At 37.9% G+C, this 72,089-nt stretch overlaps 1 protein-coding gene across 3 annotated transcripts; it reads right to left on the reverse strand.

Moving 5' to 3' along the window:
• Positions 1–22,320: 22,320 nt before the first annotated feature.
• LOC113752128 (armadillo repeat-containing protein 8) lies at positions 22,321–38,828 on the reverse strand. 3 transcript variants are annotated; one of them, XR_003464870.1, is made up of 9 exons: positions 38,238–38,828; positions 33,877–34,596; positions 29,965–30,060; positions 29,807–29,890; positions 28,173–28,407; positions 27,911–28,071; positions 23,438–23,716; positions 23,066–23,347; positions 22,321–22,799 (listed from the first exon to the last, which is right to left on the reverse strand). XR_003464870.1 is itself a non-coding variant. In XM_027296266.1 (8 exons), exons 1-8 carry the CDS (start codon positions 38,628–38,630, stop codon positions 23,291–23,293), a joined length of 2,025 nt encoding a protein of 674 aa, XP_027152067.1. In that variant the 5' UTR covers positions 38,631–38,828; the 3' UTR covers positions 22,892–23,290. The 3 variants fall into 3 exon arrangements, 1 of the variants encoding a protein (XP_027152067.1); XR_003464871.1 differs by lacking the exon at positions 38,238–38,828 and adding an exon at positions 35,246–35,292; XM_027296266.1 differs by lacking the exon at positions 22,321–22,799 and having other exon boundaries at positions 22,892–23,347.
• Between the last annotated feature and the right edge of the window lie 33,261 nt (positions 38,829–72,089).

Below are 72,089 nucleotides of genomic sequence, written 5' to 3' on the forward strand. Positions count from 1 at the left end.
TGCTCAAAATTGTGTGGACCTAAGAAATCCCTCATTCACTCTGCCAAAAAAGGAAAACCAAGTGAATTATAAATGGATTAAGTACAATAAGAGTGTTGGCCAAGTTTGTCACTTGTATGACAGGGCTGGAATTTAACATGGGATAGACCCATATGGATATCTTGAAGCGAAGAATTTATTCAGAAATGATTCCACCACTTAATGGGTAGGAAGTGACTCATAGAGAGTTGACCATCGGATTGGAATTGGTACTGCTGAGAAACCGATTCCGACATCTCGATCCAATATAGCGGCAATGCTAGCCCGAAAAGGTGTCCGGCTCCTTTTTCATCTTTATCTTTTCCGGTCAATAATCAGCTTTTGGTTCTAGGGAAGACCTGAAATGCAAAAATCAAACACACCTCTAGAACAAAAACACTAGGAAAACTATTAATAGTAGAGAACCTAAAAAGAAAAAAAGCAGTGTTCTCAGACTTGGACCGTATCGGCCGGTTGAATCGGAAACCGGCCAGTTAACTGGTCCGAGTCATAGTAAAAAATCAAAAGTTATAAAACTCAATCAAGCCCAGTCAAAATTTGGTTTGACCGGTGAACCGGTAAAATCCCTTAAACCCGGTTTCTTTAGTGTCTTGACTCTTGACTAGTCCAACTTTAGTTGACCGATTAAAGAAGTAAAAAAGAGGGAAAACCCAACCAAAGTTACCAAACAAGACTCTCCTCTGTCACTCTTCTCCAAAACTCAAACCCTACCTCCTTCACCAAACCACCATCGCTGCTACCAACAGGTCTTCCACTGTCACCAGAATTCATCATCCCTACTGTCGCTCCTCCTCTAGTGTTAATTTTTAGATTTCAATTTCAAGCCTCCAGCACCAGCTCATCTCCTATTTGGTTCTATCCTTCTTAGCCATTGTTCCTCCACAGCCGCCGCTCCTTAATGATTGCAGCTGTCGCTGTCCAAGCCTTCGTTTCGGACTTCAAGTTCAAGCCACTGCAGCCAGCTACTATAGGTAATTTTTGTTAATTTTTCAAGCCTTAATTTCTTAACACTATCTTTGGGCATGAACGTAGAAATCTTGGAGGATTTGTACTCTTGATTAAGCTTACAGAAATCAACAAGTCTATGTTTCCACTTGTCACTGGAAATGGAAGAGACAGTAGGCTCTGTGATAATTTGAATCGTGAACATCTTGATTACTTCTATTGGTTGCCTGTTGGAGTTGGGGTTTTGGGTATAGCTGTCTATGCATACCTAACAAAATCAAACAAATAAGAGGAAAATGCTCCTAGAAAGAATTATAAAGTGTATTTTGAGGAAATATTGGATTTGACCTTTCAACCAGAAGATCCAAAACATTGACTAATTAGACAAGTAGATAGGTATAAGCAGTTTTTTCACAGGTTCATTTGTTTCATGTATGTTCTTATTAGCTAGATGGAAACCATGACGTCTGGTAAATACTAGATGGAAACAAAAGGATTTGACAATCAAGAATATCTTTCCCTTAAAGTTTAATGTTATTGCTAAGCAAATTCACTATGTGTTTCCTATGCTTCCATTACATCGATATTATCCTTTTTACACTCTTGAGTAGAAATGATGTATGTAGTTTGCTGATTGACTATGTAGCCTACCTGTGTTATCTGTAATCCAATTTCAGACTCTTTACTCTTTTTTCTTGACATTGTGTCTTCTAGAGATATTGAAGCATACTACTAAATATATTTTCGGCTCTATACTCAAAGCTTACTAGAACTATGAAATTGGAGATAAGGATGATGAAGATAAAGCTGAAGATAAGCATGGTTTAAATAGTTCTAAAATATGTGTTATTTCAAAGTATTATAAATAAACTTGTTTCTTTATTTGAATTTGTACTTGTCAAGAATTGAATATGTATGAGATTTCTATTTTGCAAATTTTGTGAGTTTGGATGAACTTGGTGAATTGGATATATATATACATATATATATTACGTATTTATGACGTCATTCAGTTCCACTCCGACGAATCCAGTCGAACCCATTAATCTCTGACCCTTGAGGTCGGCCGAGTCGATATCCGGTCCGAATCTGAAAACATAGAAAAAAAGGAAAAATTGGACAGACCAAAAAGTTCATTAGAGAAAAGCCGACCAACAGATAAAACACTTCAAAACGAAATTAAAGTAAACAAGAAGAAATGCAAAATTAATCCGGATTGCAAATCTGATAAGAAAAAGTACCTCAATCTCTGTAAAAAAAAAAAAAAGTCAAAAGAAATTTGATATGCATTAAATGTACAATTTTTGAGATTAATGATTAACGAAATTTGGTTGGTTGTTAAAACCTTAGCCACAAGTTGGAGATCTTTACTAATCTTGAATGGAAAGTTTAAATAAATCACACAATTCTAGAATTCTTTTAGGGATAATTTCAGAAACCTCCCCTGAAGTTTCTGAAAATTTCACTGAACTCCCCTGAGGTTTGGAAAATTACACTTTCCTCCCTTGATTTGATTGTTTTAGTAACAAAATCTTAAAATAATATTGGCTTGATCAATTTTTTAAATGAATACCCAAAAATGCCCTTATGTAGTGAGTTTTAATTTATTTTCCTATACAGTTATAAGATTATTTAGTATAATTATACGAAAAAGGTGCCAAATATTTCATGTCCATACCTACTATTTGATAAACAACTATAATAATAATTTTATCACTATGATAAGATTCTTTTGATGGTACTTTATTATGGATTTATATTTATAAGATAGAATAGAAAATGTTAAAATAATTCATTTAGAATTTATGAATTTTTTGAGTAGTGGGATTGTCATAATTTAGTAGTAATTTTGGGCCACTTCTTTGTGATTTATTGTTAATTTTAGTATCAAAAAATAGAAAAAAAATTAGCAAAAATATTGGATTACATATAAAATTAACTCGTCAAAAAAAATTACTAGTTCGACATTTGGTTACAATAGAAATTAGAAACAATAGTGATAGTTTTACAGTTTTATTCGAGAAAATTAAAAAAAAGGAATAAGAAGGAAAAAGAATGAAAAAATAATTTTAAAACTCATTCTAAATATAAGCATACCAAATAAGGGAATTTCATTAAAATATTTAAGAATAAAATTATCATTTTAAATGATAAGGGAGATATGTGCAATTTTTCAAATATCAAGGGAGTTTAGTGAAATTGTCAGAAACCTCCGTTTTTGAAATTATCCCATTCTTTTATCATGTTTATAAAGTTACATGTTGCTTGAACTTATTAAACAAAAATTGAGCTAATTTAACTAAGGGACGTTCCACAATTGCACTTGTAGCCATCAACTTTTGCTTGAAATCCAACTTTAGCGACTTGACACTGCAACTAAAAATGAGGCAATGAAAACCTCAAACCTTCAACAAAAGAAAGGTGGTGAGGGGAACTTGCAAAAACATACACTGCTCTGTAATCGTACCCGAAAGAGCAAAAAAAAATTGAAAAAATTTGAAAGCACATATACATGATCATACCTTGAAGACTTTCAATAGATTGGTCAGTGTTGTAGCAATGGCAACAAAAAACCCTCAGTCAATGATGATTGCCTGGCTTCCTATTATCTATAACCAAAAATACACAAAAAAAATTTTGAATTCATGTAGAAAAAATAAAAAAGAATCCAGATTAGTGCTTCTTTAGATTTCCTTCAAATTTTACCTACGTACTACATGAACTGCAAGTGGAGGAAACCTAAATAAGTTGCATCTTAGAACAACAAAAATATAGCATAAAACTGAGCTGAAGAAATCATGCAAAAATAGTTATAAAAAAAGATTTGTGCTTACTACTATTTTCTTCAGATTTTATCATCGGAGTTGCAAAAAAGTTGGCCAGCATACTTGAAGTCTCATAATCTTTAAAAGGCTTCAACTGATGGATGTGAGAATCTAGAAATTTTGCTAATTTATCTAGTTTAACTACATGGTACTTTATTTATTTAGTCATCTATTTGGTTATTTATTGATTTGATTTTGCCTTAATGTTTTTATTAAATTTTACATGTGGAAGTTAATGTGTGGCGTAAAATGAAAATTTTCTTTGTAGTGGGGTGTAAAAAGGAACTTTTGGGAAAAAAAAGGAGGACTTTAGTGCAATAAGAGAGAGAATTGGGACACTTGGAGTTAGAGAGTTCTAGAAGGTGACAAATGTTGGGACACTTGGAGCTAAAGAACTCTAGAAGGTGACAAATGTCACCATAGGAACCAAGGGAGACCTTTGACCAAGTTTTCTTATCATTTAATCTTTCCTTTCTTGTCTTAAAAAAATAAATAAAACAACCAAAATCAAGAGGAAATGATAGAGAGAGGACAGAGAGCTAGGGAAAAAAAAGAGAAGAAAAGCTCAACTTTTTTCCTCCATTTTTGCTTCAAATCTTCCCCAACTTTGGATGATGCTTGGAATCTTGCTTGAGTTTGGAAGAAAGTCATGCTTGGGGGCAACTCTTGGAGGAAACTTGGACTTGTTGCTTGATTGAAGTTCCTAGGAGAGGTATTGGCTTGCAACCCTCTTTTTCCTTCAAGTTTCTAGTAGATTTGTAGCTAGAAAAATTGAATCTTTGATGGGTTTCCTTGAAACCTTGATTTAGGTAGATGACTTGAGAAAAATTCCTTATATTTTCATGGCAAGCTAGGTAGATAACTTGAGGTTCATTCTTGTGCTTTTATGATGAATGTTTATGGTAGATTTTGGTGTTTTAAAGCTTGATGTTGTGGCTTGTGTGTATATTTCTTGGAAAGCTTGAATCTTGGTTGGATTTTATTGCAAATTTTGGTGGAAAATTCTGTTTTGAAAACTTCTTGATGGCCGAAACTTTTGAGTGCTATTAGCCCTTATTTTCAAGAAATTTTGGGGGAATCTTGCTCCACAAACTATGTTGGACATTAAACTTTGATTGTGAGTTGGATTTGGACCAAAAGCATGAGTTTAAGTGGGAAGGTTGAGTCAAGGGTTGCTGAAAATTTTATTCCGCAGGAGACTCTGAGCAGCCTTGGGAAATCTATTGTATCTTGGTGTAGAAAAATCCAAATTGAGTTCTTCTTTTGCGTTTGAAACTAGATTCAGAATACTTTATACTGTGAAAATTTTAGAATTTTTTTCAGTTCCTATGAATATCTGTGATTTTCTAAAGTTGACTGAATTTCCACACCTGTTCTGTCTTTCTACTAGATAAAGTAGCAACTTGAGATTGGAATTTGACTGATTTATGGGCAGAATCTTGCAAATGTGTCTTTTGGAAAATTGTAATCCTTTGAGTCTATTTTCCAATGGTATAAAATTTATAAATTTTGGACTTAAGAAGCTTGCGATACGATTTTTCAAACAGTGTCGCGCAAAACTGGAGAAAATTCTGTTTTCTAAACGTGTTCTTGCTCCCATTTCCAAATTTAAGTTGGAGTTGTTAAACCATTTTGAGATTGGTTTTATGGGTGGAATTGAGGTTTAAATGAAAAGAAATGAATTTTTTCAAATCATTTTAGGTCGGACAATTTCCAACTTTGTATTTTGAAAGCTTTGTTCTAATTTCTTCAAACGTTTGACTATAATCGATGCTCTTGTGCTCCAAATGACTTTTGTAATGTTGATTTAGTAAAGCACATGAGGTTTTCTCCTCGATTACAACAAGAAAATATTATATTTTGATAGGTTATACGGGCATAAAACTTGTAAATTGATGCATTTTCTAAATGAAATTTTGAAACCTCAATTTCTTCATGTATTTTGGCTTTGTATTGCTAGTGTTTTAATATAGTATATGACCACAGGACTCGAGAGAGTTCAAGAGGATGAACCAGGGTTAAACTGAAGGGTTACAATTGATTGGTGAGTGTTCCAATGCATGTTATTTGATTATGCATGACTTGAGAAAATGCTATTACTTGCTTAAGTGCTCTCCTTTGAATGACATGCGAATAAGTGAATGATTGCTGTGATTTTCTTGTCTTGCTAATTTGCTATGAGCGCATGTTCACATTGCATGAATGCATGATAAATGTGCAAGAATGTAGGCCGATGTGTACTTTATCACATCAGCTAAACTAAGCACAACCCTATGCTGGCATCTTATCCGAGACCTGCCATTTGCGAGGTCGGATCAACTGAACAGTTTTGGGTTTATAACTTACCAATGATAAGTGCAAATCTCAAAACTCTTTCAACGAAAGGCCTTGAGTACAATGTTAAATATTTAATGTTAAATGAGGGGATTGTTGATCTTTCGGAGGACATAAGGTGGGAGTTCAGAGGTTATAAGGTGGTAAAATGTAGGAGATTGTTTACAGGTAGTTATAAGGTGAATGTTGCTCCCTATAAGCCCCGTATCATTTTCATGTTTAAATTATTGTTCATTCTTGCATTTACTTGAACGAATGATTGAATGCACGTTTATCAAGTATTTTACATTGAAAGATTCCTATTACAATTAATTGCTCCACTACCAGTTTTTAAAGTTAAGTATCGATTTACTTGAACCTATATTACTTGAAAAAACGTGCTTACATGTTAAATTTTGTTATTCTCTTATTTTGCCTGTTTACCTAGAATGCTCACTAGGCATAAGCTCATCCCACGTTTTATTTTCCTTAACATGATTCGGATCCGAGAGTGCTCAAGAATACTGTTGGAATGTTTTGAAAGACTTTAAGTTTTTTATTTTAGTAGAAATGACTGCAGTGTATATATTTTTGGGTTGTAATTAAGATAGACGTCGAATGATGAATCTTTTGTTCGCGAACCTATGTAAGAGCTTTTGGATGTATGTAAATGTTATTTTGGGGTGTAATGAATATTATTTTAGTTAGTTTAGAAATTTCAAGTAATTCTTTCTATAGATTGTAGTGAATCCTGGCGAGAGCTCGGCAGGCGGTCCGCTGACCCCTTGGGTACGCCTTAGAGGGAGATGGGGCTGTTAAAATGGAACCTTTGCTTCATCCTAGGAGAATTCGAAGAGAGAGTGCAAAAGATGTGCTTGGAATTGGAGTTTGTGAATCGAGAGAGAGAGTAGAGAATAAAGAGGGCCAAGTAGAGTGTTATTGAGGGATGAGTGGCCGATATCATAAGGTGGTCTCCCATCACAAAAATGCTTAGTGAAAAGACAGCAACAACGATGTCCCACAAGGCATTATCCAACAGCGAAAAGACCAATCAGGACAAAATCACCAGTAGAATAACAGGATAACCGAGACAAAAGGGCAATTGAGTCCGAAAAGCAATAAGAAGGTGCATCGAACAGCTGGAAATCAAGGCTCATAAAGAGTTCTTGGCCCGCGAAAAGACCTGGAAGTCCAAAATCAGTTGGAGAATTACATTGAAACTGGCACAATTCATTGTAGGTCGAGCTTCGGCGCTTTATGTAGTTTAATATAAGATTAAGATAAGATAAGATATGTACTTTCTACCTAACAGAACAAAAAAACTCAAAGAAAGAATTTAATCTATATTTTTTTTAAGTCATTGAAGAAGAATCTTAACAAATGAAATCCATATTATTAAAAAGAAAAATGAAGAAGATAAAGAAGAAGAATTGGGCATTGTAGGCACTAGTATTAATTATAAATTTCCATGTAAATATTTTTTCTAAACCCAGACTTTCAGACTTGGACTCATTGTGCAAGTACAAGATTTTATGATGAATTAATCGTTAAAAAAATTAAACTAACAAATGTATATAATCATTAATCATTAAAAATAAAAACTAAACAAGCAAATATACATAATCATTATTGGGAAATAGAATGAGTTAAAGTTATGGGACCAAAAAAAAAATCAAAATTTGCTGAAAATAAGATAAGAAAGAAAGTGGTGACACATCAAAATTGAGAAGACAAAGAAAAATAAAAAAATAAAGCAAGCTAGTCCGTGCACTAAATTGTAAAGGACAAATAAGAATTGTTCATATATTTTCTGTCACGGCCCCACCTCCCCCTAAGGCGAACCAGAGGGTTCGGCGGGCCGCCTGCCCAGCTCTCGCCGGGACTCAGTCGTTCACTACAATCCTCAATGGAATTTCAAGATATTTATATCAAATATACATCAAAGGTTCCCAAAACTTTACATATCAAAAGCGAAGCGTCCACGCTTCCACTGCGCCACTCTGATCCTTGATACCAACTATTATACAGGAGGAAGTCCAAAACTAGACTATTACACATCCAAGCAACTCTAAACGTTCAATACAATCCCAATATGAATGATTACACAAAAGAAAATCCAAATTCAGTCCATACATGAGATAATCCATGAATAAACACTACAAGCCACTCCTTCGCCTTGAGCCCTGTGGAGGGGAATAAAATATTTTGGGGTGAGCTAGAAGCTCAGCGAGTAACCAGTAAAATCAGTAATCAAATCTGTTTAACAATAGTTCATTTCAATGATGTCATTTCAATATGGAGTATCAATAATTCACGAAACATTTACAATGGAAAGCGATAGTAACATTCATGAAAAGGATACGTTCGTTCTCCTGTCATTTCATTGCATTTGGTTTCATTCGTGCATTCATTCACCCGTCCCTGGCTTTTGGCCAGGCTCCACCAACCTACAAGGTAATACTCGAGTATACCGAAACGTTCACCCAAGTTCCTAGTCGCCCGACCGAGTCCGTTTCTGGCTCGAGACGACCGGTAACAAGGGGCAATGGCCAGTTCAGCCTAAAAGGCTTACATTCATGCGCAAGTAGCATTCAATTATTAATCATTGAAAATTTCATATTTATTTAGGTCGAGTGCGATAAAGTACACACTCGCCTAGAAAACTCGTTTTAACAATCATTGAAAGAAAAATCAATAATAACAAGACACTGATATGCAAGCACGCATGATATGTAAGAAAACAGTTCCAAAAGTAACTTTGAAAACAGTTCAAAAGTAAATAATGCAAGAAACGGTTCATAAATAATTTTAGAAATAGTTTGAGGTCACTCACCTCCATGGCTCAGAAATCATCCATTAAATATCATTGCCTTGCTCAAATCCAAGTCTTAAATCACAAACTCAATGCAAACAAGTTCCTTCAAAGTTTGGACAGCACTTCCCCTGAATTTGCTTACTTTTCCAGCCATCATGGCTTCATTATATCCTCAGCCAGTCCCAAAGGTACACACACAACAACAAGTTCATCCAAAGCCATTCAGCAAGCTCCAAGTAGTACTAGTACAAGTCAAGCTAGGGAAAAGTCCGGAAATGAAAGTTAAGTTCAAAACCAGAAAAAACAGTTTTGACGTCATTTTGCGGTAATGGTACCAAAGGCGCTACGATGGTCGGATGAAGGTACAAGACCCACCATTTCGAAGCTAAGAACCAGGGCTACAACAATGTAGAAGGTCACTCAGTCCAAATCCCAGCACAACTAAGTCATATATGCAAAATACCAAACCAGAACCGTAATTGCAGGTTTACAAATTACACTATGCTGTAATCAGTACAACTCAGTCTAAACAGGTCCAAATGCAGAAATTCCAAAGGCATATGGTAGCTAGGACATCAAGTTACATTTCATCAGAAGACCTGAACACCCAAATCCAAAACAATTCCAGTCAAAACAACCCATTTCAGACGCAGTTCTTACATCCTGATGAACCCAGAACAGCAACAGTAAATTCGGCTTATCTCACTCTACACTACTCCAATTGACCTGAAATTTTACAGGCACCCTTAAAACATCAATACCTACAACTTTTATGTTTTGAGCCAAGGCCAATTCGGCCTATATCTAGGACCAAAAATTTCGGACAGAATGAAGAACCAAGAACCCTAATTTTCCAGATTTCTTCCAAAACAGAATTTACTTGCAATTAATCACTTTTTCCACCTCCTAGCTTCCTCAACTATCATTTCCAATCATCATACATAACCACATAATAACAATCATATGAGAACAGAAAAATCCTAATTAAATATAAAACTTCACTAATTTCAACCAAAATCATGAAATTATCCATAAAATCACTTATTCAACCACCACCAATCACTAATTGAACATTATCAAGATCAAAGGAAGAATTCCCTAGTTACTCACCTTGCAAGCTCAAGAAAGTAAGCAACTTAGCACCAATTTCTTCCAAACAACTCCACAACCAACCTCAATATCACCAAACTAAGAAGTTCTATGGAAAAATTTGAAGATTAAACGGTTGAATTGAAAGATTGGGCAAGATTGGAGCTTGAAAATTGAGAGAGTTTTCTTTCCTTTGTTCCTAGCAAGAAATTCGGCCAAGAGCTTCAAAATAAGAAGAATTTTGGGTCAATTTTGGTTTAAATGGTAAAGGCATGAATAGTGGTCAAAAGGTCAAAAAGGTAAGAATAAATCCTCAAGTGACACATGTCCTCTTCATTAATTGCTTGCCTAACTTTTTGTCTCTCTTACACAAATATCTTAACACATTGTAAAATAATATCACTTAATACAAAATTCCAACAAGTTGTCAAAAATATAATGCATTTACCGCACTTGCGGGTCCCACGTCCAAAATACGCTTTTAATTTCTAAAAAACTAACCGATACTAGAAAAATCATTTTAAAACTATTTTTGCTCATAAACTTTATCTGGGGAATTTTTCTAATCAAGAAAATGTAGAAAAGGCGGGCGTTTAAAAAATAAACCCTAGAAAAGTAGAAAATTTCCGGGTTCTCACACTTATACTTTTCGGGGCGTCACATTTTCACACAAAACAGTTAAATAAGGATGTTTACCATTAGATATAGGGGCAACATAATGCTAAATTATTTCGTGGGGGCTCAGAGTAACTTATCTCCAATTACGGGGGTTTAGTCTAATTAACCTTGCTAGGTATTGAATATCTAAGTCATGAGTCCTAACTTCTAAGTAATCTTGTCCCAAACGTTATAGACACTTTTCATCTGATTCTTTTTCTTTTCTTTTCTTTTCTTTTTTAGCTAAAACAGCAAAGAAGTGCAAAAAATAAGGTCAAAGGAAAACATGCTAGTCTTTTGCTCCATCTTGCATTCCTCCTTGTCTATGAAACTTCCAGCATTTATTCATAAGAGTGGCCAAAAAGCCACCAAATTTGAAACAACTATCCATGTTAGCGGAGATTAGAAAACAAAACTACATTACACAGCATGCCTGGTTTGGATACCATTTGCGATTGGAGTATTTTGGACCTCAAAATTATTATGGTTAGTGTTCACATATCACATAAAATCCGCCCACTTTTCCCTGCATTTTGCACACTTTCCTTACCCGTAACTTTTTTACTTCTTCAACTTACAAAGTGTACATGTCTCTGCATACCCTTTTAGTCCAGATACATGAATCTTTGACGTAATAAAAAGTGAATCCTCCAATATTCTTGGACACGGGACCTTGCTTTTTATAGGTTTCCCTCAAGAGGGTTCCCCTGAGATTGTTCAATTCTTGGTTCTAGTTTTCAAAAATTTGATCCGGGGTACTACATAGTATTGTGATTAGTATTTTTCTATGTTGAATAAATTTTTGGTTGGTCTTAGGAGCTAAAGGATGGTTGGACCATTATCTCTTGTTGCTTCACCAATCACTGATTCACATAGATGTCCATGCTTGTGTTTGGATGCTCTGCCTTCATGCAACTTGAGTAGTGGAAATCTGATTATGAGTAGGAATTTAGTTACTGGTAGAAGGCATATGCCAAGACCTACTGGCTCATTGGAGCTGAGTAGCTATTTTTTTGATTCAGTAAAAGCTCTATCTGCTGGTAAGAGTTTGAGAGGGCAGAGGAAAAACAAGAGTTTGAAGATTGTAAGTGAAGTGGCCGGACAATATGAGGAAAACTTTGATGATGTAAAAGCTGTAAGACCATTCACTATTTGTCCTAGATGCTTATTATGTTTCCTTTGATCCTGGTATGGTTAATTTTTTGCTATATGTTGATTAATTTATTATGGGAGAATGTACTGGTGTTGCTATTTGCAGCTTTTGTGCCTTTGCGGTACTAATTAGTCTTCTTCTGAGGCTGAAACCTTTTAAGTGTTATCTGGAGTCAAATCTTGTAGAATGATATTCAGCTTTAAAAATTTATTGCAATAATTAAGTTTTACTACTTTGTTAAAGGATTCAATGTATGTCCTTGGTGAGGGAGGAAATGTGAAACTTAATCTTTCAATTTGGATTGAAGTTCTTCAACTTCCTACCAGGATGAGCTGATTTCTTTTTATCACGTCGAACTCTGATAGCACTATAATGACATAGATAAAGGGGAAAGAAAGGGAATCCACCATCCCTATTCTTCTTGCCTAGTTTGCCATAAAAAGTCTTAAATAGTAGCATCTTCTGAAGCTATAGCAGACTTCATGTCAATTCTTATTCTTTATTGGAATGAATTTTGGTTCAATATTTGAAAGAAGCAATCTTCATCTTGCAAATGGAGAAGAAGTTAACTGTGAGTACATTTAGATGCATATAGAAATAGATAGACACGGGTATATAACTCACTCCTTTATTGTACTATTCTTTTTTTTTTTACTCCTTTATTGTATTCATTAGTACATGTTACTTGTTATATACTTGTACCTTTTGACAAGTAATTAGCAACTGTGAAAAGAATGTTGGCACATTAATTGGAAAACCATTAGGTTTAACATCTAGTCAAGGGGTTGTTCTTAACCATTTATGATCAGCAGCATATTAGTTATAGATTAGAAAATTATTCATGAACTAGCTGATGATGGGCAAATAGAAATAAAAAGGTATGATAAACTAGCTATATTTTTTAAGAAAGAAAAAATTATTATCTACAATTTGTCTATATTATTATCAACTGCATTCACATTATTCATTGAGAATAGAATCCGCGGGGGGCTCTCGGGGCGGGGGTTGGGGCGGGGGCGGGGGGAAATTTTTTCCCCCCGTTTACTCCCCCGCCCCGCCACCCGCAAAAAAAAAAGTATATATATATATATAAATAACTGTATATAATATGTAATTTAATTAGTTATAAACTTATGATAATTATATTATTAGTTAGATGTATTATATAATGTATATTAATGTATGTAATATAATTGATATTATCAATTATATGAATAATTAGACATGTCTACTAATAGAATTTATTAATTAGTTATACTAAATTTACTAATACATTTATACTAAATTTCTAATTACACTTAATAGAATAACACTTTTTTCTCAAAAAAAAGTACAAACACAATAATGAATTAGTGATTGTAGTTGTACCAAAAGTGAAAACTTGACTATTTTAGTTGTATTTATTTCATAATGTTGGATTGTATTCAAATAACTTTTGTTTGATTGTTTTTATGAGTTTCAATTGTAAAATTACAATGAATAATAACTTGATGATGTGTTGATATTTTAGTACTTGATTATTTATTAAAATTTAACTATAATAAAATTTTATTAACCCCGCGAGAACAATTTTATTAACCCCCCGCGGGTGCCCCGCGGGGGAAGCGGGGCTGGGCGGGGGTCGGGGGCAATTAATAGGCAACAGGGCGGGGGGTGGGGGAGGGGTCCCCCGCCCCAACCCCGCCCCGTTGCCATCCCTAATCATGGGTAGCTAGGTGCGATTATATGTTTCACACACTAAATCAGGTTTCCACCAAGATATTGGATTGATCTTTCCTGCTGTCTTTGGTGTTTTGTGTTTATTGGATATGCTACCATCACTTCATGTTCGTTATCCTAATTGTGCATGAATATCAAAATTCCCTTGATTACAGTCATAGTAGACTCTAATGATCAGATAGATTTTTATCGTTCACTTCCTCAAGTTGTTAAATGAATCGGCTTGCAGTCAATTCTTAACTTTTTCACATACAAAGCTGTGAGGACTATTATGAACCAGCTCTTTGAGATGAACCCTCCCCAGTACCGATTGTTTAATGAGTAAGTAAAATTTTCCTTCTGGGAGATGTTCTGCCTGCTTTTTTCATTCTTGATGTCCAGCTTTATATGTCTTCAGACACAGCAAGTAAAACTTGGATCTCGCTTAAACATCATATTCGAACAACAGTTCTTTCCCCTAATACTTGTGAAGAGGTGATTTCTGGTAGGTTACTAAATCGACCTGAATCAGTCTTCTCTCGAGTGAGGTGCGATGAATTCGCTTGTTCGAAGTAAATGGCGGGGCTTCTCCCCTGAGATCACTCCGACGATCAAGTCAGTATATAGAGAGGGAATGAAGAGTAATGAATAGTAGGAAGGCAATACTGTGCTTACTTGTTGGGAGTGAACAGGGGTTTTATAGAGCAGGAGCGGAGGATAGGACGGTGGGCTGATGCTAGTGGGACCCACGTCCTGACTATTACGGCTCTGTTCTGCACCTGGAGGTCTGACTGACACGGTAGCCTACTAGCCTTCTGACATGTAGCACTGTGCAGCCACCATTAAGAGCACCAGTGGCTTTTCAGATAAAGCACTGGTCTTTTATGTGGTGTCAGGGGAGATGACATCACAGGGTGCAACCGAGATGGGATGCCCTGAGTACGGGTCATCGGTGGTGACCCGAGACCGAGCTGAGGTCAAGGAGTTACTTCACCTTGGTCTATACGAGAAGGCCGAGGTGGCCATCCTCAATAAGCCCCCCAAGCCTCGAGAGCGCGGGGATCAACAAGGTGCCGAGGCTTCCACGTGCCGAGGCCGTTCGGCATCTGAGGTCACAACGTTTGCCGGACAACGTGGGGTGTAACGTGGGACGTCAGTTGAAAGGACGTGGTGGACAGAGCGGTTCTAGACAACTGATGCGTCGTGGAATAATGGGAGGCTACGTGGAGAGAATGTGTCAGTTGAAGGGACAAGGCATTAATGAGGAGAGAGGGGAGCCCACTTTTCCGACTTTGGATGTTGCCACCTCTTCACCTTCTTGCCGCCATTTTGGTATTCTATCCAACCCCTATAAGTAAGGGGTAGGGGGTCCTTGTCAATGCACTATTCGTCATTTTCAGCTTTCCTACCGAACTCTTGCAAAATTGAGAGCTTCGTCGAGATCAACTTTTTCAGCCGAGATCAAGAGAAAGAGCCGAGATCTCCATTCTCATCTTATTTCTTAGAAAACAGTAAGTATTCTTCTTTTCATCTCGTACTTGCATGCATGGCTAGAACTGCTAAAACCCATAAAGAAACGGTGAGTCCGAGCTTCCACGCCGAAGAGATACCTGACCCCATAGGAGAGACCACTTCGTCCAGCTCTAAGGAAGAGACGTCCAGTTCTGGTGAAGAGACCGCCGAGACCTCTCCAGTGGAGGGGTCTCCCGAGACGAGTGAAGGGAACTGGGAAGTTCTGTTCGACGACGATCTCGGTATTGAAGTCCCTCGAGATGAGGGAGTAGCGGAGCCAGTCGCTCCCGGGGACCTCTCTACCGTAAACTTTGATCACCTCCCTTTGTATAGGAACCGGATTGGAGAGGCCGAGGCCAATAGAATATTGCGAAAGTACCCCTTCAGGGGAGGTTCTAGTATCGAGGCGCCTGGATCGAATCACAGCCGAGAAACCACCCACGGGATTGATTGCCATCTACAAGGAGCAACTAGAGGCCGGGCTGAGAATGCCGACCACGAGGTTCTTTCGTGACGTGCTTCGGTATTTCGCAGTTCGGGTAACTCAGCTCGTCCCGAATGTGATCCGAATACTAGTAGGGTTCGAGATGCTATGTCGGCATCAAAAGATGATTCCCACAGTCAACCTCTTCCGCCGATGCTACACCATCAAGAAGCACAAGAGTGAGAAGGGGCGGTTCTATTTCTGTAATCGCAATAATGCCATCCCAAGCTTAGTTGTTGGAGCCCCTAGCTCGATCAAGAACTGGAAGAAAGACTTCATTTTCGTCTCGGCCGGGGACTTTCCCTGGGGCTTTTGGTGGCGGCCTGTGAACGCAAAGCACGATCCTTCCGCTGAGGACTTGGACTGAGAGAGCTTTCAGAAGCTCATGGGGTCAGGCCTCAGGATCTACAGCCGGGATTATCCCGAGGCGGTGCTGGTTGATGGGGGAATCAGCAGAGCTGTGGTTGATTCCGAGAAGACACCCTTCTTTTCTATTAAGCTTCAGAAGCCTTGTAAATTTCCCTTCTTAGTTTTCTTCTCACTTCGGTTAGTATAGATGATAATACTTATCTTTTGTGCAGTGGTGAAGGTTTCCGACACCATCACTTCGGGCTCTGCTGCCGTGGTCAAGAGGCTGAAGAGGAAGACCTCGGGGGAAACCTCAGCGCCACCACCAAAGAAGAAGACGGCATCCTCACAGGCGGCCAAGGCCTCGGCCACTCAGAGTGCTTCGGCTGCAGCAACCACGGAATCCACTTCGTCTGTGCCAGAAGGGGTGCCCATTCAAGGAGTCACAACTGCACTCCCGCCTCCTCATGACCGAGGCAAACAGCTGAGACCCCCAGTCAATCTAGTCACGGGGTCCTCGCTATGGAATTGTTTCCATAGCCCCCCTGTGTTTCCTGGGGAAGACAAGATGCACCCTGACGAGCACTGGTATCCGAACTGGAAGTTCTGGGTCAACGACAGGTGCACCCAACCTCGGGCCGCGCAGGAGTTAGTGATGCACTCAAGCTTGCCGAGGGACGTGGAATTTACGAAAAAACTAACTCCGGCCGAGGTGGTCCAAAGCCTCATGGTGGCCACGGCCTCCACCACAACATTTGTGGCCGAGATGGCTCAACGGTATAGTGACCTGGTCGAGGAGCAGGATACCGACAAGTTACAAAATAAGATCTCCAAGTTGGAGAAAAAACTTGCGGTGTCTGAATCTGAGAAGACGGAGCTCCAAAAATGACTCCAGCAGGCCGAGGCGAAAGAAGAGGAAACCGAGGCCACAATCAACAGCCTCAGATCGACCCTTGAAGAGGAGCAGAGGTGGGGCGAAGAGGAGAAAAATTCTCATCATCAGACGCTTATAAGTGCTGCGTCCTTGGCTGTAGAAGAATTCAGGAGGTCCGAGGCCTTTACCAAGGACCTCGGAGAGCTGACTTTGCCGAGCTTCATGTTCGGCTACACTTCGACGATCGATGAGGTTGCATCTCACCTCTCAGCTGAAGACTTGGAGTCCTTCAAGAACAAAGACAACTACAACGAGGACACCAAGGAGCTCTGTGATAGGATGGCCGAGGACATACAAGCTGGCCGAAGCCTCGTCGAAGTGCGCGAGGAGTTTAATAAATGGCTGTCTGAGATCGACCAAGAGCTGGAGGACGACGAAGGTGCCGAGGAGGGCCATGTCGGCGGAGGAGAGATCGGCGCGTAGATCGGTCAAGAAGGAACCCAAGAGGTTGGAGGCGAGACCGGCGGGGAGATCGGTCGAGAAGGGACCCAAGAGGTTGGGGGTGATGAGTATACCGAGGTGGTAAATGCTTAAGAGCATTCCTGACCTCGGATTTTGTACTTAACTTTTGTAAGCCTCAATGAAATGAAGTTTCTTTTTATCATGTTCTCTCTTTTTCTTTTTCACTTCGTCCCCTACTTGTCCCCCTTATTTTTTAATAGCGAGCACGAGGCATAAAGACTTTAAAAAATAACAAAGTGGTTAAAGGGTCAACTCGTTGAGAAGTTTTAAGCGTAATACAATCTGATATTCTCGGCGTGCCAAGTTCTCGGCACAAGAGAGCCATCTCGGTAGCTTAATTTACAATACCCATTTAGGTTAGATTCCACAACTCGGTAAAGGCCTTCCCATTTTGGGGATAATTTTCCTTGCGGTTCAGCTCGGCTGACCGATTTTTTCCTAAGGACCAGGTCTCCTGGTTGGAATCAGCGGTGTTTCACGCGGGCATTGTAGTAACGGGCCAATGTGTTCTTGTATGAAGCAACCCGAGTTGAGACGACGTCTCTTCTTTCTTCGACGAGGTCGAGATCCAGTTGTCTCTCTTTGTCGTTCACCTTAGCTGTATATACTGCCAACCGAGGATTAGGCGTGAGGATCTCAGCAGGGATGACCGCCTCGATGCCGTAGGTCAAGGAGAAGGGAGTCTCTTGCGTGGCCGATCTCGGCGTGATCCGATAGGACCACAGGACGCTTGGGAGTTCATCTACCCAGGATGATCCAACCTGGTGCAATCGGGTTTTGAGGCCGTGCAAGAGAGTTCGGTTGAAATTTTCTGCTTGACCATTTGCTTGGGGTGACCAACCGAGGTGAAATGTTGCCTGATGCCGAGGTTCTCGCACCATCCTCTGAACGAATTGTCAGCAAACTGCTTTCCGTTGTCCGAAATGACCACCCGAGGAATCCCGAAGCAGCAAACGATGCATTTTCAGAAGAATTTCTGTACAGCCAGCCCAGTGATGGTTCTGAGTGGCTCGGCCCCACCCATTTAGTGAAGTAGTCGACGGCGGTCACAAGAAAGGTATAACCCCCAACTGCTTTAGGGAAGGGGCCGATTATGTCTGTCCCCCACTGCTCGAATGGCCAGGGTGAAGTAATGGGGACCATGAAGTTGGCCGGCTGAAGATGCTCTGTGGCATGGATTTGGCAGGAAGGGCAGCCGAGAACAAGATTCTGAGCGTCTTGTCGGAGAGTAGGCCAGAAGTACCCAAGGAGCAAGGCCTTTTTTGCCAGTATCCGGTGGCCGAGATGGGCCCCACATAGGCCCTCGTGAACTTCCTGGAGTATGAGATGTCCTTCCTCAGGGGTGATACACCGCAGCCACGGTCCTAAATACGAACGCCTGTACAGCTCGCCATCTCGGAGGGCGTAGCGGGCTGCTTTTCACTGCACTCTCCTAGCCTCAGCTCGATCATCAGGCAGGATTCCTTGGCTCAGGAATAGGATGAGAGAACTCATCCACGTGTCCCCCGAATGTACGGGAAGGGCTACCTCTTCCAATTAACCAGGCTCGGTCGCCACTTCTACCAGAATCGTCTTATTAAGGGTTGAAAATGAAGTGGAAATTAGCCGAGACAGAGCGTCGGCTCGTCGATTCTGCGACCGAGGTATCCTTTGGATTCTGAAAGACTCGAAATATGCGCTGAGTTGGTGAACTTTGGAGAGATACCGTTGCATGGTTTCTTCCTTGGCCTCATATTCACCAAGCACTTGGCAGACCACGAGTTAGGAGTCACTATAGACTTGAATTTGCCGAGAACCGAGCTTGCGGGCTAATCGAAGACCTGCAATTAAAGCCTCATACTCTGCCTCATTATTGGTTCCAGGAGTAGTCTTGCCCCGCTGCCATCACTGTTGGAAGATCCATCCACGTACAGCGTCCAGCACTGGGGCTCGGATGGCTTCGAAGTTGCGTCTTGGCTCGCAAAAAATGTGAGTTCAGCCAGAAAATCTGCCAACGCTTGGGCCTTGATCGCTATTCAAGGTTCGTACGATAAGTCATATTCTCCAAGCTCGACAGCCAACTTGGTGAGACGTCCAGAAGCTTCCCGGACACACCAATATCTGCCAAATAGGCTGATCAGTTCTGACGGAGATGGGGTGAGCCAAAAAGTAAGCCTTCAGCCGTCGAGCCACGTGGACCAACCCCAGCACGAACTTCTCCATCTGGGTGTACCGAATTTTCGGCCCGCAGAGAGATCGGTTGACATAATAGACGGGCATCTGGGTACCCTCGTCTCGGATGAGTATCACACTGACAGCCTCATCAGCCGAGGAGAGGTAGAGGTACAGCCTTTCCTTGGGCTGAGGTGAAATTAGAGTAGGGAGACGGTGCAAGTACTCCTTCAATTACGCAAAAACTTGCTGGCACTCTTCGGTCCAGATGAACTGATCAGCCTTTTTCAACACCTTAAAAAAGAGATAGTGTTAATCATTAATTGAGCCACTCATATCCCATGAAATGGTCTAAATCAAGATTTATTGAAGAGTAAAGCTATAAATATACTTTTCAAGTTGCATGAAAAGATGGGCTAATTATGAAGAGGGCAAATATTATTGAATTGAAATTGGAAACTGGTTTTGCTATGGAGCAAATGAAGGTATAGATTCGAAACTTCAATTTGCATATATTTGAGAGTGGTTACAGAGAATTTTAAAATGTTATTTTAGCCCCGTCTAATTTTTATATGAAACTACACGAGTTGAATTCTCGCATTTATTTAAGAGGCCACAACTTCCAACTCATTCCATTCTGAATTAGTAGAAGGGGTTATCCTGGGTATCACTTTTGCAATAGCTACAATGAGCATTTTAGCAAATATTTTGCTCAAGTTTGATTGCATGCATAGGGTTGAAACATGCTAAAAATTTCCTCTTCTTGATGTTGCAATTTCAGTAAAGTATAATGTAACTCAATTTAGGTATGATAACCTTCTGCCTTCAAATTTTTACAATGGTAGAACGCACAATGACCATTTAGGATTTTTCTTTAATGCAATAAACATTGTATATGACTTGCAATTGCTTATTTTTGTTTGTCACATCCTTTTTTTTATCAATATAATTTATCAATCAAAATTATTGCAAAGAAAGTTAGTATATATTAAAGATGTTATTTCTTGAGAAAACATATTCACGTGCAAAGCACGTAAGGTATTACTAGTACTAAATAAAAGTGTGTCTGATAATTTACCATTGGTATTTCCCTATTTTTGAAATTTCCTATTAGGACACTAAGTAACAAGATGGCATCTTAACTTTCCCCTACTTCCATTGTCATAAGTAAAGACTTTGAGATGAGAAAGTATCACATCTGAAAATAGGCCACAATTTTTTGTCCCTTCTAACCTTTTTGGCATCAGCAATATTTGAGTGTAAATACTTTTTCTATCCAACTAACCCAATACTTGAGAACAAGTGGATTCATCCTCCATGTTTTCTTTGGCATGTTATAATAAATAAGCAGAAACTCAAATTATAGAACAGGGCTTGTTGCTTATAGAGTAAAACCTAAGCCATTAATAACAAAAGCCTTAAGCTGGATACAAGCGTGAGAGTAATTAAGTTTCGGAATCTCAACGTACTGATAGATGAGCATGCATATGGCATGCAAAGGTAGTTTAAACCTCTTAAAAGGTAACATGACTATAACGTGTGCTTTGATCTATAGGGCCCATCACAAGGAAAACGAAAATCAAGCGAGAGCTACGAGCAAATTAAACACCATTCAGGAGTATCAATACTATCACACGAATCATAAATGCATGAATGTGATGTACTAGAATTTCTGCGGTTCCTGGAATTCAATCGTTTGACATCACCAACGTAATAGTCATGTATTATAGAATGACTCAAATTAAGGGCCACCACCTTTGAACATAATACTTGACGTGTAAAAAGTAAACTCAAACTAGCAACAAACTAGAGGAAGGTAGGGAGGGATCTTTTGATAATTTTAGACTTCTTTTACACATTTAAAGTTTTATACTGCTGTATTAATATAAAAAAAGTTTATTGAACTTATGACTTGTCATATACTCGTCTAAGAGAGTTTTTGAACGCTTTGTGTATCCTCAAGGTATCAAGTACCTCTAGGAAAGTGAAGATTATAGGTTCTAGATTTCTTCTAATATTAGATCTTGACAAATAAATACCCCCCCCCCCCCCCAAAAAAAAAAAACAAAAAATCAAGAGGAATACTTGCAACTACATGCTCTCATATAATCTTTAGTAAATTGTTCTCCTTATCAAAGCACGGATACATGGACTTCAGAAAAGAGGAGGAAACCTTTACTAGTCCTTACTTCTTTTTTTTATTTGGGGTAACCTACTTCCTGCCCTTCAAGTTTGCAGGAATAAGACTTTTCCATTACCATGAAAAACTACAGGAGGCACACAAAGCTGCTGGCTCCCTTAAGTTGATCTATTCTCTCCCTCTATCACTGTTGCGGATTCATAGCAACATCTTTTTACAGATAAAGCATCTGATGAATTTCTGATAGACAACTGTGCAGTTTTATGAGCTGTCCTATGCTTTCTGCTCCCATCAGTCATGCAAGTTAGCACTGTTCGAACCCTCCAGTCCCTACCCCAAGGGCAGGTACCCATCAGAAACCCGAATTGACAATGGATCTACTCAAATCAGTTCTTCATCTTATGAATGTTTATCGTCTTAGGCATTCACAGACCCAAGCTGATTCTTCTTAAAAAAACCGACGTGCATGTTGGTTTTCAAGGGGCATGTTGTCCTATTGTCCTTCTGGCTTGTGCAATAATTGCATCCAACTTTATAGATAACTTGTATGCAATTATTCTGATTAAAATTCAAGTCTCATCATCAAATATCAAATTAATCAACTAAGTTTAGCAAGCCTTTCACTGAAAACCCATGAACACACGGGTTAAACATGTTTGCCTTATTTGGTGTAGGAAAAGTAGAGAAGAAATGACTTTACACTAACTAATTACTATAAGCAGACTACTAAAAACAAAGACAGACATCCCGATCAGGAAGAAAAGGAGCATTACTGAACATAAGCCAGACGTTCCTCCAAATCCTGTTCAAAGTCAAAAGATACAAAGCTCAACTTAAATGGAAAATGATGCCAGTAACCAAAGAAGGGATCAGTAGCAATTGTGACTCCCCAAAGCAACCTTCAAAATTTGACTTCCTATGACATTTATGATAAAATTCATCCTATATGCACATTGCAACTTGGCAGATAATTACAATGAGTATGAGACCACTTTTCCACCTCTGACACCCTGAAGAGAGGTGTGGCCGTTGCACAAGTTATATGCTGGAGAAGAAATCCCAGCAGCAATGCAAGAACATCTATCTTGTACTCAAACAATTTAAATTCAAAAATGAGATGAACGGTGTCATCATGGGAATCAAATTTGTGTATGACCTGCTCGCAGTGGTCACAAATCAAGCAAGCTCCCCACGATGCATTTGAGTGGGGAAAACCAATATCAATCATTTACACCTGCAAAGAGAAAAATTAACGTAGAGAAGCAGTTCAAGCACATACCATGGAATAATATAAAATCTTCAAGACAGGGGGCTAAATCCTACAGCTGACAGAAAATGTATTCAACCAAAGAATTCTTATCAAACAAGAGATAGAAGTTCCAAGATACTGCGTCTAACAAGCTCATATATACTTTTACGGTCTAGCAAGATTACAAACATCTCGGCTAATTAACACTTTTCAGAAGAACTGCATCTTTATGAATTAAAGATGGTACTCACTTCGTCGACATGATGATCGGAACCTGATTACTTCTTGAGGCTGCAGTCAGTGTCCAACTTAAGTAGCCATGTTAGCATCAATACACACCTCGAGTAAGGATTACCATTTCTAGTTGGTAGCACAGGCAAACATAGTACTTTACAACAAATGATGAAGCCCAAGGACCAGTTATAGGTCAGAATCTCCTCTTGTTCATTGTTGAGCTTGAAGTATGATAAAAAAAGTCAAGGTGAGCCATCACCCAATGTCATCATTTGTCCAAAAGCTGTCCTTGCTCGAAGCTATCAGGAGAGAATTGAAAGGATACAGTCAACAGATACCATCTGGTGAAAACAATTACAATATTCATATTGAGATATTTGCTAATTTACCTTTACATCTAAGCAAGGATCATTCATCATATTTTTCAACTGGGAAATTATGCCAGCCCTCCTTAGTTTCACAGCCCGACCAAATGAACCAGAACTATTGGGCAAAGTAAGATTTACTAAAGTCCAAGCCGCAGCAGTACGTAATTGGCTTTCATTACTCTGCAAAAACTTGATTACAATTGATTGGGGGCCTCCTGGAAGTGTTGGGAAAAGTTCATCCATCACTGCTTCTTTATGGAGCTCATCACCAGATGCCACATTAGTTAGGACATACATACCCTACATAACAACATCTCAGCATGTGTACTAATTCAAAGCAAGAAGGAATTTACTTAGTGAGGCAATCAGTAGATAATGAACTAAATTGAAAATAAAGAGAAGAAGGGGGGGGGGGGGGGTTCAAACATCAAGTAAATGCCATTTCATCAGAATAGTTGCCCAAAACTGGCAAATACTTTGCAAATCATTTTACAAACATTTACTAATGTAGTCAAATTTACATCAAATATTAGTTCAATAACAGCCCCATAATTATTTACCTACTGGCAGTTATAATGTACACTGCATATAATTATTTACCCACAGGCAGTTATACTCTATACAATTTATTTTCAATTTTAGAGAGTCCTGAGGCTGGTTGTCGACATTGACTCTTGTACTTCCGATCAATTCAATGAACTTTGAGTCAGTTGAAGACAGCCTAGTTGAGTAATACCAGCCTATGAACATGCATAAATATCAGCATACAATAGTGTATGTAATCATTATGAATAATCTGTTACTCATTGAGTGAAACCTTCCAATTCAATCAGCAGATGAGCATTTTCTATTATATTCTTATCTTTCTTTGTTTATGTGAACACATCCATAATTATTTACCTACTGGCAGTTATCTCTACACTGCATATATTTATTTACCTACGGGCAATTGTACTCTATACATTTTATTTCCAATTCTGCACAGTTCAGAGGCTGGTTGTAGACAATGAATCTTGTACTCTCAATCAATTCAATGCACTCTTGAGTCAGTTGAAGACAGCCTAGTTGAGTAATACCAGCCTTTGAACATGCATAAATATCAGCATACAATAGTGTAGGTAATAATTATGCATAATCTGTTACTCCTTGAGTGAAACCTCCCAAGTCAATCAGCATATGAGTATTTTCCATATATTCTTATCTTACTTTCTTTTTCTATGTGAACACACCCATAATTATTTACCTACTCGTGGTTATACTCTACACTGCATATAATTATTTACCTACAGGCAGTTAAACTCTATACGTTTTATTTCCAATTTTGCACAGTTCTGAGGTTGGTTGTAGACATTGACTCTTGTATTTTTTATCAATTCAATGCACATTGAGTCAGTTGAAGACAGGCTAGTTGAGTGAACATACATAAATATCAGCATACAATACCGTAGGTAATCATTATGCATAATCTGTTACTACTTGAGTGAAACCTTCCAATTCAATCAGCAGATGAGTATTTTCTATATATTCTCATCTTACTTTCTTTTTTTTTTTTTTAGGTGAACTCACGATACCCAATTGACCTTGGCAGTATGCATCTGCCCTTGAAGAATTCCTTTAATGCCCTTGAAAACTTGTATTTGCGTGTTCCCTACAAACGAGTTAGCCAAACTCTTTGACAGATGTATAAGCTGCCATTCATTTGCAAAATCTGAAGAATGTAATAGAAAATTCAAACTACCATATCCAGTAGCAAGTCCTGCCAAACAAGCAGAGTGAAAAGCTTCTTGTTCTACAAACAATACCCTGATAACTGTAATAATAGAGGTAACATCTACGATTAATTCTGTTAATGTTGCTAGTTTCTGGCACAACTAGCTACTCTGTCCCCTTGGGATACAAAATCTCTACGTACCCTCCACTACCATGACAAGTGGCCAATGTAGGACTTGGAAATTTCAGTAAGACCATTGAATTACCCAAAAAGTTAGGTAAATTACGTTTAAGATTTTTCTTTTTTTTTCTTTTTTTGGTTTTTTATTTTGTTGGGGGGGGTGGTTTACTGAGTCAGAGCAATAACCATGTCACTTCATCTAGCACGTAATATTACCTCTACAAGAATTTCAATGGTAATTTGTGAATCAGCATAGCATTTTCTGACTATGTCAACAGCTCATTTAGCCTTAAATGACGGTGGGAAATCTGTGAACTAGAAATGAGCAAGTTATGTACGGATAAAATTTGTCATTGGATGTATAGGTTGCAAAAGAAGTATCTTTCATGAACCAGAACTGGTATTGGAGGCAACTCTCCTAAGGAATGATGAGAGAAAATTAAAAGCCCCATGCTGTGGCTTCAATTTAGAACCTTGACATGTAAAACACATCCTCTTACTGATTACGAGTAATCTTCCTTTAGCACATCCAAAACTGTAGCAATTGATGGCAGCAACCTGAGTAGTTTCAGAATAATTCAGGAAACTAGCTTCCACTTTGTCTGTCAATTTACAACTAACATCTTATTATCTTCCTCTACTTTTCTTCTTATTAGTCATCCAGTCCAGGTGATGCACTCTATCATGCGTTTGTTATACATACCATAAACTTATAAACAAGCATTGCATGCAGACAAAATAGAGAAAAGAACAGAATTTCAATTCAAGCAACAAAAGCTATTCAGAAGGCCCATTCCACAAATAATGTTACTTGGACTTGGGTATTCTAGTGCTAAATAAAGAGTCTGACATGGGGGCAAAGTGAAGAGTCGGAGCAACGCAGTCCGCACAAGAGAGATGCACTTTGTGTTTATAATACTGGAAACAAAAGAGGGTCAGATTTTCTAATTTGCAATAAACAGATCCTTCAGAAGATTTCAGCATGCTTCAGTTGACTTCTCAAGAATGAAAGGAAAAGGAAAACAGATCCTTCTCAGCAATTTTACTGGTACGGTCCATGATATTGAATATCAATCCTCTTTAAAAGAAAGGAAAAAGGAAACGATTATAACAGTTCCTAATGCCATCATACTAAACCCAATGATGGCAAGTAAACATTGGAAGACATAAAAGAATAATTTTGAAAAATTAATACCCATTCGTCAAGTTAAGTTTCTAAACAATTTTGAGTTTAGCACTAGTCCTCATTTTATCCTTTTTCAGGGAAAAGAACCACAGTATAGTCCTAACTTCTAGGGTCCATTGGACAATTTAGCAGCACTAAACCCCAAAAGGTTCTGAACTGAAGCTCATGACACCAGTGTAGACGAATTTACTTGCACGGTACATCTTTGAGTGTAACTCTCCACAACATTTTGAGCATGGAAATTCTTCAACTTTCAAATGCCACATATGTAAAAAGTTCATCAAACAAGTATTCCATACAACATGTAGCTTGGATTTTTTTTGTTTGCCTGGAATGGATTTGAAGGATAATCATTTCATCCCAGGAATGATGTATTCAGGAATTAAAGAAATCAATACCTGCATGTGTTTAGGTGGTGTACAAAGTACATGGGAAAAGATATCACCAGTCTTTTATTTTTAAATTTTATTTCTCCCGTCTGCTTGGCCAATGTAATAAAATCAGCCATTAAACATCCCACCCTCCCCAACCACCTCTTTTAAACACCCAGCCTCCCATTTCAGGTCTGTTGCCCAACTTCCCAAATCCCTTCTAATATGCAAAAGAAAACTCAGCAATCTTATCCCTGTTACCAGTCTGCTAGCCTACTCTTTTCAAAACTCAATCTACTTTTGCTTCTTCTCAATATTTTATTCTAAATTTGGAAGGGGATGCTTTGGTAATGGAATCTAAGAAAACCTCAGACACAATGGTCTTAAGATATCCACTAATAGTCAATTATCATGATGACTCAGCAAACAACGGAGCCGCATGTTCTTAAGTTTGCGCACCAACTAAAGTAATAATGGCGGAGGAAATGTGTCCCCGTTTCCTTACTAAGGTTCCTGGAAAACAAATCACCCTTTAGGACTTCTGTTACCTTTCACATTGCAGGACTTTAACACCGATATAGCCAGTTTCTTTTTGGTTTTCGTTTCTGATTCCTTTTGTACCTTTCTTCACAGCATCTGCAATAACAATCTATTGACTCTGTTGCAGAAGCATCTCATAACCACTGGCTAGTGTCTCAATAAGTTTAGTTATACAAGTCTCAGCCATTTAGAAAGTTAAACACACTTTAATTTGTCTAATTCTTCTAATCCAACTTTAAAGAGTAAACAGCATAGCACCTTCCTTGAGGCATGCAACCTAGTAATCAAATCCTATTAGATGTCTCGTAGAATGGTTACTAGTCAGGAAATTACAAGTAGAAATCAGCAATCTGAACATTCCAGCTTCACTGGTAAAGGAAATGGATATTATTTCGAATTCTAAATGCAGGAACTTTTTTATTTTTTCCCCCATTCATTTGCAGTTACCTTTGACAAACACCACTAAACAGTAAATAACCACATCTTCACTTAAAAACAGATTTTACCTGGATCACAACTTCAACTTTTGAAGCACTCTGGATTTGCCTAACAACAGCACGCAATAGAGAACAATTGTCTGCAAAGACATGTCTAATGCCATCTGTAGATCCATCAACAAGGTTGCGAACAAGGGCAAGAGCTTGCTCTTGCACGGAAGCCTCAGGATCTGCAGGGTTCACAATAAATAATTTAGATGAATTTAACACTGTAAACGTGTAAGGTAATCACAAAAGAAACATAACAACAGATTAATTGAATGATAGGTACCGCATATTAGGCTTGTTAAGGTTGATTGAGTTAGTTCCAGGAGAATTGCTTCTTTACACCTGTCACTGACAAGGAACATCAAGTTCCTCAAAGCACAGACGGCATTCATCCTGATGGTTGAATCCATTGACTTTGATAGCTCAACAAGCTGTTTTACACCCCCAAATTGGATGAATGTTGTTTTTTGCACCATGAAATCAACAACTACATTGCTGATAGCACCAAGGGCGGCAACCTGAAAGTTAAAATAGAACTTTCACTAAATTATTTAATGTTCCATAAAGGAGTGGAGAAAGGAACCTTTCACATTTATAATGCGAAACAGAAAACAATAAGGGACATGAGGAATTAAAACCACAACTATTGGGTGTGTCACTCATAATTTTAAGTGGTGCCATCAGAACAAATTATTAGCTATTTTCTCAAGTATCTTGGGTACATATAAGGAAGGACATAAATAATAGAAAGATAAAAGAAAATTAATTCCCATTGATTTTTTTCAGGTATGCATTCAAATACGACACGGTAGGGTCTTTCAAATGCATAAGCATTGCATGGGCTTCAAGTCTTTGTAAGGGTCCAAGACGAATTAATCAGTGACTTATTTTGACTCATTGAATACGACACTAATTTATTAAACCACAAATGTTTGATCACACAAATATGATGCCAAACAAAGCAAACATGTCAAAACTTGATTGCCAAATGAAAATTAGTTCAATGGCATTTATGATCTAGTGTAAAACTTGATTGCAAAATGGAAGTTAGTGAATACTATTTGTGATGAATCTAAAAATTCGTGCTACCCCTCCATTCATGTATGCATCTCAGGCAGAAGTCCAAAAATAGGTTTATAAGCAGAAGTAGACATTTAAAAGCAATAAAATTGGCAGTTTCCAACTAATTATGCTAGCCTAGTCCTATTTGGTCAAGAAAGTTCGAGCTGGAGTTATAAAGCTCAAGAATCAACAAGCTGAAGAAAGGAGCTGCTATACAGAAAAGGATTGACTATGAGCACAACCCACTGAAGCTGACTGGCAACATCTTCCCACCATTGTCTGTTGGTGTAGTTGCAAACAAGTTAGCTTTTCTGGGTAGGATTGCTTTCTTTCAGCTTTGATTTAGTTAGCATTTCATTGCAGAATGGTCTCTATCCCACTCTGGAGTGGAAATATTTTCATACGTACTATGACATAAACAATAATTGGAATTTTTGTTACGATTTCCTACACTTTATTTTGTTTTTATTACAAATTCTACTGTTATAAAATCTCTAAGTCCAGGACATAAGAATTTCTAGTTTCCTCCCAATTTATCCCACTAGGCATATTTCCTTGAACACATCAACTGCAACAACCATGATCCAAGCAAAATACTAATCAATTCTAGCACTCAACAAGTTATTCAATGGTGAAACAATTTAACTAAGCCTTAACCATTTAGTGAGCAACATAGATACTTATAGAACAAGAAGTTTCACTCGACTCTTTCATTTTTGCATTAATATTAAAATATCTATAAACCAGTCAAGAAGAGAAGGATGGAAAATTTTCATGTCACCCGTAAAGGTGAGAAAAAAAAAAGAAAGAAAGAAATGAGTGAGAATATGAAAATCAATAAAAAAGAGTACACACCTGAACTGAAGTTGAGGTGTCACACAGAAGTTGAACTACAGGATTAATGACACTTTCATTCATAAAAGTACCTGCACTTAAATTCTGAATGCCATTTATCAGCAATAATTACCAGATAAAAAAACTATGAGGAGTGCTATGCTTTTGATTTGACGCACCTCAACGGACCGAGAAACATTCTTTAAACAAATGCAAGCTGCAGCACGTACTTCAGCACTATCGTGTGACATAGCATCAACCATAAATTGCAAAGCCTGCGTTTCAAAGAAACCACATTACTCGACATCATGAACGCCAAAATCAACTCTTACAGCTCAAATTTTACAAGAGTAAGGGACAGTATAAATAACAGTGACGAAATAACAAAAATTGAAGATTAAACAGAAATCATCACATATGAGGTAAAAGGTCCAGGCAGATCTCAATGGACGTGTATTTTGCAGCAAAGACTATAAGAAGTGAAACTAAATGCATGATTGTACTTCCTCTAACTTGTTTAGCATTTCTACATTCCTCTCCAGCTTCCACATTAAGCTGAAAATTGTACAATTAAGTGGAAGAAAGAAATAATTTGGAAAAAAAAAAAAAGAAAAGCAAGGCCATTAAGAGTGGATGGAAGTAAGAAACATCAATCATCACTATGTTATGCTCAAAAGCCCGACCCAACTCCAGCACACTCACAGAAGGCCGGTACATACAAAAACATACTATTAGAAACACAAATGGAATGTTGACATATAGATCTGTATAAACTTTAGGCCCATGTGGCCGTTTTCATTGATTTGGATGACAAATAACAATAATGCACAAAATCCTGTAGGTGGCTTTTGGATTGAGGGATTTGGGGTGATTTGGGTTTATAATCCTCAGCCAAAGTCTGTATCAGCATTATGGAAAGCAGACAGTTTCTGTTTATCTCTTTTCTGAGACAGTGGGGCAAATTAGGAAGTTTGGAGAAGACGATCAACTTGGTCTCTTTCTTTTTTTCCTTTTCTTTTCTTGTTGGGGTTATATGTCTGGTTGCTTTAATAAACCGTTTGAAAGTCAACTATAGCATGCTATTTTCACTTCTGCCAACTCTCTTCATTTCCAAACAAAGTAATCTATTTAGTGAGAATTTCAAATCTCAAAATTCAAAGCACATTTAATTTGAAATAGACCTCCAAATCTAAAGGCTTCAATCCAATGCAACCAAAGTGAATTTGTGTCTGGAATTGATTATCCCGTTTCCACTAATTCATATACACATCTTTCTTCATTGAGTGTATGAATTGCACTGAAGCTGGTATCTATAAGAAAGTGAAACTGGATCTTTATCAACAATATAGGTGAATGTCTAAAATGTCATATTTGTTTGGCAGTAATTTCAAGGACTATGGCCCCCTTTTGGAAGTGCAGTGCTTTTGCTACATAAAAAATTCTAGATGACAGAATCACCTTTTAAAGGGTTTGGCAAAAATGGTTCAATGATTTTAGGTGTACAACTTTGGTTCTCAAAATCACTTTTAGGACACGCTCAAAATTGGTGCTTTTGGAATAGCTTTTAGGTTTCAAAATCGTTTAAAAAAAAAAAAAAAGGTTTGACATTTTAACTTAAATCTTTATAAAGAATAGATATTGAAAGTCAAAAATCATGCAAGGATGCTCCTAAGCAATGGAATTAAGTACTTACTAGGCACATTGTTTTCCCTTTTTTGAGAAAAAGGCTCTATCAAACTTAAGTGCTTGTTGATAAGCCACCATAATCCAATCATGGCCTGAATATGTTTATAGTTTTTTAGACATGAAGTCCTAAAAGATTTTGCAAGCAAATCCTAAAGGACTTGTTAAACACATTTGGTTAACTTGGTCGACCAACACTTATGTTTGAAATTTAGCTGGCCCTCTTTTTGTAAGGTTTCACAAAATTGGTAATCCAAAAGCATCCTAAGAATCCTAGTACAGGGCAAAGTAAACCTTGACCAACGTCATAATGTTAACCAACAATAAAGTACATATGCATAATCAGGTCAGGAAATGTCGTCTGGATTTCCAGCTTAGTCACTGGATTGGCAGACAATCACTAGATGACTGACAGCCTCTGAAGTTTCGTGAATACCAAAACATGATTTAAATTTAGCAATATTAACCTGAATACTTATTTACAGAAGGTTTCTTAAAATACCCATTCAAAGCAGGTAAATACACAAAATCATGTCATAATCAATGCAGTACTATACCTTACAATTCTGAATGACTAATTTACCAAATAACACTACTGTCCAATACAAAACCATTTGGCTTATGCACAGGCATACCATTAATCTTTGCAAATTCATTATGCTTCACTATTAAATTTTTTTCTTTTTTCGTAAACTGGTGAAAGCTCTTCAAATGACAATTATTTTAGTCAGCTTACTCATAGAGGTTCAGTTATGTCTACTCTACGTCGAGAGATAATATACTTAATCTTTTTGTGATACATTTTTAATATGAAAATCGTCAAAAAATGCAATTAACCATGTAGAAGAGGGTATACTTGTAAAAAACCTCCTAAGACTTGGAGGATCCCTAAAAATAGATCTTAAGAGGTTATTGGTCATTGACCACCACTGAGAGAAGTTCATGCGATTAGAAGAACTTTAAACCACTATCCATCATTATTCAGCCAGTTACCTAAGCATTCTTGTTCTGGTCTTCTTTTTCTGCTTTTTCATTTTTCCCCCTTTTCCCAATATCTTGCATATAGTTATGTTGTCTGAGTAATGGTTTGAAGTTATAGGCCAATTTACAAACTGTTATTTTGCCTGCATGATTTTTTCACCATCACTTTTCACGTTCTTGTAAACAATAACTGCTATCTTATTACTGACATATGATGCTCCATTATCCCTTTGAATCAAATCAGGAGGTTAAGTAAAGATTACGATGACAGTGGTCCATGAATGGACAAACCCCCCCCCCCCCCCTCTCTCCAGAGATTTAGTGCACTTGCAATACTAAATCTCAAAAATACTTAAAATTTCAAGATTTTCACACAAGAACAGGAAGAACCTAACTAATACAGAGGATGGCAGGCAAAATTGATACTGTACAAGAATCTAAATGAACTTTTAGTCTAATGTTCCACCACTTGATGGTTTCGACAAAAACAAAACAATACCCATCAAGTTCAATCAAGAAAATTGTCCACAAATGTCAATCTAGAGTGGCCACGCACCAATGCCCCCAAAAAAAATTGCCAGACAGCAAGGAAACTAATAGTAGTATGCCCAAGTCCAACGATCACCTGATAGTTTGCGCTACCATGCCAACTAAAAACACAAGAACAGAACAATATTTGGACGTTAGTAGCTGTCTATTAGTCAAGATGGCATTAGATCTGGTCGCAGCTTCCTCCTCCTTTCCCCCCTCCCTCCCACCAACCCTTCTCCTGCTCCTTCCCCCTCCCCATATCTGGTTGCAGGAAGAAAGTGGGAAGAAGAGGGAAGGGGAAGAGAAGGGTGGCTGGCAGAGATCAGGAGAGGGATTTGGCAGCAGTTAGCGAGGGTTAGGTGGCAGAGAGGAGGGGATGGAGTGCCTGGAGGTTGAGGACCTGTATGTTAAAAGACGCATCTCATACTAGAATTACAATTCGAATTCTTACAAAAATGAGGTGCAAAACAATACAGTTATGTTCATTTTTTCCACATATACACATTTCATGAAGTAGTCAGCATTTTCAGTTTGTTCTTCTGGAATCCTTGATATATGCGAACTGATTAAGGTATTAAAGCACATTTAACCAATAAAAGAGAAAGGCAGGCAGATTAAATAACAAACTGACAGGAAGAGTGCATAAAAACTGACACCTGTTCTTTGCTGCAAGGAAGAATGATCAAATATTCTAGCTACTACACAAGTTCTCAGTTTTCCTCATGGTTATTGAAATGATAATTTGACAAATTACAGTATAATCCCTTTGTGCATGAAGAAGTAATTCAATATCAGGAGAACAAATTCAAACGCAAATAAGTCAACAATGAAAATTAAACTGGCGTAGAATGAAAAGCAGTGGCAAACCAAGTTGAACCTCTAAACTGTCAACTGACCTTTAAAGATAGAAGCTTAGTCCTACAAGATTCCAACCGGGAGCACAAATCAGCCAATGCCAGAAATATTCCATGCAGGCGTTTGGCCTGTAGAGAACCTTTCTCCAAGTGGCAGCAAAGTTTATCAATAACATTTTCTTGAAATGCTAACCTCTGCATATCTTCCTTTCCCACAATTAAACTAGACAAGACAAACGGGGCTTCCTCTCCAACTTGACCAGGATCATCGAGAAGCTCAAGTAAAATTAAAACCAACTTGGTCTTGATTTGTAAATCTTGAAGATAAGAAGGCAAAGCGTTTCTTATTACAACCAAGCACATGCATGCAAGCAATCTTGTTCGAGGATGCTTATCCTTTGTTAGCTCAATAACATCATTTAATGCTCTTCCATTTTCAGGCCCCACAAACTTCAAAATGACTTCTGAATTTTCTTTCAGAATGGCTGCTAGAGATTCCAAACTAGAATCCCTCTGAATTACTGAGCCTCCAAGAAGACTAATGAGCTTCCTTACTACTCCAGCATCATTCAATGCCCTCTGCTCAATACTTGTCCTGCAGGAATGTGTGATGACACAAGCACCAAGTCCAGTAACATTCTCATTCTTACAATTCAATAGTGAAAGGAGAAATTCCAAGTTTTGATCTTTAAAAAATTCATATTTTGGAGCCAATTTTGACTGATATATCAATTTTAATGAACGAGCACCAGCATCAACTACCTGAAAAGTGAAGTACATGAAGTTATAGTCATACACAGATTGGGACAAGATTACCACTATTAAGATTACAAACAAGAATCTCAACATGCAATACATTCAAGAAACTCATATTCAACTAATATGAATACAGACAAGAGGTAAAAGTCTACTGTATGACAAAAGTGATGTTACATAAAGACCAGAGGAAGCAATGCCATGTATCTCTAACCTTAGTGACCCATGCCAACGAAAAACTAAGTGGAAGAAAGACAATGTGCAAAAATAGATAAATAGATGCCTCCCTTGAGATTATTGAAGTAAATGAAAAGAATTAAGTTAATGAGAATTTCCTGGTACATGAATTGTTTGAGAATGAAAAGCTATGATTGGCTAAGAATTTAGTTGAAAAATCTATTTGGAAGCAACACAACTACATCAAATTCAAAACAGGGGACCCAACAGGACTAAATCAGAAACATCACAAATTGTTATCTGGCCCTTATGAACTTCATTAAGACAAGTGGCCCTTCAGGCAACTGAAAATGGTCAAAAGTCGATGCAAAATTTCCTATGACATGAATTGTTTGGAATACTAAGTTACAGTAGGCTAGGAATTCTTTTGAAAACTAATTAAAAAACACATAATTAGATCAAATTCAAAGCATCGCACCCAGAAGGACTGAATGCAAGTATCACGCTCAATGCTCCACATATCTGGTGCTTAATGATCTTCACCATCCATAACTGAAAATGATCTTCAGGCAACTGAAAATGGTCAAAAGTCGATGCAAAATTTGCTATGACATGAATTGTTTGGAATACTAAGTTACAGTAGGCTAGGAATTCTTTTGAAAACTAATTAAAAAACACATAATTAGATCAAATTCAAAGCATCGCACCCAGAAGGACTGAATGCGAAGTATCACATTCAATGCTCCACATATCTGGTGCTTAATGATCTTCACTATCCATAACTGGCCCTTAATGAACCTCACTGAGAGTAGTGGTCTACATGAGGTTGGGATGTTTCTTTTAAGCTAAATTGCAAGTATTTGCAACTTGACACATGTACTAATGAAAGTAATTATACCAATAAGAAATTGGAGCACTTGGTCCTCACCTATATGCCAAGTTCGCAAAAGTACGTTTTGTTGTGGCCTTTTACTGAATACTTATCAAACACGTAATGGATGCTTCACCATTTGGAAGTGATGCACTTTTGAACTTTTTAATGACTTTATACCATAAGAGAAGCGTCAGATTTACATTAGTTCTAAATTATATAAGAAATACAAAAAGAGACAATTAAGGAGAAGAATAATTGCAGGAAACTACCAATTATGCAAGTTAACCAATAGAAATTCCCATGCAAACAGGAAAAGTTAAACGCACAACTTATTCACATTTATCTTATGACATGTAATCAATAAAGAAAATATCCTATGCATAGGTTAGTTGTATAAGTTTTCAAGAGTTCAGGTATCGGCCAGACCAAAGTACCACTTTCTTGCAAGCCCACATCTATACACTCGTACATTTTCTGTGATGGAATTTTAATGGTACTCAATTTCACTCATATGACACTTTTGTCACAAGGAAGCACAAATGGTTGAATGAGCAAAGAAAGGGCAAGGTTGTCATACTACTTCATGCTAAACCTAAAGAAGTGAAGTAATACACTGCAGATCCAACAATTTAATAATATTTGTATATGTGTGTAAAACTAGGATGGCATAAATAGCTAGTACGCCATTTAACATGTGATAAAAAATCCTTGTACACTGACTGATAAACCACATGCATGGATATGCATGCATAGGGCATCTTTATGCCTACAGATAGCAAAACTATTAGGATTATTACATACACCACATTCATCACTTAGTCATTCTGTTGTATTTGCATAGATAGCATTTTCTTCACACAGCCACTTGATTATGTCCTCTCATCATAACTTTATCAAGAAAATCATAATAGAGTTGCTAAATTTAGTGATTGAAAAATTATGTGCCCACAAGCATCTTACAATAGGCAAGTGGTTCCGGTCCATCTCATATTTCAATAGAATTTACAGTGGTTTCAGAAAATTTACTTAAATGCTGTTAAAGAAACCAAAAAAAATGTGGCATTTGCCTACAGGCTTCAACAAATGTAGCAATATAATGAATGCCGTGAGCAGAATCCACCATGCACAGAATCTCTCTCTCTCTCGTATTTAACTATAGAAAACTTCCTTTGTAATGCATTTCTGGAAAACTCAGTCATGGTTACCATAATACACTTGAACTCTGCAGAGAATTCAATTCACATTAAATTTTGCAGTTGATCAACCTTAAGTACATGACAAGAGACAATTCCCAATAAAAACCAGGCTGAATTTCCAGGTTGGATGTCTGGAATCTTCATCCAAATTAGGCATCTCAATCATGGATGCACTTCTGTTCTGCAGTACTCCATGAGGAAATTGTGTTGGTAGTAATCATTTAACTTGAACAACTCCTGCTGCTCAGTCTGTCCTTGCACAGCTCAACACACAACAGACTGAAGATGCTGTGGCTTTTAGTTCAAAGCATTTTACCCTTTCCAAAGAATTTTGCCAACTATAGGTGGAACAAAAATGAACTTGCACAACACTTTATCAGCTTTATAAATGCAAAAACAAAACAAGAAAGAAAAGAACTCAGAGACACACTGCTACAAAGAAGTTAAAAACAAAGAAAGAGGGATGTAAATGAAAGATAATGGAACATATTCTCCTCCCTTTCCTGAAAATACTATCCAAGAAAAATTAGAGAAACCACCTAAACTTCCAACTAGGTTCAATTTCCCAATACCTACACTTATGTAAATGCAAAAATGCAATGAAATATCCAACCCAAGAACCCCTGTTCTTCATCTTTGCTAAGAAACCAGCTGTGATTCTCTTTCAACCCTATTCCCTATGCCTCCTATTTTCTACCCACCGAAGAGACACTTAATGAGTACACCAAAAGATTCATCACTGAATCACAGAATATCAGTTTCAGAAAAGTATATGACAATACTCTCATACTTAATTCCATAATTAAGTTTTCACCTTTTTCCTTTCTTCTTAGCTCAGCTCTTTGCTTCCTATTCAAAGTTGAGCAAAGACATATAGGGTAAATATCTCAAAGCAAAAACAGAATCAAAATCACAACATGAGCTACCATCCAGAATTTTACTTAACCAGACAGCTTAAAGTACCTTCATAATCATTTAAGTTTGAATTGCCCAAACAAATCCGAATGCACTGGGAAAGGGTGGAGGAAATCATAGACAATAGCCTACCGAACCAAGAAACCAACAAATATTTGAAATGATTACATTACCTCGTTATGATTAGAATTTGTAATTAACATCCTCAATGCTGTTTACTCCATTCAAAACTTTAGTTAGTCTACATTCATCAAAAATTTGATTCCATTATTTCCTAATACATATATTCCCGATTCTTTAATGCATGCCTCAAATTCTTGACAAGGGCATTTTTTTTAATTCAACATATTCTAACCTAAATGTGTACACAAGCTCAAAATTTGGGAGATTAAACAGAGCATCTCTAAAGAAATTTCGTTTAATAAAATACATAACAAGAAATGAAACTGAAATTAGAAAATGAAGACATAAGAATAAGAGGTTACCTTCTCATTCTGATGAGAAATTAAACTCAACAAAATGGGGAGAGCACCAGCGTCTAAAACAGCCTGAACTCCAGCATCAAATCCGCACGCAAAGCTTCCAATTACGGCAGCGGACTGAATTATAATAGAATCCAAATTATCATCATAACCACCACGGCACGAGGCCGCGGCAGTAGCGGAAGATAATATAGAGACGACGGAAGGAACCGCACCAAGCTTGAGAAAAGCAAGCTTCTTTGTACGGTTTCCAATGATCTGATTCTTCAGGTCTCTCAGGGCTTTAAGCTTAATCTCATATGAAGCCATAGACGAGCTTAGCCGTCCGACGAGGTCCTCGGGAACTGGACGGCTCTGATTCTCCGACGATGACGAGGCTGCGGCTGAAGTCGGCATGCTCCGGTGCGTATTCTTCTGCTGAAATTTTATCAAAATTCTGGTGCGAATAATTGCGACGAAAACTGTGATGAACAGAAGAAGATTGTCTGAATTTTTTCATAAGCTTTCAGAAACGGCTGAAATTTACACACAGCAGGTGGAGTTACTGTGAGAATTTTGAGGCAGTGTGGGGAGAATGGTTTTTCTCTCTTTCAGGTGAGGATTTGTTTGATTGAGTGAGTCCATGGGCCGTGGGCATACGGTATTCTTTTAATTTAAAATTTTTGAAATAAAAAAATTAAATTTTATACTTTTCTCAAATAAAAAAATTGTTATCATATTTTTTTCTATAATAATAAAGCGGGAGCAATTATTTTGGTGTAAACTATCTAATGTCACTTTTTAAAATTTCTTTTTTATTTTTTAAATAACTTCTTACCACTAACTCATTTCAAATCAACCATTAACATCACATAACTAATGAACTAACATCACACAACTAATGAAATATGTGTTTATCATTTAAGCATAATTGCTAACACATGATTGCTTGATTTAATTGCTTTGTTTCATTTTTTCTGATTTTTATTAACTATTTTAATTTACTACTACTAGATTTTGTTGTCAAATAACGAATCTAAATACATTAGTTCAACTGAAATTTTTTTTATCACTTGCACACAAATTGAATGTGCGTCAATCACTAGTTATATATGGAATTAACTTTTTATGCACTGATAGTGCAGTGATATTTTTATACTAATGATTAGCATATATTTTACCTATTTTTAGTTAGGTTTTAGTTTAAATTTTTGGTATGTTTTAAGTTAAAATGGAAAAATTGAATTCCTTTATAATTTACTTTTCATACAAGTAGTGTTTCTTAATCAAAATATGCAAAAGTGTGGGTTGATATGCAATTTTGTGTTGTTTATGTAGGTTTGGGAAAATCGTTCAAAACGTTTCTCGCATTTTGCAAAATAACTTTTTTCGTTCTCACTTTTAAAAGTGTAATTTTACATTCCTTACAAATTCACATTCGTCAAATTTGATCCCTATCTAGCTTTTTGATTAATTTTGGATGGAATTCACCAAGTGTCTTGCATGTAATCATTTTTTAGGGAAAAAATTGTCAAATCAAACTTTATATCATCTGATTCATAGTCCCTCACATTTTACAAAATGATTTTTTTTCATTGACCATGTGTACGAATAGTTTTTTGTTTTTAAACCCATGTAAATATCTATTTGATTTCACCTGAACAATATGAATAGCATAAATGTCTATTTGATTTCACTTAAATAGACTAATTACAGTTTTACACATGCTATTCAATAGATATATACATGGGTTTAAAACTAATAATTTTTTAAACCCATGTATATATCTATTTAATTTCACTATATGAACTATTCAATATTTGTGGTCTTTTCTCATTTGGTAATAAATTCATTTATTGAGTTGTACAATAAGGACATCTAATTAATGAGTTCTAACTTGAATTCTATAATCATGCTGACAAATTGCAGTTTAAATCTAAAATTTCTACTCACCAAAATCCAACAGTTAAATTACTTGCCTTGTAATTGTCTTAAAATTTGAAAATGCCAATCACTTTTCTTTTCTTTTTTTTGCAAACCCCGTATACGGGTCAGGGATGCCAACCCCTAATTTTATTGATTATTGAGTCTGCAAAAGAGTAAGTTACAAAGAGCTAGTGAGGAATATTGAAAAAAAGAAGGGGGACTATTCCTTTACGGGGCAAAGCCTAACATACGGAATTGAATGCTTGTCCAAGTTCAAGGTAGACTGAATCCTAGACGGAAGAGCCCTTTCAGACGAAAATACTATTTCCGACCGCAGACTCGCTAAAGCAAGAGCGTTCGCCACCGAGTTCGCTTCTCGGAAGATATGAACCAACGAGGCTCCCAACTCGTCGACTAATGCCTATGTATGCCAGACAGTGTTACATAAAGGCCAATGTGATGGACACTTGGAAAAAACCAAACTCACCAATGCTAAAAAGTCCACCTCCGCCTCAAAACCCATTAAATTTCGTTCCTTACAAAGGAGTAGACCTGCCATTAATGCCAAAGCCTCTGTTGTGATGACATTTTGCTCCCCAAATTCCTTGTAGAATGCAAACACCAAATTCCCCTCCCCGTATGAACAATGCCACCTCCAAAAGCGCCACTAGCGGAGATATTGGCATCCATATTCAACTTGATTGAGCAGCCTTGAGGTTTTACCCAAGCAACGATGCGTGACTTAACCACTCTCCTTTTAGGCTTAACCTTCTTAGCCCAAATACAATCTGCGTCTCCTATGAAGAAATGTGGCTTTAACAGACCGCCTGACCCTCAGCTGATCAATAAAAGTACATACCTGAAAAACTATACGTTCAAACGACATTGTCAAACCTTCAAAGCAGGCTTGGTTTCAAGACCTCCAAGTAAACCATAGAATCAAAAGAGGAACAATAACACGAATATGATTCCATGACATGAAACAATGAGAGAAAAACCACAACGCAAGTCTCTCCATAACTCCACTTGCCTAATCCGAAACTCCAACCAAATTAGCGAAGTAACTCCACACCGCCAATGCTATTGGCCCTACAATAAAATGGTGATTACTGGTTTCCACTGAGCTCCCACAGCAACAACATCTGGATGCTAACATCAGCCCCTTCTGCTATAGGTGAACATCCAATGGAAGCCATCATCTCAGTAACCTCTATGCAAAAAAAAAGATTTTTAGTGGAACCACCGGACTTCATATGAAAGAGTCAACCACCGACAAATTCCTTTTCAACCGAACCTACTCCCAAGCTGTGGAAACTGAAAACTCCCCCATGGAAGAAGCCATCCATGCCAACTGGTCCTTACGACCCGGAAAGATATGCAGCTTTAGTATTTGAGACACAAAGAATTTCTAAAGTAATTGATGAAGGCAAACTAGGTCCCATCCATTAGACCTATATAACTCGCCTACCAATGAGTGCGGTTAATCATGCCCTGGCACCAACCTAGCGAGAAGGGTGTCGGTACACCACCTGTCATGCCTAAAGTCCACCAGGCCCTCACCTAAGAACCATCTAATGTGACTCTTAGCAAATTCTCTAATGTCTATCAAGCAGCGCCACAAAGTTGGTGCCAATCACTTATTTCTTTTTATCATACTTTTTCTTTTTTTATTTTTTCTATCCAAATTTAATTCAATATAAATACTCGAGAATGTTTAGGATTAAATGTTTTCTTTGTTTTCAATTTTTGAGTAAAAGAAAATGAACATGAGTGAAAAAATAACATTATTTTTAAATTCATATATATATCTATTTGATTTCAGTTGAACAGTTCATTTAGACAAAATTAAATAGAGATATATTATATGCTATTCACATTGTTCAAGTGAAATCAAATAGATATATACGTGGGTTTAAATAAAAAAGCTATTCATACACATGATCAATGAGGGATGAAAAAATTCATTTTGTAAAATGTGAGGATGGAAAAATTCATTTTGTAAAGTGTAAGGAATGAAACAATTCATTTTGTAAAATATGAGAGACGAAAAAATTTATTTTGTGAAATATAAAGGAATATGGATCGGATTATGTAAAATTTAATTTGACAATTTTTTCCTTAAAAAATGATCACGTGCAAGGCATATGGTGGATTACAGCAAATACTAGTCGGAAATCTAAGTAGAAACCAAATTTGACAAATGTGATTTTGTAAGGGACATAAAATTGCACTTTTAAAAGTAAGAGACAAAAAAAGTCATTTTACAAAATGTGAGAGACGTTTTGAACGATTTTCCCTGTAGGTTTTGGAATCCTTTGAATTGGTTCAAGTCAAGAAGAGATTAACAGTTTTGGCACACCTTGATATTTTGGCTATATCTTGAGTTACAAGTATCAGATTGAGGTGATTCTTAAGTCATTTTGAAGTCAAGACATAGTTCTACAATTCTTATGAATGTATCAAAATCCAATTCATGAGGTTTTTTCATCAAAAAGCTGAAATACAGTAGGAAATTTTTTTTGTCAAAAGCTAAAATAAAGTATCGACTAGTTAGAGGTATTTTGGTGATTTCTCAACCTACAAAGATCCAAATGAGATGATTCTTAATGCATTGGAAAATTAGCTCAAAGAATTACAACTTTCATGTTTTACACAAGAGTTAATTTAGCCTCCATCATAAAAAATTTGCAGTTGAAATTGGTCTAAAAACATAGCAAAGTTGAGATTGGAGCAACAAGTGCAAAACTGAAGACAGAGAAGATCCACGAGGTGTAGCTCGCAGATCTAGGGTCGCGGATCCCTGAGAAATAGCTGCATGTGACAGCCCCACCTTCCCCTAAGGCGAACCAAAGGGTTAGCGGACTGCCTGCCTAACTCTCGCCAGGACTAACGGTGCAGTTTAGAGCGAGCTATTGCGTTCCGGAACTTATAACGCGCGTAAACAAGGCAAAAGGGGCAAAATAATCCAAAATTAAAAAAATGAAATTCGGAGTCGGCCATGAATGGTAACCGACCCGTCAGAACGCAACCAAATATCAAACAAACATTCACATCTTGAACTTTAGCAATTACAATCCAAAGTGACATACAAAAGTTTTCAAAAGTTAATATATACACGGTTTGCCAAATTGAAAGTGAAAACGGCCCTAAAGATACATTTAGGGTTTCACTTCATATACAATACAAAAGAGATATACATCTAGTTCATTCGTCAACCATCTATCAAGATTCATTCCAAAAAGAGTCATATACCTGTAAGAAAAACAAAAGGAACGGTATGAGCTAATTGCCCAGTGAGATACTATCACTTACGCAACCAAGTGCATATAAGCATCAAGCTTTCATTCAATATAGTAAAATTAAGCAAAGGCACACGTCAAATGTGGTGATAAAAGGATACATATGGCTCTCAAGAGCCCTTTCCTCGTTTGCATTTCTTGATCGGACGTCATTAACTCTCCGTCAATGTTCAAAAGTAACCAACCGTAGACTCCACTTTACTTCCACTCCTTCCACCTAACATCCCTCTACCGGGCCCGAAATCCAAACACTTGCACTTTGGTATTACTCGAGTAAACCGGAATCGAGAGTCTCGCATACTACAAGATTCCATATAACATTTCCCCAAGGATCATTAATTGGCACGACCAAGCCCTCTCCGGCTCGATTCAATCAACTACCAATGGGGTTGAGCTCATTGATAACAATTGTAGTCGTTGGATACTCGTCCAAACGACACCAAGTCATGTATTTTCATTTCAAGTAACACTTCGTGTAACATTTCAATCACATGATAGCAAGGATATAAGGCACATAGTGAGAGTGATAAAGTACACTTTCACTTCAAGCAATTAACATTCAAAGCACCAAGTTCAAGTATCAACGCCATATATTAACACACAAGTGAGTAGTACACTCACCAAGCTCGCAAATGTGGTTTCATGCACTTCCGTCAAAAGAACGTTGTGCACCACCGTCACGCCCTAAAACATGCAAACAAGTACAATGAGACTCGATAACGAGTCATAAACCAAGGCCAAACATGACCCCAATTAGGGTTCCATAAGCATATACAAACATGAGAGGAAACCAGAAAATTCGGAAATGCAATTAGCTTTGGCCCTGAAAAAAATAGTTTTTGACCTCGTTTTGCGGTAATGGCACCAATTTCACTACGATTATTGGATGAAGGTGTACGATACACCGATTCGAAGCTAAAAGACTGGGATACAATATCACAGAAGGTCACTCAACCCAGTTTTGAGTGCAACCATGTCAAAAATGCAAGATACTACACCAAAAACCGTAAAACAGATTCACAGAATGCATTCTAACGGAAACATCATAACTCAGGCTCTCCAAGTCCAAATCCAGAAATTCCAAAACCAGCTGAAATCTAAGAAACAGGGCTACATTTCATCAGAAGGCCTCAACAACCAATTCGGAAGAAATTCCAGCCAAAACAACCAATTACAGGCGCAATTCTTACATTCGGGTAAAACCAGAACAACAATAGTAATTTCGACTTTTCTCATTCTACACTACTCCGATTGACCTGAAATTTTGTAGGCACCTCTAAAATGTCATTTCCTACAACTTTCACGTTTTAAGACAAGGCCAATTCGGCCTCTAATTAGGAGCTATAAATTCAGGCAGAATGTTCCCACTAAAACCCTACTTTTCTGAAATTTCTTCCAAACCAGAAATTGGTTGCAATTAATCACTTTTTCCACCTCCTCGAGTCATTATATACCATTTCCAATCATCATAGATAGCCACACAATCATGTTCATATTAAAACAGAAAAATCCCCAAAAATAATAAAACTTCATCACTTCAACCACAAATCAAGAAATAATCCATAATATTGCATCTCATACTACCACTAATCATGATTTAAGCATCAATTAAGGGAGGAGGGTGGTTCTTCACAACTCACCTTAGAAACAAGAGAGAGAGAGCAATAGGTCCTCCTAGCTTTCCAAATAACTTCACAAATCAACTCACTAACACTAATTGAAGAGATTTTATGGAGAAATTGCAAGTTTCAATGGTTGGTTTTGATGATTTGGAGCAAACTTGAAGAGTTTTCTTCCTTGTGCTTAGAGTAAGAGAGAGAGAAAGAGAGAGCCGGCCACTTATGGAGGATTTTTGATGATTTTTGGTTTATTTAAGTCAAATGGTAAGACCATGAATAGTTTTCCTATAGTAAACCCACTCAAATGGTGACACTTGTCACCTTTCTTAAATGCCTACCTAACTTGTCTCTCATATACCAATCCACTTAGCATCCTCTACTTATCTCTTAACACCCGGTAAATTAATTCCAGTATCCAAAACTTAACCAAGTTGGCCGAATTTTTCCGAACTTTTCGCACTAGTGGGTCCCACGTCCGGTATACGCTCTTAATTTCTCAAAACCTATTCGATACTAGAAAAATCATCTAAAAATTATATCTGCTCCTTAAAATTATCTAGAAATTTTTCTAAGCACGAAAATGCAGAAAACAAGCCATGAAAATACGAAAACCTAGAAAATGAAAATTACAGGTTCTCACACTCTCTCCCCCTTAAAAGAATTTCGCCCTCGAAATTTCTCACCTTAACTCACGAAAAGGTTAGGGTATTTCGTTCGCATTTCTTTTTCCACTTCCCAGGTAGCTTCCTCTACCCCATGGTTTCTCCACAGTATCTTCACCAATGGAATCTGCTTGTTTCTTAGCTCTTTGACTTTCCGGTCAAGCACTTGGACAGGTTTTTCTTCGTAAGCAAGCGATTCGTCCACGTCGATCTCCTCTGGTTGTAAGATATGGGAGGGGTCGGGATAGTACTTCTTGAGCATTGAGACATGAAATACGTCGTGGATTCTCGAGAGACTTGACGAGAGACTTGACGGCAGTTCTAGTCTATACGCTACCGCACCTATCCTCTGCAAGATCTTGTAAGGTCCGACAAACCTCGGTTGAAGCTTCTTTCCTTTGCCTGCCGTGACACTCCGTAAAGGGGTGACTTTAAGAAATACATGGTCTCCAACCTCGAACTCCAAATCTTTCCTTCTATTGTCTGCGTAGCTCTTTTGTCGGCTTTGAGCTGTTTGGAGTCGTTGCCGTATCAACTTGACCTTTTCTCGAGCTTCCTCCATCCAAGGAATAGTTGTTGGATCCAGTGCCTTCCTCTCGCCAACTTCATCCCAGTAAATTGGTGATCGGCATTTTCGTCCATATAGTGCTTCATATGGAGCCATTTGAATCGACGAATGGTAGCTATTGTTGTATGCAAACTCTACTAAGGTCATGTGTTGACCCCAGTTGCCTCCAAAATCCAGAATGCAAGTTCGTAGCATGTCCTCGAGAGTTTGAATGGTTCGTTCTGATTGTCCATCCGTCTGAGGGTGATAGGTCGTGCTCAAGTTGAGTTTCGTCCCTAGAGTCTCCTGGAACTTTTGCCAAAACCGAGATACGAAACGTGGATCTCGATCGGAGACGATGCTCACCGGAACACCGTGCAGCTTTACAATCTCGTCCATGTACAGTTGAGCCAACTTATCCATGGAATACTTCATGTTCACCGGCAAGAAATGGGCCGACTTGGTTAATCGATCGACGATCACCCAAACGGCATCGTGTCCTCGCTGCGTTCGCGGCAAACCTGAAACGAAGTCCATGGTGATGTTTTCCCACTTCCATTCAGGTATCTCAAGGGGTTGTAACAAGCCCGATGGTTTTTGATGCTCTGCTTTAACTTGTTGGCAAATGAGACATTTTTGCACGTACAGAGCAATTTCCTTCTTCATATTGTCCCACCAATAATTTCCTTTCAGGTCTTGATACATCTTACTACTACCCGGATGGATTGTATACTTGGATCGATGGGCTTCCTCTAGAATCTCCGTTTTCAATGATTCATCCTTCGGCACCACTATTCGGTTTCGGTATTTTAAAATACCCTCAGGACCAAAATTGAAATCAGTGGTTTCTCCTTTTTCCACTTTCTCTCCCCACTTCCGTACCATCTGATCCTCCTTTTGAGCTTCTTTAATTCTTTCCAAGAGAGTGGAAGTCACTTGAATATTGCCAAAAATCACCTTATGGCTCCCAGGGCAGGGTTTCCATTCACACACGGAGTCTAACAAATTCCCACTCTTTGATCATTAGCTCGCGACCTGAGCTTTGCGACTTAGGGCATCGGCCACCACGTTTGCTTTTCCCGAAGTTGATACATCGTAATTCCTTCTGTCGCTGCCTCATGTTCAATTCCTTCTGTGAGAAGAGATACCTCAGGCTTTTATGATCGGAGTAAACCTCGAAAGTTACTCCATATAAGTAGTGCCTCCACTTCTTCAGAGCAAAAACAACTGCAGCTAGCTCCAGATCGTGGGTCGGGTAATTTTGCTCGTGGGGTTTTAACTTCCTCGAGGCAAAAGAGATCACATTTCGGTTTTGCATTAATACACAACCCAGGCCTTCTCGGGATGCATCAGTGTACACAGCATATCCGTCCACCCCGTTTGGTAAGACTAGAACTGGAGCCATGGTCAATCTTTTCTTTAATTCTTGAAAACTTGTCTCACTTCGGGCGTTCCATAAGAACCGACCATGTTTCTTCGTCAAATCGGTTAGAGGACCGGCTAGTTTGGAGAAGTCCTTGATAAAACGCCGGTAATATCCAGCCAGTCCTAGAAAGCTGCGGACCTCTGTGGGAGTTTCTGGCCTCTTCCAATTAGTCACAGCCTCTACTTTCGCCGGGTCGACTGAAATACCCTCTTGAGAAATTACGTGCCCCAGAAAAGCAATTTTCTCCAGCCAAAATTCGCACTTGCTGTACTTGGCATACAGTTGATGGTCTCTCAGGGTTTGCAAGACAGTCTTCAAGTGTTGCTCATGCTCTTTACGGGTCTTGGAATAGACCAGGATGTCATCGATGAAGACCACTACAAATCGATCCAGGTAGGGCTTAAAAGCCCTATGCATTAGGTCCATGAAGGCGGCAGGAGCATTGGTTAGACCAAAGGGCATCACTGCGAACTCGTAATGCCCATATCTCGAGTTGAAGGCGATTTTCGGAATATCCTCCTTCCTGATTAGTAACTGGTAGTACCCTTGGCAGAGGTCCAGTTTCGAGAAGACCACCGCTCCTTGCAACTGATCAAATAGCACATCGATATGGGGCAGTGGATACTTATTTTTAATTGTAATATTATTCAGGCCCCGATAATCAATACACATCCTCAAACCACCATATTTTTTCTTCACAAACAGTACATGAGCTCCCCAAGGAGACCCACTCTCTTGAATGAATCCCCGCTCCAGAAGGTCCTGTAATTGCAACTTTAGCTCCTTGAGCTCGGCAGGAGCCATTCGGTATGGTATTTTTGAGATGGGTGAGGATCCCGGTAGCAGGTCTATTTTGAATTCAATTTCTCTTTCCGGAGGTAAGGCTACTAACTTATCAGGAAACACGTCCGGAAATTCCTTTACTATGGCCACATCCTCCACTTTCAACTTATCTGTGGGGGTGTTAATCAAAAAGGCCAAAAATCCTTGCGCCCCTCAACTTAGCAATTTCCTAACCCGAATGCCCGAAATCAAAGCAGATGAGGCTAACATACCCCATATATCCAACCTTATGGTTGCCTCACCAGGGATGCAGAACTCTACCACTTTCGTTTTACAGTCCAGTTGGGCATTGTACTTGGCTAGCCAATCCACGCCCAAAATCACGTCATACCCCTTAATGACCAAGCTGATCAAGTCCCCTAACAATCTCTTCTCTCCTACCCACACTTCACAATCCCTATAAACCATACTAGTAACCAAACGTTGATTCCCCGTAGGTGTACTAACTTCTAGGTCATTTGGTAAACTAGCAGGTTTTATATCGATGCCACACATGAAATCAGGGTTAACAAAGGAATGGGTGGCACCAGAATCAATTAAAACTTTGGCAAAACGGTGGAAAATAGGGATCGTACCTTCTACGACCTCTGAGGAATCTGGGACCTGTCGAGGTTCTAAGGAATAGACTCGAGCTGGCACTTTAGGTTTCGCCTCATTCCCCTTATTCGGTCCCGTATTGGTCTTTGGCGTGGTTTGAGTTCCTCTTCCGTCTTGCGTTAAGAGTGGGCAGGTAGCAAGCTGGTGGTCTGCGCTTCCGCAAAGCAGACATTTACCTTCCTTCTTCCAGCAATTGTCTTCAGAGTGATTCGGCTTTCCGCAGTACCCGCAAGGTCCACGAGACGCCGAACCTGAGCCCTTCTGGAAGTTTCCACCTTGACCTCTCCCGGCTGGGCCGCCCCTAGACTGAGCCCCTCTGCCGGAACCTGACTGTCGCCCACCTCCAGCTCCGCGTCCAAACTTGGAAGGAGTACCTTTGTCCCCTTGTCCAGAGCTGCTTCCAGGGAAGCCTCGTTTCTTAGCCTGGAAGTTTCGGACTTGCAATCGAGCACTCTCTACCCTTTGGGCCTTTTCTACGACCTCGCTAAAAGCATTGATTTGAGCCACTGCGAGGTCCTTTTGGATTTCGACGTTCAAGCCCTGGATGAAACGCCTGATTCGCCGTTGCTCTGTCATGATCAGCTCAGGCGCAAATTTGGACAAACGGGTGAACTGGCTCTCGTATTCCGCCACCGATTGAGTTCCTTGGCGGAGTCGGATGAACTAGTCTTCCTTCCTCTCCTGAACTAGAGGAGGGAAGAATTTCGCATTGAATTCCCTGATAAAATTCACCCAAGTCCTGGGCGTTTGTTCCCGTTCCCATTTTTGGCGTATCACGTTCCACCAGGAACGGGCCGCCCCTTCTAACTGGAATACGGCAAAAGTCACCTGCCGTTCATCGGTGTAATGCAAGGCTGTAAAAATATCAACCATTTTCTCGAGCCATCTCTCGGCAACATCCGGATTTGGCCCCCCAATAAACTTGGGTGGAGCAAACTTTTGAAAGCGTTCGAGAGCTCTGTCTTCGCTCTCGACATGATTGCCAGGGTTTCCAGGATTAAGGTATGGATTCTGGCCTTGTTGCTGCACCACTTGTGCCAGCAAGTTAGTCATTTGCTGCATAGCGGCAGCGATTTGCACATTGGGGTCAGCGTTAGGTCCAGTAGAGGTTTCCCCAGTACCCCTATCCGGTGTGGGTTGTCTATTACCGCGCCCACGTCCCCGTCCACTACGTGTTCCTTCCATAAACTTTACTTGGTCTAGGCAATGGTACTAAACCAATATAAAACAATGCATGTAAGTAAACTCAAAACTTTTCCAAACAAAGATATACATTCCAAACAAGGCAAACAACACACATATATATACAATCAGTCAAGTCAAGTTCAGTCAAGTCGAGTACAAAACATGGACAATCCCCAAGGGAATGGCCTTATCAAAAGAAATATACACGTAGCTAATCTAGCCGCACAAAAACGATTAGCTAAGGCCCTTCTCCTTATCTACCTTATATACACACCTTATATACAAAACCACAATTATCCAAAACAACTCTAGGAGTCATAACCTAGACCGACGACGAGCTATGAGACCCACCCGACGGAATGGATCCAAACCCAGCCTCAGGCCCCACGCAAGAGTCCTCGTCACTTACGCCCTCGACCACATCCGCGCAAAGGTTCAGGATCGAGACAGCTCGAGCCTTAACCTTGCGAGCGCGCTTGGTCTCGCACTCTTGGGCTTCCCTAAACTGAGTGCAGAGGTCATCAACCCTATCATCTGCATCAAGCACGTCGTACTTCAGACCCTCAATGCGCTCGGCCTGTCTCTCATTGGCCGCCCTAAGTTGGGTCACCTCGGCCTCCAGTCGAGCATTCTTTCCGGCCAACTCCTTACGCTCCTTGTCCACTGCAAACACCAGAGCGTTAGGATAGGCATACTTATGTTTACACTCACACCGTCGGAGACGGTTAGACGGGCTCCAGCGCACGACGGCCCCTCCTGGCCGTATCTGGTACGGGATCACTGGGAGCGCTACACGAGGTCGCTCGCCTGCAGGGTCACCACTCGGTCCACTAGATCCGTCCATCCTACACCAAAAGCAATTAACCATAAATAATCTTAAAGGCCATAAACAATAAACCCTCAAATCGAGCATTTCTATTACACCCAAGCTACTTCAAACCTAGGCTCTGATACCACCTGTGACAGTCCCACCTTCCCCTAAGGCGAACCAAAGGGTTAGCGGACTGCCTGCCCAGCTCTCGCCAGGACTAACGGTGCAGTTTAGAGCGAGCTATTGTGTGACAGTCCCACTTTCCCCTAAGGCGAACCAAAGAGGTTAGCGGACTGCCTGCCCAGCTCTCGCCAGGACTAACGGTGCAGTATAGAGCGATCTTTCACGTTCCGGAACTTATAACGCGCGCAAATAAGGCAAAAGGGCAAAATAACCCAAAATAAAAGAAACAAAATCCGGAGTCGGCCATGAATAGTAACCGACTCGTCCGAACCCAACCAAACATCGAATTACATAAACCACAAAACATTTAGCCTTTACAAACCAAAAATGACATTTAAAAGTGATACAAAAGTCACTACATATATGGTTTGCCAAAACAAAAGTGAAAACGGCCCTAATGATACATTTAGGGTCCCATTTTATATACAATACAAAAGAGTCATTCATCTAGTTCATTTGGCAACCATTTATCAAAATTCATTCCAAAAGAGTCATATTCCTGTAAGGAAAACAAAAGGAACGGGGTGAGCTAAAGCTCAGTGAGCAACTATCACAATAGCAATTAAGATCACATAAGCAAGCATAAACAATAGGGTTTCATATGCATAAACAAGCATAATAGCAAACCAGAAAAATCAAGCATTGGAACTCATTCGTCCCAACTACAAAAACAGTTTTTGGCCTCCAAAAGCGGTAATGGCACAACTCTCACTACAATTATCGGATGGGGGTGTAAGACCCACCATTTCGAAGCCAAGAAATAGAACTACAACAATGTAGAAGGTCACTCAATCCAGTTCCTAACACAACTAGGTCAAATATACGAAATACTATACCAGAATTCCCAAAACAGGTTTGCAAAACGCAGAAAACTGTAATCGGTATATCTCAGTCCATACAAGTCCAAATGCCGAAATTCCAAAGGCATATGTTAGCTAAGACATTCAGCTACATTTCATCAGAAGACACCAACTTCAAAATCCAAACCAATTCCAGTCAAAACAGGAAATTTCTATCGCAGTTCGGACATTCTGTGCACCAAAAACAGCAACAGTAAAAACGGCATAACTCACTCTACACTTGTCCAATTGCCCTGAAATTTTGCAGTCACACTAAAATCATCAATACCTACAACTTTCATGTTTTGAGCAAAGTCCAATTCGGCCTCTAGCTATGACCTAAAATTTCGGACAGAATAGGGGTTCAAGAACCCTAACTTTTCACATTTCATTCCAAATCCAAAATTGATTGCATTTAACAACAATTCATACCTACTAGAGTCAAAGCCCCTTATTACCAACCATCATACTAGTCCACAACATCAAAATCATATGAAACCAGAAAATTCATCATAAAATGGAAAACTTCACCAAAACAAGCCAAATCAAGGGGTAAATCACATATTCCTTCACTCATGCCCCCATTAAGCACAAAATAAGCATTATTAGAGGTAGTAGGGTGTTTCAAGCTTCACTTACCAAGAACCAAGAGAGAGGAAGATGTTGGCCACCTTAGAGCTTCAAACAAAGTTCACCAAATAACTTACTATCACTAGAAGATAAGGTTTTATGGAGTAGAATCTAGTCTAAGCCTTTGTTCATGGAAGATTGAAGCTTATGGAAGCTTGAAAGTTAGGAAATTGTCTTCTTCTTTGAGAGAGAGAGAGCCGGCCATCAAGGGTGCAAAAATGGTGAATTTTGTGCAATTTTTTGAGATATTTAACCTTTGGTCAAAAAAGTCAAAATTGTGAATAGTAATTCTTAAAAGGCATCAAATGAGAAGGTGACACTTGTTACCTCCTTAAATGCATTCATATCTTTCTTTTCTCTCTCACATCAATCACTTCACACACACTACTTATCTCTTAACACCCGATAAAATTTTCACTGTATCCGAAACTTAACCTTATTGGCCGAATTTTTCCAAACTTTTTGCACTAGTGGGTCCCACGTCCAAAATATATTCTTAATTTTCTAAAAACTCACCAATACTAGAAAAATCATCTAAAAACTATAATTACTCATAAAATCTACCAGAAAAATATTCCTAGGCCCGAAAATGCAGAAAACATGCAATTAAGGGGAAATAAACCCTAGGAAAATAATTAGGGTTTTACGGGTTCTCACATATTGCGTTCCGGAACTTATAACGCGCGTAAACAAGGCAAAAGGGGCAAAATAATCCAAAATTAAAAAAATGAAATTCGGAGTCGGCCATGAATGGTAACCGACCCGTCAGAACGCAACCAAATATCAAACAAACATTCACATCTTGAACTTTAGCAATTACAATCCAAAGTGACATACAAAAGTTTTCAAAAGTTAATATATACACGGTTTGCCAAATTGAAAGTGAAAACGGCCATAAAGATACATTTAGGGTTTCACTTCATATACAATACAAAAGAGATATACATCTAGTTCATTCGGTAACCATCTATCAAGATTCATTCCAAAAAGAGTCATATTCCTGTAAGGAAAACAAAAGGAAGGTGTGAGCTAATTGCCCAGTGAGATACTATCACTTACGCAACAAAGTGCATATCAGCATCAAGCTTTCATTCAATATAGTAAAATTAAGCAAAGGCACACGTCAAATATGGTGATAAAAGGATACATATGGCTCTCAAGAGTCCTTTCCTCGTTTGCATTTCTTGATCGGACGTCATTGACTCTCCATCAATGTTCAAAAGTAACCAACCGTAGACTCCACTTTACTTCCACTCCTTCCACCTAGCATCCCCCTACCGGGCCCGAAATCCAAACACTTGCACTTTGGTATTACTCGAGTAAACCGGAATCGAGAGTCTCGCATACTACAAGATTCCATATAACATTTCCCCAAGGATCATTAATTGGCACGACCAAGCCCTCTCCGGCTCGATTCAATCAACTACCAATGGGGTTGAGCTCATTGATAACAATTGTAGTCGTTGGATACTCGTCCAAACGACACCAAGTCATGTATTTTCATTTCAAGTAACACTTCGTGTAACATTCCAATCACATGATAACAAGGATATAAGGCACACAGTGAGAGTGATAAAGTACACTTTCACTTCAAGCAATTAACATTCAAAGCACCAAGTTCAAGTATCAACGCCATATATTAACACACAAGTGAGTAGTACACTCACCAAGCTCGCAAATGTGGTTTCATGCACTTCCGTCAAAAGAACGTTGTGCACCACCATCACGCCCTAAAACATGCAAACAAGTACAATAAAACTCGATAACGAGTCATAAACCAAGGCCAAACATGACCCCAATAGGGTTCCATAAGCATATACAAACATGAGAGGAAACCAGAAAATTCGGAAATGCAATTAGCTTTGGCCCTGAAAAAAACAGTTTTTGACCTCGTTTTGCGGTAGTGGCACCAATTTCACTACGATTATTGGATGAAGGTGTACGATACACCGATTCGAAGCTAAAAGTCAGGGTTACAACATCACAGAAGGTCACTCAACCCAGTTTTGAGTGCAACCATGTCAAAAATGCAAGATACTACACCAAAAACCGTAAAACAGATTCACAGAATGCATTCTAGCGGAAACATCATAACTCAGGCTCTCCAAGTCCAAATCCAGAAATTCCAAAACCAGATGAAAGATACGAAACAGGGCTACATTTCATCAGAAGGTCTCAACAACCAATTCGGAAGCAATTCCAGCCAAAACAACCAATTACAAGCGCAATTCTTACATTCGGGTAAAACCAGAACAACAATAGTAATTTCGACTTTTCTCATTCTACACTACTCCGATTGACCTGAAATTTTGTAGGCACCTCTAAAATGTCATTTCCTACAACTTTCACGTTTTAAGACAAGGCCAATTCGGCCTCTAATTAGGAGCTATAAATTCAGGCAGAATGTTCCCACTAAAACCCTACTTTTCTGAAATTTCTTCCAAACCAGAAATTGGTTGCAATTAATCACTTTTTCCACCTCCTCGAGTCATTATATACCATTTCCAATCATCATAGATAGCCACACAATCATGTTCATATTAAAACAGAAAAATCCCCAAAAATAATAAAACTTCATCACTTCAACCACAAATCAAGAAATAATCCATAATATTGCATCTCATACTACCACTAATCATGATTTAAGCATCAATTAAGGGAGGAGGGTGGTTCTTCACAACTCACCTTAGAAACAAGAGAGAGAGAGCAATAGGTCCTCCTAGCTTTCCAAATAACTTCACAAATCAACTCACTAACACTAATTGAAGAGGTTTTATGGAGAAATTGCAAGTTTCAATGGTTGGTTTTGATGATTTGGAGCAAACTTGAAGAGTTTTCTTCCTTGTGCTTAGAGTAAGAGAGAGAGAAAGAGAGAGCCGGCCACTTATGGAGGATTTTTGATGATTTTTGGTCATTTTTGGTTTATTTAAGTCAAATGGTAAGACCATGAATAGTTTTCCTAAAGTAAACCCACTCAAATGGTGACACTTGTCACCTTTCTTAAATGCCTACCTAACTTGTCTCTCTTATACCAATCCACTTAGCATCCTCTACTTATCTCTTAACACCCGGTAAATTAATTCCAGTATCCAAAACTTAACCTAGTTGGCCGAATTTTTCCGAACTTTTCGCACTAGTGGGTCCCACGTCCGGTATACGCTCTTAATTTTTCAAAACCTATTCGATACTAGAAAAATCATCTAAAAATTATATCTGCTCCTTAAAATTATCTAGAAATTTTCCTAAGCACGAAAATGCAGAAAACAAGCCATGAAAATACGAAAACCTAGAAAATGAAAATTACAGGTTCTCACACTGCAACTTGATTCTACAACTTGCACTCATTTCACACTACTTTGTGGACCAATTTTTCTAATAGAATCGGGCTGGAAACAGCTAAACTTGAGTTGGAAAAGTGAAGAACAACTTTATGACCACATTATGAGCACATTTTCTATCCAAAAACGTCTATAAATACCTCTTGTATCCCATTCATTTGAGCAATAATTTTAGCATCTTGTAGTCTCTTCTAATAAGAAGTAGAGTGGAGGTAGTAGTAGTTTAGTTCTAGTTTCATATTGAGAGTTTCTTTCTTAGATTAAGAGTTTTGAGAGGAACGTGAAAACACTCTTGTATCAAGTTTATTTGAAAAATCAACTTGTGAAGGAACTCAAGGATTCAACCTCAAGATAATGAATAAGAATTCTTCTTCCTAAACTTTGTCTCTTGTTCTTATTTGTCATGATTTATTACAAGTTTATTTCATGTTAAAATGTCATTAATATGATGTCTAGCTAAACTTTTTTCATATCTTTAGGTGAAAATGAACTTGTTATAGTTTTGATTTGAAGTAGTTAGGGAATGATTATACTTTTTTCATGAGTTGTTAGTTTAATAACTTGTGTTTATGCTTTATAGTTGTTTGGCTATCAACTATGAATGATTTGATAATTGTTGAGTAATGAAAATTGCCTTCAAATATATCTAAATTCGTAAACACTAGCATTATCTAGGGGTGGGCAAAATTATCCGCTATCTCGAAAATCTGCCATTTCTGATCCAATTCGATTCGAAAAATAGGATACCTGATATATATTATTTGATCGGATCAAAAGAAGATCAGATACCCGCTATGATGCGGAACGGGTTACGATTATAATTAAAAACTCGCGGGTACCCCACCCGACCCGACTCACTCTTCATATATGTATATATATTTATTTATTTTTATACACATACTATAAAATAATATTTTTAGAGCTAAATAAACAATTTCATTAAACAAATAGCATTACAAATATGAGAGATTATAGTTTATTTACAAGATTCATTAGTAGAGGTCATGATCTTATATTTTATAGAAAAAAGTTTAATTAATGTGGAACATATATTTAAAAAAATGTACTACTTATTTCAAACTTTTATTGATTTTGAATTCTTTTAATTTTTTTCCTTTATCTTGTGTTCTTTTCGCATGTTTCTTTCTTGGTGGGAGGTTTTTTTGAGAAAAAATATTTATTAAATCTTTGATGAATGTGTAAAATAAAAATTAAGTTAGTATAGATTTTTTTTTAAAAAAAAATTAAATAATAAGTAGGGCGGGGCAGGTATCCATTGACCCAACTCTATGTCAGCGGGTACCAATTATACGGTACCCGCTAATATGCAAGACAAGTAAGAATCAGAAAATGGCTGATCCGCAAGATGCTGGTCAGGTTAGTCAAATGGTGGATGTGACAGGTACTCGATCTGCGCCCACCCCTAACCTTATTCTCACGAAAGTAGAGAATAATAGTTGGTTGGATTTATATAATAACTTTATTCAGCTTATATAAATTGTTTCTTACCTTTTCTTTATGAACATATGTGAAGGATGATTCAAGGAGTTAGAGAAATTGGTGAAAGAAATTTTTAGAGGAATTAGCGAAAGTGATTTCTCTTACAGAATGTCTATAGGTGAAAGCAAAGACATGCATTTGGAAATTATTCCTTGATATTTCTTGGAAGTATAAGCATAATCACCTTAACTCATTTCAAATCTTGACATAACAAGGGATTCTAATCCCTATGACTCTCTCACTTAATCTCTAAGCAATTATGATCTAACTTGTCTTTACTTTCTTGCAACATACCGTTTATATGGTTGGTTTTACTACATAATGGCCGGTTTTATATTTATTGCTTATGTACTATAGCCGGTTGTACCGCTTAAACTAATATGTCCTATGGCCGGTTGTACCGCCTAAACTAACATCTTCCATTTCACTGCGTAGTTAACTTTCCTTGTTTTTTACTTCCTTAATTGTGATTGTCTAGATAATAAAGCAAACAATTAAACTCAAGTGATTGCCATATTCGAAACCCCTATGGGATCGACACCTATTATCCCTATACTCAAGAAATGAACCGTGCACTTACTGAAATTGGGTAATAAGATTTTAAAATTTGTAATGTAAAAAGACCCTGTCAACTAACAACTTTAGATGTATGGCACAAACGCGTGATTTGAAAGTTCAAATTTGAGTTCATGTTATATGGCATTAATTTATACCTACTAATGTAAAAAAAAGTTATGCATTGACAACATATAAAAATGTTATACATATAAGGCTTTGATTGGATTAGGTGCTTTAGGGGTGTTTTTCAAAAATTTTACTATGGTGATGTATGTGAAAAACTTTTGCCATAGATGATTAGGTTTTTCGAGGATGTTTTTGAGGGTGTTTTTTGGTGAACAGTTAGTTTGGTGTAAATAATCTAATGTCACTTTTTAGAATTCCTTTTATACCATTCAAATAACTTCTTACCACTAACCCATTTCAATTCAACCGCTAACATCACATAATTAAAATGAACTAACATCACACAACCAATACAATACGTGTTTATCATTGATACATAACTACTAACACATAATTGCTTCATTTAACTCTTTTGTTTGATTTTTATGAGTTTTTTGTATAAACTATTTTAATTTACTACTACTAGATTTTGTTGTGAAATAATGAATTGACATACATTAGTTCAATTGAATTTTTTTTTATTTTAATTTACTACTACTAGATTTTGACATTAGTTCAACTTAATTTTTTTAATCACTTGCACATACATCGAATGTACATTGATCACTAGTTATGTATATAATTAAATTATTATGCAGTGATAGAGCAATAATTTTTTTAAACTAACTTTGGATGTATGACATCTATGCATGATTTGAAGCTCAAATTTGAATTCATGTTATGTGACTTTGATCTACACTTGTTAATATAAAAAATTATATACTGACAGTCTATGAAAAAAGCTATCCTTATACATATAAGAAAACAATGGCTTTGTTTAGATTAGGCATTTTTGTGGGTGATTTTCAAAAAATTTACTGCAACGATGTATGTGAAAAACTTTTACTGTAAATAGTTAGATATTTTTGGAGTGTTTTTTAGGATGTTTTTTTGGGGGGGGGGGAGGATTTAAGATGTTTCTAGGGCATCTTTAGAATTCAAAAATTAGTGAAGTATTTATAAAAAGTTTTAAAAAACTTTACCACAACCCATCACCCACAACTGCCCCTCCCCTCCTCCACCTCCTCTAGCCTCCCTCCTCCCTCTCCCTTCCCTCTTTCCCTCCATCTCTCCTTTCTCTTTCTCTCCTCTCTCCCCCCTCTTCTCCTTCACTGCCACCCCTCCCCTTCTCCACTTCCACTAGTATAAATACTAGTACAAAAGCTTGCAAGTTTTTTTTGGGAATAGTAGTGCCAATTTTTTATAAAATTGTTGCAAGAGTGCTTGGAAATATTTTTATAGGGAGCAAGTAATACCAAGGTTTATGCATAATTTATTATTTACAAAGTCAATCAGTCCTATACATGGTCAAGGGCGGTGGGGACTAAAGTGTGCGGGAAAACTTCCAAATTAAATAACACGATGTCACTTTTGTTGGTAGAAATTATTTAAAATTTGGCTCAGCCCTCTTACATGACCATTATTGAAATAATTATTACTAGTGTTTAGGGCACACACCAATGTGTGTGCAACTAATAGGAAAATATTATTAAAACTTTGAGTAAATTTGTATTATTTTTAGAAGGATTGGTTTTTTTTTAAAAGATTAAAAATGATACAAGATAATTGCTACTCTTTTTTTTTTAAAACGGAGGCTATTTTAGCCTTTACAAGACTCACTACTCCTATTCTTAATAGAAATCGCTTTCCTCTCATGAGGAACGTAAGTAAGGAAAGTGAACCCTATCTAAGCTAACTATTCCTTTGACTTGGGACGGGAGGTTGTTTGAGAGATAGCGGGAGGAGGGTTGGTTGGTATTGGCGAGGCGTGCAAGCACGTCTGCCGCTGCTGCGTTGAGTTGTCGAAACCCGGGAAGAAAGTGAAAATGTCCGGCCCGGGCGATTGACCAGATCTGGCAAACAATATGATCAATGCGCCACGGATATTTAGCTTTCGCATGAATCACATCAGACAGCATTTTGGAGTCTATTTCTATCAAAACCTGGGAATAACCGTGCGCCTGGTAGGTAAGAAGCCCTTCTAACAATGCTCGTGCCTCAGCTTCTAAGCTTGTGTAGTGTCCAAAGAAAGTAGAAAAAGCAGCTAGCACATGCCCTGAATGATCTCGGAGTATACCTCCACCGTCGGAGTGCCCGGGGTTACCCAGTGAGGACCCGTCCACGTTTAGTTTCATTAGTGGGAACGCAGGTGCTTGCCAAAAAAAGGTTTGAGTTGAGTGGGGCCTTCGTGGGACAAGGGAAGGAACCAATCCTGTGGCCAGGAGATCGGCGTTTGAATTCTTGCTTGGCGGAGGCCAGTCACGCATGATCGCGTGTATGTTCACCATGATGATGTGACGGAGCTGAGCAGTCGAGGTGACTATGCCTTCAAAGAAATGGAGGTTCCTAGCTTTCCAGATTTCCCAACAAACAATGGCGGGCAAAACCTGCGAAAGATAGCCTCTCGTGGACGATGCAGTGGATTGAGACTATAGGCCTTGCAGTCGAACTAGAATGTCATCACTCTTAGAGCTCGGAACATCTAAAATCTGCCCAAAGAAAGACCAGAGCTCATCTGTAAGAGGACACGATGAGAATAAATGATCCAACGTCTCGCAGCTGGTGCAAAAAGGGCATTTTGAGGGAATATTGAAGCCTAAACTTTGGAGAATATCAGGCAGCGGAATTGCATTGTTCAAGAGCCGCCATATGAATATTGAAACACACAATGGGATTCGAAGGTTCCAAATGTAGCGCCGTGATACCATTGGCAATTTCCTGTGTCGAATAAGGTCTTAGGTAAACGAGAGGGAGAAGCGACCGGAGGCAACAGGAGACCACACAAGCTCATCCTTCATATCAGAGTGCAATGAGAGTTGCCTTATCTTAGCTTGCTGACCAGGAGAGGTATGCGTTTCCAGTGCTTCAAATTGCCAGCCCCCATTACTGAAAAAGTCAGAGATGCGGGCCTGAGGGGAAGGGACGGCCGTCAGGGATGCCGCCAAAGGGCCATTGCCTAGCCAATTGTCGAACCAAAATGACGACGACCCATCACGAACTAGTATACGGGAGTTACCTTCTACAACGTCGCGTGCACCGAGTATTCTTCGCCAAATCCATGAGGCCGCTGGCCGTAATGTCGTGATGGAGGCGTGGTCAAACTGTTTGACATACTTGGAAGCCAAAAATTCTGACCAGAGGAACACACGGGACTTAAATTTCCACCAAAGCTTGCAACTGAAGGCCATGCATACGTCATCAAGCCGTCGGAGCCCAAGGCCGTTTTCCTCCACTGGGTAGCATAATTTATCCCATGAGAGCCAATGCCTCTTGTGTACTCCATCCGAACTACCCCAGAAGAAGCGAGCCATCAATTTCTCTAGTGTTGTCAGGGTCGACTTAGGAGGGTCTAGGACGGCCATGGTATGTAGAAGTATTGCAGCTAGAACGTGCTTAATAAGTATAAGTCGTCCACCGGCTGTTAAGAGCTTGCTCTGCCATCCAGCAAGACGCTGGGAAACCTTTGCAACAAGAGATTGGAAATAAATCCCCTTGGGCCGGCCTTTGAATAACTTGCACCCCAAGTAGTCTATCAGAAGACGTCTCCTGTTCATACCTGTAAAAGAAGAAATATATCTTGCCCGGCCTCGAGGGCTTTTCTCTTAGAGAACGAATAAGCTCTTCGTCAAATTAACCTTTTGGCCAGAGCCCTTTTCGTAGAGGGTCAGAAAATCCATGAGTCCCCTGACCGATTTCCTGTCCGCCCTGGTGAATATCATAATATCATCCGTAAAACTTAAGTGAGAGACACTCAAGCATCCCTGGGGCAACCCGTAGCTAGCCATCAATCCTATTGCTATTAGGTGATTGAGGCCCATGCTGAGGGCCTCCGACGCTAGAATGAACAAAAACGGCGAAAGCGGGTCTCCCTATTTGAACCCCCTCACGGGTCTCTGACGCTAGAAGGATTGGTTTTATATTTTGATATTCAATATTAAAAATTTCACCAAAATAAAGTGTATAAATAGATAGTTATTTAGAAATAAATTAACTAACATCACACAAGCAATGAAATGCATGTTTATCATTTGAACTGCTAACACATGATTGCTTGATTTAACTCTTCTATTTGATTTTTATGATATTTTTGTATTAACTATTTCAATTTACTACTACTAGATTTTGTTGTCAAATTATGAATCCACATATATTTATTCAACTGAAATTTTTTTGTCACTTGGACACACATCTAATGTGCGTCGATCACTAGTTATATATATAATTAACTTTTTATACATTGATAGTGCAATGATTTTTTTTTTGCATTAGCAACTTTGGATGAATGACACATGTCCATGATTTGAAGTTCAAATTTGAATTCATGTTATGTGGCATTGATCTATACTTACCAATGTGAAAAAAATTATACACTGACAATATATAAAAAAGTTATACATATAATAAAACATGTTCAATTCCAGTTTTAGTATGTTGTTGAATTGGCTACTCTAACCTTCTGCCATGTGGATTATCTATCTTTTTACCACATGAATGTCATTCACTCCATGGACGACTTTAATATTTGTGTTTTTTTTATTTTTTATTCTTTCTCTTTTTTTGTCCCTTCTTTATTTTGTTGTCAATCAACTCATATCTTTTTTTTTCTAATTATCTCCAATTACTTTCTTTATTCCTAACTAGTGTTCAACGCATAAACGAATGTGTGTGCAACTAATAATAGAAATTTGTGCCCAAATTTTTAGTATATTTGAAATCATTTTCAAGAGAACTAGTTTTATATTCTGATAGTAAATATGTAGAAAATTCAGCAAAATAAAATGTATAAACAAATAATTATATAGTTGTAATTCCTAAGCAAAATTCATAGTTGCTAATAAAAATTATGATTTACTAAATATGCTAGAAAACAAAATAAGAAGAAATACATATTAGTTGAAACAAGAATATAATGAAAGTTGGAAGTGGTAGTTATTAAGGGTAGTTTAGGAAGAACATAAAATGACACAAACTCACTCTCTCCCTTTATACATAGTACTAAGAGGGGAAAAACTATGGTACACACGCTCTCAGATTAATGAATTTCCTATTCTATAGTCATTTTGTCTATTGTTATTGTGCAAACATATACATTAAATATATTTTAAATATTGATGTCTAATATGGAAAAGAATTGTGCTTAATTAACGTGAAAGCTTATAATTTATTCACTGTAAAAGTGGACAACTATCATTGTATGTCCTTGATCCGGAAAGCTTTGGTTTTATGACAATAGTTGGACATTAAAGGTAGGAATATAGAATAAGTTGGTCACTGAAAATGTAACTTTGCGTTTTGTAGTGAATATATGGCTTTTGTTAGTTAGTAATGTGATGTGCAGTTAGATTCATGCCATATTCATAGTGACGGAGATATTATGTGAAGAAATAAATTGTTGTGATCAACAAATATCTTAAATTATACAAATTGAAATTATAACGCATAGCTCGAACGATGTGTTGACGACTAGGGAAAGGAAAACAAACAACTTTGTTTACTGTAAACTAACTCTTTTTATTAACTAAGTTTCAACTGTACATTCACAAACGGAAAAATCTTAAACACAATAATACACAGGCTAGAATATTTTCAGGTTAAATCCCCACTCAAATATCAACTTTTAATTTTCTCTATTCTTTTTAAAATCTTCACCAAGAAGACACTAGAGATTGCACTTCCCTAATTATAGATAGAAGAACATCAGCAGCAAAAAAATAAAGGTCCCTTGTGCAACATAGCATTTCTGCTTCTCTAAAAATGATACATGGTAGCACCTAGAGCAAGCCTTCTAAGCTATCCAACAAAACCAAAAAGATTTCTAAAGATGCTATCCAACAAAACCAAAAAAATTCTAATGATAAAAGATACTATCCAACAAAACCAAAAAGATTTCAATGATAAAGACCTCTATAGATAAGCAAAGAGGTTGAATTCTCTACCAAACAGTGCCACTGAAGGGGCATATTAAGAAGTAGCAATCTAGTGTTCCATCGTACATGCTTAAAAACAAGCAAAGAAAAAAAGTATTATGGCCCAACTTATCAGCGAATCTCTAATAAGTAGCCTCTATGACACAAAGAACCAAAGTATAAAATTAAATTTAGGAATAGAACTTTTCTGCCAAACCAGCCAGTTCCACTAAATAGTTTCATGATGCTCAGGCACGTCCTTCACAATAGATTGGACTTTAAATTTCCCAGAATATAATAATGTCTGGCTTACCAAATTTATCTGAATGTACTGTAACTTTCATGGTTAGAGATACTAAGTTGATTAGATCCTATCACATGGTACTTCCATTCATCTTTATCAATGAAGGAATTTACCTCGAAATTTATAAAAGCTCAAAAAACAGAAATAAGTTGAGAAGAATAACATTGGAGTAAAATGCCACACTATGCCAAGCATCCAGAGAAGGGAAAATTTGGATAAAAAACCTAATAATGATAAAAGTCTTCTATCACCTTCAATAGAGTTATACTTCTTAGTTTGTAAATAATCCACCAAATGAAATGTACTATTATGCTTTACTATTCATCTAACAATCTCGACAAATTTTGTTATTTAATCTCATCTTTCAATATATTTGCAAAGAATGCAATACTAAAATTTAGTAGAAAGTAAAACAAAACTATTTCTTAAAATTGAATATTGAATCATTGACCAATATTTTCTGTCAAAACCCTAAAACACGAAAAGTTAATGAGAAAAAATCGGTGAACAACTATATATTTAGCAATACAGTCCAGATTAACAATCAAATATATATTAATAGTAGTACTGTATTCTAAATTCGAGAGTAAAATGTAGTTTCTACATTTCAAAATCAAGCCCTAGATTAAGTTGAGATAATATGTTCAATTGTTCTGGTAGATTCTGATGTGTGCATGGGTGAGTCAAGTCCGATTGATGATCAAGTGAGAGTTCCATTGGGCCCAGTTACACGTGCCCGGGCAAATCGCTTCAAAGAGTCTCTTCAAACCCTTGTTCGAAGTGTTCAAGATCAACAAGGGGTCTATAGGAACATTGAAGGCTTGGACATGGCTAATCAAGTTGTCTACACATTAATCCAAGTCAATGAGGACCCAAGTGAGGGCCACGCGAGTGCTTAATGAAGTGGCCAGTTGTTAGTTGTTAGTGCTAGTTGGGTAGGCCGAGATAGTAACTATTATTTAGCCTTAGTTGTCTCGGTTTTACTTAGTTATGTTTACTTCAGTTTTCTTAGTCGTTCATGAAGATTAAGCCGAGCCCATTTATGATTAAATGAGGCCCCCATCCGTGTCATAGATTAGCCTTAGTCCATTCGGTTCCTACCTGTGACAATCCGACCTTCCCCTAAGGCGAACCGAAGGGTTCGGCGGACTGCCCGACCAAGTCTCTCCAGGACTCGTTCATTCTCTTCAAACAAAATAAGATATAACCTCAAGGAAGTGAAATAACAATTCCCAAACTCGAAACGTATACTTACATTCATTCCTATGTCAACCAGTAATACATATGTATTGATTATCGAGGGTTGAATGCGGTGACCGTTAAGAACAAATATCATTTGCCTCATATTGACTAGTTATTTGATCAGTTACAAGGGATTGTGGTGTTCTCCAAGTTGGATCTTAGATAAGGATATTATCAATTAAGAATTAAGAACGAGGATGTGCTAAAAATTGCTTTTAACACTCAATATGGGCATTATGAGTTTACGGTAATGCCTTTTGGATTAACTAATGGCCCAACAACATTTATGAATTTAATGCATCGGGTGGTTAAATCTTACTTGGATCAATTCGTAGTGGTATTTATTGATGATATTTTGGTGTATTCTAAGACTAAAGAGGAACATAAGCGACATTTGAGGATGGTATTGCAAACCTTAAGAGAGCATCAGTTGTTCACCAAATTTAGTAAGTGTGAGTTATGGTTGGAGAAAGTATCATTCCTAAACCATATAATCTCAAAAGACGGACTCAATGTGGATCCGGCTAAAGTAGAAGCTGTTGCCAAGTGGAAACAACCGAAGAATCCTATTGAGAATCGTAGTTTCTTGGATCTAGCAGGGTATTATAAAGGATTTCTCAAGAATTGCAGGACCTTTAACGAATTTGACAAAGAAATAAGGAAAATATATTTGAGACGCTAAATGTGAAACCAGTTTCTAAGAAATTAAGAAGCGATTGACTATGGCACCAGCGTTAGTTTTGCCAAATGGGAAAGATAGTTATACGGTATATAGAGATGCTTCGAGAGAAGGATTGGGGTGTGTCTTAATGCAAAATAGAAATGTAATTGCCTATATTTCTCGAAAGTTAAAATCTCATGAGTAGAACTCGCTACTGTTGTGTTTGCTTTGAAGAAATGATGGCATTACTTGTATGAAGTGACTTTTGAGGTGTATACGGACCACAAAAATTTTAAATATTTATTTTTCAGAAGAAATTAAACCTGAGGCAACACCGGTGGATAGAGTTCTTAGAACATTATGACTGTACCATTAATTACCATCCAAGAAAGGCTAATGTAGTGGCAAATGTTTTAAGTCGGAAGACTCAATTAGCAGGTTTGATGATAAGAGAGTGGAACCTGTTAGAGGATGTTAGTGAATGGAATCCTAGCCTTGAGCCAGAGAAAGTTATCTTTGAGAATATTGTGGTGAAATCAACATTGTTGGATCGAATTAAGGAGGGTCAAAAGAGAGAACCAATGGTACAAAAGTGTATGAAGAGAGTGCAAAAGGGAGAGTTACCCGACTTCAATTTATGTCCTGCTAGAATTCTAAGGTTTCGAAATTGCATTGTTGTACCAAAGGATGAAGAATTGAAAAAGGACATTTTAGAATAATCTCACCATTCTAGGTATACTGTGCATCTCGAATGTGACAGTCCCACCTCACCCTAAGGCGAACCAAAGGGTTCGGCGGACCGCCTGCCCAGTTCTCGCCAGGACTACAGAGTCGAATCACACAAACCCGATATAGCGCACAAACGAATCCCCAAAAGAACACTCAATCGAAGACTACTAAATTGAGAAGCATGAGTTCTACACCGTAAGATACCATCTCAAATGAATACACTTAATGTACATGATAAAACACTTATATATATACATCGAAAACTTTACAATTAAAAGCGGGATACTTCATTCAAAGACAATTAGTGTTTTGATTACACAAGAGCTAACAAAAGAACGTTTACACCAGCTCAACCCTTTTCTCAAAATCATGGCTCAAAGTATGGTTCCCTGTTAGGAAAACAAAGATAACGGGAAGGGGGGTGAGCTTACGCTCAATGAGGTACCAAAATAATAGCAAGTAAGAATCATGAAACTTCTTATTCAATTAGTCACATATGCAAATCAAATAAAGAAATGAACAACACCATAGATAAAAGGATACGGGTGGCTCTCAAGAGCCAAATTTCCATTGCTTCACCGAAACTTGATTAAATAATGGTTGACACTCCGTCAACTTCCAAATAAAGTAACAAGTCCAATCCAGTAGAGCACCACTTTACACCAAAATCCCGTTCACCACACATACCCCTTATCGGGCCCGAACACCTCAATAGAAACAGAAGTGGTAATACTCGAGTATACCGGAATCAAGGGTCTCAATACCCAAAGATTCCTAGAACAGACTACTGTGGTTCGTTATCTAATCGACCAGGCCCTTGCCGGCTTGACTCGAGTAACTAGCCACAGGTTTTGAGTTCAGAGGTAGTAGACTTATATAGAGAACAAATACAGATAACAGATACAGAGAGCAAATACAAACTTATACAGTATGCAGGAAACAAAGTAAACATACGAGAGAAACGAGAGTGATAAAGTACACCCTCGTTTCATACAGAGTACACAGAAGTCACAAATAGCCAGATAAGCAACAAATTTGGGAAGTGGTACACTCACCGGTTCCAGTACAGATACTTCAAAAGTTTTTACCCAAAGTGGCTTTAATCGCCAAGAAACCCTAAAATAACCAAGATAAAACAATTATAGTTCGCACATCCACAAACCCAGTAAATGGAATGCATCAATGAGGCTCGACTACAAGTCGTATGCCTTCCCAAGTTAAGTACTAGTACAAAAGAATAAAATATGGCTTTTGGGCAAAAGAAATATCACTCGAACTCAACCCACATACTGCCACCAGAGAATATTGAACTTGATGAGTCTCTAACCTACAAGGAACGACCTATTCGACTGCTAGATCGAAAGGTGAAAGACTTGAGAAATAAGCAAATTCCACTGGTTAAGATTTTGTGGAAAAATCATGAGGTAGAGGAAGCAATCTGGGAGCGAGAGGCGGACATGCAAGAAAAATACCCTGAGTTATTTACAAATAAAGGTATGAATTTCGAGATAGAAATTCTTTTAAGCGGGAGAGAATGTGAGGACTTGAAAATTTGTTTGTATTTTCTTATAATTTTCTTTATTTTTGAATAAGTTAATTTATAATTTCTTTAATACTAATTTACTTCCCTTAATAGTTGTAACAAATAATAGAGTCGACAGTTTTACTTTTACTTTTATAGTTAGTACATGCTAGGGTTTTTGGTGCATTGGGGTAGTGTGATCAATTGATGAGGTGTGTGCACTAAATTTGGTGGATAAGAGCGGGTATTAAATAAGAGGAAGTATGTGATTAATAATGCTAAGAATAAATTAATGAATCATAAGTTAAAAATACAAGAGAGACAAAGAAATAGGTTTGAACCGACTCGCGCCGCTTGTTACCGGTCAAAGACACTACTTGACCAAGATTTTCTTTCTTTAATCTTCTTATTTTCCTTTTGTTTTCCATCCCAATTTTCCTTAGCATGTTGGCCAAAATTTTTGACTAAAAAAGAGAGGAAAAGAAGAAAAAAAAAAAGAAAAATGGTTGAGTGCCAAGTGTTGGCAATCAAGGCCATTTTTTACCAAAACCTTTCTTCTATTCTTATCTTTCATTTCACCAAAATTTCCTTCATTTTCCTACCATCTTGGCCGACCAAAGAGAGAAAACAAAAGAGAGAGGAAAGTTTCAATTTTCATCTTGATCTTGCCTTGATTGAGTAAGGAATCAACAAGAACCACTAATCTAATCCGAAGAAAGTTGCAACAAGGTGGCAAGGAAGCTTGTAGTGGAGTGATTTGGAGAGGAAAGCTTTGGTTTTTCATTTTGTCCTAGAGGTTTGAAGGTATTAAGTTGGAAAACTCTCCTTCTCTTTCTTATCTTGCATTTTATTGGGTAGATAACTTGAATATAGAAGTTTTATGGAAGATATCATGGATTTGTGAAGATTGGTGAATTTTCCAGCTTTGTTTTTTTTTTTATTTTTCAGCCATAATATGATGATTTCTAGTTTTGATATGGACTTGAGTGAGTTGATATGAAGATTTCTAGTTTTAATATGACTTTTTAGCTTCCAAACAAGAATTTCCAGCTTTGATAGAGAATTTCCAACTTAGGTATATGATGAATATATGCTAGGTATATGATGAATATAGCTAGTTTTGTGGCTTAAATAAGCACTCCATGTATCTTATAACTTATAGACTCGATTGGGGCTGTTTTGCTATGGAATGTTAACTTTGCAATTTGAGGAAAAATTAAGGCAAAATAGGGAAAGTGCTGCCCATTTTTCTTCTTGTGGGATAAGTGAGTGAAAGTGGGAGTAGAGGTGTGTTTTGTGATCGATCTGGGCTTAGCTTGCTTAAGGATGTTTAAGTTAACTTTGATGGTGATTCATAAGTTGAAATTTTACCAAAAGTATACATTTCTCAAAGAGCAAGTAACGGTCACTTTAAACAAGATTTTCTAGTTGCATATATCAAGTTATAAACTTAAAAGTTTCAATCGTTTCTTTACCAAAATAAAAAAAGCGGGTATGTATTTTCTAGGGTTTATTAAACATTATGATTACTATTTAAATGAGTTCTATTTACTTGTTTTTCTTTGATATTAATAAGTGAAGGTCGTATATTTTGAAACCCTATTTGATTACATGTTGCTATACGACATTTTATCACAGATTTTGACTCTAGCTAGGGGGTTGGACCTGAGCTGGATTTTGATAAGCTGCGAATCATTGGTGAGTGTCTCCAATTACATGACCGAACTTGATACTTGAATGCAATGCTTTGTTAATGTGATTGGATAGTACTTGACTTGTTTGGTTGGGCAAGCTATACTTTATCGCCCTTGCCCTAATTTGACTTATTACTGTGCACTAGTTACAAATGGTTTGATGCATATGTGTGTGACTTGAATACCACTTGGGATCCCAACCCTATTGGTTAGTTGGTCGAATCGAGCCAGCAAGGGCTTGGTCGAGGAGACTGGCGAACCATAGGTACTGTTTATTGTTTATTATGTAATCCATTGGATGTGGTCCGCTATATTCGGTATATTCGATATACTCGAGTATTATCACCACTGTTGCCGAATTAGCTCGTAAAAGCGAACTGTATCCTTGTATCTAGAAATGTCGAATACCTAATTAACTGGTTGCTTGAAGTGTTATTGCTTACTTTCATGAACTTTTGTGCTCGCCCACTTTGAGATTACAAGTTTTATGTAATTGCCAAATTGCTACCGGTTTTGCATGATGTTTTGGAATCTCACTGAGTTTTAACTCACCCCATTAGTTTTGTTCCCTTACAGGGGTTGCGAGCATGGGCATGAGGCTGGGACAAGCTTGTTTTGTCTAGACCTTTTGAATTTTGTGTTTGTACTAGCACTAGTGCTCGACTAGGATAGGAGTTCAATTAGAACTTGAATCTTTTGTTATTTTTGGATATGTATGGGTATTTGAGATAGCCATGTGTATAAATGTACATTTTAAATTTGGGAACTGCTGTTTCTTTTACTTTTGAAGTTATAACTTATCTTTGAAGCTGTGTGAGTGAGTCCTGGCGAGAGTTAGGTAGGCGGTCCGCTAAACCCTGGGAAACGCCTTAGGGAGAGATGGGGTCATCACATGGGAATGAACCAAAACTGATCAAAACCTCTTTAGGTTACCTTATAAAAGTTTTAATTATAAAATTCATTCAAAATCTAGAATGAAATCAAGGATGTTCATATTATAAAATTCATTCAAAATCTAGGATGAAATCAAGGATATTCATAAGATCTCTAGACTGCTAAATTCTAGAAAACTTGCTAACTTTGAACCTTGATTTTTAAAATGATATTTAGAACCTAAATCCCAACTTTTATTGCCAAATAACCATCTTACTTTAGTTTACTTTGATAAAACATGGAATTTTAGGGCTTAAAGATTAAAGTTACCTAGATTTTGAACCTTTGATGTACTATAATTAGATAAGTACTAAGATCATCTTAAAACTCCCAAAATATATATGTATACGTTTAAACATCCCAGATTATATATACACATGTATACGCTTTAGTCAAAATAGTCATGTGAGCCTTAACTTCTCCATTTGGGGAAAATAATAAGTGGACTAATAAGTTTATAAATATCTCAGGAGCTAAAAGAGAATCGGAGGAGGGTCCAAGCACCGAGATGCGAACTCAAAATATTTTGGGTGAGTGTTTCCACATTGGTGTGCTTAAATTGTCTACATGTTTCTATATTTGTGTGTTAGTTGTTTGCGTGTTTCTTAAGTGATGTTTTGTGATAAATTGTTTACTATGGAAATATTACTAGTGATTCATTGTAAAGTGTATTGTGAAGTGTTTTCAATTTTCCTTTGCCTTCTAAATCGGGGGTGTACTTTATCACACCCGACTTAATTTGAGTTTGAAGGTTGAT

This window comes from Coffea eugenioides, chromosome 1 (genome assembly GCF_003713205.1).
Source record: "Coffea eugenioides isolate CCC68of chromosome 1, Ceug_1.0, whole genome shotgun sequence".
In the NCBI taxonomy this organism is placed as follows: domain Eukaryota; kingdom Viridiplantae; phylum Streptophyta; class Magnoliopsida; order Gentianales; family Rubiaceae; genus Coffea; species Coffea eugenioides.

Bases quoted from the DNA above. Each gene is read 5' to 3' on its own strand.
- LOC113752128 (XM_027296266.1), bottom strand. From the start codon at position 38,630: ATGCCGACTTCAGCCGCAGCCTCGTCATCGTCGGAGAATCAGAGCCGT. The intron at 28,072-28,172 runs GTACCTATCATT...TGAACCCTGCAG, and splicing joins CTTAACAAGCCTAATATGCG to ATCCTGAGGCTTCCGTGCAA. The intron at 23,717-27,910 runs GTAAAATCTGTT...GTTGTTATGTAG, and splicing joins AAGTTGAAGTTGTGATCCAG to GGTATGTATGTCCTAACTAA.